The 72089-nt window shown below is 38.4% G+C and overlaps 5 protein-coding genes and 2 pseudogenes across 5 annotated transcripts; all 7 read left to right on the top strand.

Moving 5' to 3' along the window:
• The first annotated feature begins 4507 nt into the window (after positions 1 to 4507).
• On the top strand, positions 4508 to 5731 carry LOC148113731 (olfactory receptor 6X1-like). The gene has a single exon (XM_087893333.1). It carries the CDS (start codon positions 4790 to 4792, stop codon positions 5729 to 5731), a length of 942 nt encoding a protein of 313 aa, XP_087749459.1. The 5' UTR covers positions 4508 to 4789.
• An 8399-nt stretch (positions 5732 to 14130) lies between these two features.
• LOC148113730 (olfactory receptor 6X1-like) lies at positions 14131 to 15081 on the top strand. Its single transcript, XM_087893332.1, has one exon. The coding sequence runs from the start codon at positions 14131 to 14133 to the stop codon at positions 15079 to 15081; it is 951 nt and encodes a 316-aa protein (XP_087749458.1).
• A 6060-nt stretch (positions 15082 to 21141) lies between these two features.
• On the top strand, positions 21142 to 22082 carry LOC148113729 (olfactory receptor 6X1-like; annotated as a pseudogene).
• A 9607-nt stretch (positions 22083 to 31689) lies between these two features.
• LOC117657759 (olfactory receptor 6X1-like) lies at positions 31690 to 32631 on the top strand. The gene has a single exon (XM_087893331.1). The coding sequence runs from the start codon at positions 31690 to 31692 to the stop codon at positions 32629 to 32631; it is 942 nt and encodes a 313-aa protein (XP_087749457.1).
• An 8332-nt stretch (positions 32632 to 40963) lies between these two features.
• LOC148113728 (olfactory receptor 6X1-like) lies at positions 40964 to 41914 on the top strand. Its single transcript, XM_087893330.1, has one exon. It carries the CDS (start codon positions 40964 to 40966, stop codon positions 41912 to 41914), a length of 951 nt encoding a protein of 316 aa, XP_087749456.1.
• Positions 41915 to 53538: 11624 nt separating this feature from the next.
• Positions 53539 to 54479, top strand: LOC148113727 (olfactory receptor 6X1-like; annotated as a pseudogene).
• Positions 54480 to 63862: 9383 nt separating this feature from the next.
• Positions 63863 to 65087, top strand: LOC148113726 (olfactory receptor 6X1-like). Its single transcript, XM_087893328.1, has one exon. It carries the CDS (start codon positions 64146 to 64148, stop codon positions 65085 to 65087), a length of 942 nt encoding a protein of 313 aa, XP_087749454.1. The 5' UTR covers positions 63863 to 64145.
• Positions 65088 to 72089: the final 7002 nt, after the last annotated feature.

Below are 72089 nucleotides of genomic sequence, written 5' to 3'. Positions count from 1 at the left end.
GTTGCACAATTATGCTCTTTTTCTAAATTATTTGTCTAAAGTTATGTATTCTTAGCAGAAATGGAATCCAGAAACTTGTGGGATAGTAATAGCTAATAATGAAGAGGATTCCCCGATCCCCCCCCCCAGTTTCTCTTATTTTCTCCTTTGGTGCATATTTGATATCTTGTTTTCTGGATTGGAGAACAGTGTTTCAAATAATGAACACCACAAAGAATGATATCATAAAATCCCGAAGTTTGAAGGGAATATTTGGGTCATTGTATTCCACCCCCTCTCCATTGACTTTGATACAAGAATCCAAACTTCAATATCCCAAAGAGATATTTAAATTCTGTAGTTCCTTAATTCGTCTACACTGAAGGTTGAGTCTCTTCATGAAGAGACTCAACCTTCAATGCAGATGAATTAAGGAAAGGTGTGAGTGGAAAGTTAACACTAAACACTTCACAATCACCTACATTATAGGAGAAAATTATTTACTAAACATCACTGGATGATAATATCCCTATACAAAGGGCATGATTTTAGCAGCCTTATAATTACAACCATTTAGGAGTGGTGTGGCGGCCTAGAGGTGGAGCTCTTGCCTCACAATCAGGAGGCTGTGAGTTCGATCCTAGGTAGAGGCAGATATTTCTCTCTCTGGGCACTATGAGAATATATCTGCTGAACAAAACTCTGCATTGACAAAAGGAAGGCATCCGGCCAGTAAACACTCTGTTAGCTCCATTCAGCTGCCCAGACTCCACCCCGCAAGGGATTATGGGGTCATTAAACAATGATAATGATAGTTACAACCAGATATGCTGTCAGGTGAATTCTGGGACTTAAAGCCCACACATATTATAATGGCCAAGTGTGAAAAACACATCACAAAGGTATAAAATGTCTATTTCCCTAAATGATCTTGCCACCACACCTGAAGAGGATTTGAAATCTGCAAAACATCAGGATACTACGATTAAAATCTTAACCTTGAATTCCATGGAGAAGTGAATGGGGAAAAAGGAGAAAGTGGAAGGAAGTCATTATTGGACATCATCTCCAGTTTGTTCCTTCCCTCTTTTATTATATTATTATTATTTTTTTGTAAATATTTTTTATTATTTTTCAAACATAAACATAAAATATAACTTTCAAGAGCAAAGACTCGATCCAGTCATAGATGGTTACCATGCTTACATTCCTTTAACAAATTCCATTCACAATTTCCCATTACATCTTTAAAAAGTGAATATTCAAAATATAAGAAGAATAAATTTTAACATAAATTCTAACATCCTTATCTATATATATATCTATTGTATCAATACAATTTCAATTTCATATTTACTTTAGCTCATTTATATCTAAGTATTAATCCTGCTTATATCTGGTTCTTCTCCACATTGTCTTTATCATCTCTTTTACCATCAATTGCAAAATACTTTTTAACAATATTCTAGTCTCTTATTCTAATTATTAACCACGATTTTATCACCTCAAATCTTAATTTCAAACTCAATACATCTCCATTTTTCTTACCATTTATACAACAAAATTTTAACTATATTTCTTGGACTCTTGACCCATTCCATCAAATCTTGATATCTTAGATTTTATCATTGCTTTTACACATTTCAAATTACACAGATTCATCCCAAAAATTTTATTTAAACTAATTACTAGCATGTTCTCCTCCATACATCCTTCTATTGTTTGGCTAATTTCCAGCCTTGGCTGATTTCCAGCATATTCTCCTCTGATCCTCCCACCATTATTGGCTGATTTCCAGCATTTTATGTTGGCTGATTTCCAGCATATCTCCTCCAACTCTCCTCCTATTGCTTGGCTGATTTCCCTCTTTTATTGAATCTTCAAAGAATCTAAGAAGACTTAGTAATATAATAAACTCTATTCTTGGAAGTTAGTCCCAAGAGAACTGGATATCAGTCATGCTGATCTAAATAATCTAGTCTGGCCATAATCTATGGATACTCATGGAAATTGAGAGACTGTTTCATTCTTCTGTACAAGATAAAGCATTGCCTCAATGAAGGTTTTATGCTTTTTCTCTTTGCAGTTGAACAAGAGGATTAGACCATTCATTTAAAAAATGCTTAAAAGTTTATCCTTGATGGTATGCCTCCAGAGAACCTCCTATTTTGGGGGTGCCACTTGCCATTTAAACAGATGACAGATTAACAGAGTTGGAAGGGACTGTCAGGCGTGCCTCCTTTCAGATTTCAGGAAAGAATGACCCCGACACCATTTTCATGGAGTAAAGGTACTTTTACTAAAATCGAACTGAATGCAGCCAAAGGAAAGCAAGATCTGAAGGAATAGGCATGAAAATCACATATAGAAACCCTCCCCTCCCACTGTCCAGCATAAATCATCCAATCCAAAGGTCCTCCAGAGGTCAGGTGGAATCAAACGTCTGGCAATGTCATCAATCTGGAATGTCAGGACTGTTGTTTAGGTAGCCGCTTCAAAGGCACAGGACTGCAGCTAAGTTTCACTTTCGTTTCCCCTTCCTCTCATCCTCCAGCATGCTTCCCCATCTAGCAACTCACAAGCTCCCCCTCCCCCCGTTACCATGGCAGCCGACAAGCAAACATTGAAAGAGTGGAGGCTGACAAGGACCTTGTAGGTCATCTAGTTCAACCCCCCACCTAATCAGGAGACCCTACATCAGGGGTGGGCTGCTAGGGGTTCACAGGGGTTTGGGAGAAGATTCTGTGCAGTTTGGAGAACCCAAAAATTCCACCTATCCCACCCCTCCCAGGAGTCCCCACCTTGCCTGTTTTGGAAGCAGGTAAGTGCAGGGTGTGCATGGATGTCAGGGAGGGTGAAAAATGGGCCTACCAGAAGTCCAGGAAGTACAGAAATGGGCCCATTTCTGGCCTCCAGAGGGCATCCGGAGCCTGGTGAGGCCATTTTCGCCCTCTCAGTTGCTTGAGGAAAGCCTCCGGAGCCCAGGGAGGGTAAAAATCCCGCCCCCATGGTGCAGGAGGCTGACTAGGCCATGGCCGCCACACCCACACCCACCCAGAAACTGGGGAGAGAACCCCTTGCTAAAAATTTTGAAGCCCACCCTGCCCTACACCATTTCTGACAGATGGAAGTCCAGTCTCTTCTTGAAAGCTTCCAGTGCTGAAAGTCCGACAACTTCCGAAGGCAACTTCTGTTCCATTGGTTGATTTGACAGTTCTCATTGTCAAAAAATTTCACCTTATTTCCAGGTTGAATCTCTTCTTGTTCAGTTTCCACCCATTATTCCTTGTCTGGCCTTCAGGTCCTTTGGAAAATAGCTTGCCCCCCCCCCCCATGGCAGCCCACAGATTAGATTTGATCTAAAGCATATCAGCCCTGAATATATTCTAGATACACTGCATGGATACTCATGGGAAATTAAAGGCAAATATCCATAGAGACTGTTTTCCAAGCTTCTGCAGAGGAGAAGCCAATAAACCTTCTATGATGCAATCTGCTAGATGCTCTTTAAATGTTAATGAAAATATTTCTTAAGAAGTCTACCATTTCCCCCTGAATACCTGATGCATCATTTTCTAAGGTTCTTGAAAACATTGTCTTCATAAGTGGATGGAATGATGGGGTGAAGGGTCTTGAGCTTGGAGAAGACAAGGCAGGTAATGAAGTAAGAACAAGTCAAGGTAAGCATGGAGAGATTTTAAGGTCCATGATCTATAAAACCAGGACATGGGACAGAATGTACTGTAAAAATAATGAGGACTTCCTAGCATCTACACATCTACTCCCATGCACAAAGAGAAACATCTTAGCTTTTATATTTCTATAGCCCTTTATTTACTTTCATATTTCGATCACATCCCATGTTTTGTTTTGCAGTATTTTACTCAGTGGTGGGATTCAGCCACTTCGCACCACTTCGGGAGAACCGGTTGTTAACTTTCTGAGCAGTTTGGTGAACAGGTCGTTGAAAGAAATCATTAGGGCAGAGAACTGGTTGTTAAATTGCTTGAATCCCACCACTGATTTTACTCTTTTTTTCTTTAGATAATTAACAATGTAAAGAAGATTCCTGCATGGGTGTATGGAACTCTGTTAATCCAGAATTGTCAAGTTCTAATTTATATCAAAATATTTCAACTGTAGGCTATTTCTTGCAAAGATGTCATTATATTTTTAATATTCCCCAAATGAAATTTCCAGCAGTGACAAATTTCACACAGGGCACGAATTTCAAATAGTGTTTCTTTGATTGTGGCTTCGTGTGTTTTGGGATTTTAGTCATGGGCCTTCAGTCATCATATCTGATAATGAAATATGTCTATTTAATTTCAGCTACTATAGCTACACATAACCTTTGTTACTTTGATGTGTAAATTCACTGTTGTCTTCTCCATGTTGAACTTCTCAAGTTCTAATTTACTGTACATCAAAATATTTCAACTGTAGGCCATATCTACCAAAGATGTCATTATATTTTTAAGATTCCCCAAATGACAAATTTCCAACGGTGACAAATTTCACACATGACACTAATTTCACTAATTGTTTTTTTTTTTTTTTTGGTTGTGGCCTCAAGTGTTTTGGGGTTCCAGTTCCTTCAGCCATCATATCTGATAATGAAATATGTGTATTTAATTTCAGCTACTATAGCTACACAGAACCTTTGTTGCTGTGATGTGTATATTCACTGTTGTCTTCTCCATGTCAAACTCGTAATACTAGTTTCTGAAAGAGGATTTTACAAATTTGGCTAAATCTTGAGTCAGTGAAGATTCCATATTTTCTCTTTTTGTAGAAGAATAAGAATAAGATGAATTTGACCAATTGCAGAAGAACAACTGAATTTATTCTTGTTGGGTTGCCACGTGTTGTAGGAATGGAGAGGGTAATGTACGCCAGCGTCTTTCTGCTCTATCTCCTGTGTGTGATGGGCAATGGGCTCATCATTACGATGGTAATCAGGGACCGTCATCTCCAGAAACCCATGTATTTCTTCCTTAGCAACCTTTCTTTCAAGGATATCGGACACACCACAACCTTTATGCCCAAGCTGTTGCTCAATTATGTCTCTTTTAACAATTCCATCTGTTTCTATTGCTGTTTAATACAATTTTTCTTCTACTTCCTTTTCGGAGTCACTGAATTTTTCATCATCACTTTGATATCGTTGGATAGATATTTGGCCATTTGCCATCCTTTGAGACACCCCACTATCATGACTTCAAGGATCTGCCTGAAGCTGTCAATATCAGCCTGGTTTGGAGGATTTTTCTCCATAGTTTGCCAGGTGGTCATGATTGCAAACCTGCCCTACTGCACTTCCAACATTATCAATCATTACTTTTGTGATGTTGGGCCTGTGTTGAAGATTGCAGGAGGAGATTCACATCTTATTGAAGTCCTTGTCTTCCTCCTGGTTATGGTCTTGATTATGTCCACTCTGCTTTTCACCCTCATTTCTTACCTCTTCATCCTCTGCACCATTCTTCGAATGCCTTCAACCTCCAGACAGCAGAAGGCCTTTTTGACATGTGCTTCCCATCTGGTTGTGGTCAGCATTCTGTATGGCTCAGTCTTTTTTGTTTACTTAAGACCTACAGTCAAAAACTCTTCCTTCAGTACGATGAAGTCTGTCTCCATATTGTACACTATGATCACCCCCGTGCTCAATCCTTTCATCTATACTATCAGGAACAATGAAGTGAAGGATTCTGTACGCAGAATGCTAGGAAGGAAAATTCCAGTTCCCTGAAGCCTTTAAGTATCTCCAACCCAATCCTATGTTGAAAGAAATGGGAAGTTATTACATTTTCTATATAAACAATTTATTTTTTATTTTTCAATTACAAACATACATTCTGTCTTTCCTTATGTAGTGTGTCGTCTGGGTACAAAATCTCGGTGCAACGTCGTTCACCATTTGCAACATCATTCACATTCACAATAACATTATTTGTCTAAATTTAATGTTATAATATATTAAACAATTAAACATTGTAAAGCTCTCCATTTTCTTCTTAATATCTTCTAGTGATAATACCATATTAATCTTAAACATCACTATTCTCATCATACATGTACTAACAATTTTCATCTTATTTATATCTCTATCTGAATGTATTTTCTATTTGTTCTTTAGCCTTCTTCATTTCCAAACGCCTTTTTTATTCTCCAACCATTGATAAAATACCTAGAATAGAATAGAATAGAATAGAATAGAATAGAATAGAATAGAATAGAATAGAATAGAATAGAATAGAATAGAATAGAATAGAATTCTTTATTGGCCAAGTGTGATTGGTCACACAAGGAATTTGTCTTGGTGCATATGCTCTCGGTATACATAAAAGAAAAGATACATTCTTCAAGAATCATAAGGTACAACACTTAATAATAGTCATAGGGAACAAATAAGCAATCAAATCATATTAGGAAACAGTCAATATAAATCTTAAGAATACCAGCAACAAGGCTACATTCATACAGTCATAAGTGGAAGGAGATGGGTGGTGGGAACGATGAGAAGATTAATAGTAGTGTAGACTTAGTAACTAGGCTGACAGTGTTGAGGGAATTATTTGTTTAGCAGAGTGATGGTGTTCAGGAAAAAACTGTTACTGTGTCTAGTTGTTCTGGTGTGCAGTGCTCTATAGAATCGTTTTGAGGGTAGGAGTTGAAACAGTTTATGTCCAGGATGCGAGGGGTCTGTAAATATTTTTAGTTCTCTTTTTGACTCATGCAGTATACATAAATATAATATTCAATGGAATATAATATTCCATATCATATAATATTCATTTTGTTCTTTCTCCTTAATCACTAATGTTAATCTGTTCATTTCTGCACATTCTAATATTTTCCTAATCACCTTCTCATCAATGGGAATCTCTTCACTTTTCCAATATTGTGCAAATACAATTCTAGCTGCAGTTAATACATGAATAATTAAATATACATTCACTTTATTTTAAATTTCAGGTAAAATGCCTAGTAGAAATATTACTGGTTTCAACTCAATACATTGTTGTATCATCTCTTCCAACCATATCTTAATTTTTGTTCAAAACTTCTTTCCTTCTCCACATGTCCACCACATATGAGAGTAAGATCCAGGTAGTTGGTGGCATTTCCAATATTTATCTTTAAACATCTCGCCGGTGTGAGATGCCATCTGTAAAACATCTTATACAAATTCTCTTTATATGCAGTTGATATTGTTAATTTATCATTCCTGTCTCACAATTTCTTCCATTTATCTAGTTCTATCATATAACCAAAGTTTTTCACCCATGCTATTGTTGTCTTTTTTACTTGTTCCTCTTCCAACTTTATACCCAGTAAGTAAGTATACAGTTTCTTTATTAACCTTTCTTCTGTTCCTGTTAAGAATTTATCTAACTCTAAAAGGCTTTATAATGTTTTGCTAGAAAGGGATTCAGAAACGGAATTAGTTAAAGATTGTATGATTAAGTGGGCACAAAATTTTGAAGAACCAGTGATGTTGGAAACATGGGAAAAAATTTGGGTTCAGAATGTTAAATTTACACAGTCGCAGAATTTGAGGGAAAATTTTTATAAAATGTTTTATAGATGGCATTTAGATCCTAAAAAGTTGTCATGTATGTACCCTAATGTTCAGCCAAAATGTTGGAGATGCGAATGTTTGGATGCTACGTATTATCATGTTTGGTGGACCTGTAGGAAAGTTAAGGCTTTTTGGATAAAAATATGGTGGGTCATGCAGAATGTTTTGAAGAAAAAAATTCAATTTTCTCCACAATTGTTTTTATTGGGTATAGTTAAGGGTTTTACACGGGGTGAAATAAAATTAATATTGTATATGATAACAGCAGCAAGATTGTTGATAGGTAAATATTGGAAGAATGAAGCTTTGCCTACTATCGAGGAATGGACTTTGAAGATGGCCAGTTTTGCAGAGATGGCGAAGATTTCAGCATATTTAAAAGATTGTTCACAAGAGACTTATGAATGGGAATGGAAAAGGTGGATAGAATATGTTCAGAAAAAATACCAAACTAGAAAGTACCAAATAGCTTTTATTTGAAAACAATGTATTAGAAATATTTTAATGTAAAGAGATAAAGAGGGAAAATTATATAGGGGGAGGGATGGGTTCAGGTATATATATCAGTATTATTAGTTATGAGTACATAATAGGGAAGTCTGGGGGGGAGGGTTAGGGAGGGTTAGGGAGGACGGGAAGTTTGGGGAGGGAGGTGGGGGGGTGAAAAAAGGGGTGAAAATGTAATTGTAAAACTTTTGCAATAAAAAAAAAAGAATTTATCTAACTCTGCTAATTCTTTATGGAAGTCATTCCATTTTCAAACAGGTTTCTTGAAAATAAAATGTAAGGCTAATTTGTTTTTCTCCCTTCGTGGAGCTGTGGTGGGTGTGGCACATCCGGCCCATGGGCCTCAAGTTTGGCACCCCTGCATTAAACCCATTGCCTGCGATATTTCACCATATATTGTGTTAGTCCTAAATGGGATTGTATTTCCATGTTTGGGCCTGGTGAACAATTAAACTATTTTGTTTAAAGAGTTTTCAATGTTATATACCACCTAGAGTTATTACTGAGTTGGGCAATTTTAGAAACCAAATAAATAAATAAATAAATAAATAAATAAATAAATAAATAAATAAATAAATAAATAAATAAATAAATAAATAAATAAATAAATAAATAAATAAATAAATAAATAAATAAATAAATAAATAAATAAATAAATAAATAAATAAATAAATAAATAAATAAATAGACTCAATTTTGCTCAATGCATAACTTTACTCATTTTCTAAATCATTTCCCCAAATTGACGTATTGTTGAATAGTAGCTTTGAGAATTATATATTTCTCCAGAATTAGTAAAACAGATAAACAGGCAAAAATAGAAAAAATGCAAAGAAGAGCAACCAAAAGGTTTAAAGGCCTAGAGACTAAAATGAAGAATGGTTGCAGGATTTGGGTTTGGCTAATCTAGAGAAGAGGGACACGGTGGCTCAGTGGCTAAGATGCTGAGCTTGTCGATCAAAAGGTCGGCAGTTCAGCGGTTCAAATCCCTAGTGCTGCATAATGGGGTGAGCTCCTGTTACTTGTCCCAGCTTCTGCAGTTCGAAAGCATGGTGCCACCATCCTGGTTCTCCTTCATCTCCTAGCATCTTTTAATACTATCAATCATGCTCTCCATCTGGACTGCATGAAGACATTAGAGTGTATGGATTCAGCACAATGTTCTGGGTATATTCTCTTCAAGTCCTCGAGAACAGTCAAAATAAAATTCTATCAAACCAAGAAAGAAGTCGCTCGTTCTTCAGTATCATTCTTCAATACTTCTAGTAGTACCATCCATAGAGTAATAATATATGTGTCAGCCTTGGATCCATCCTTGCACGGATTTCACAAGGCTGTCACAACGGGGGATGGGCGAGCTCAGTGGTGGGATTCAAATAATTTAACAACCGGTCCTCTGGCCTAATGATTGGCTGGGTGGGCGTGACCATGTTGGGCATGGCCAGGAGGTGTGACAGGCAGCACTCAGCCTCCTGCACCCCCTTGGGAGCAAAAATGGGCCATGGGGGCGCACTCTCTCCCTGTGCACCGTTTTGGGCCTACTAGGCTCCCTGCAGCCTCCTGGGAGCAAAAACAGGCTGCGGGAGGCTGCACCGCATTTTGGGCCTAGTAGGCCTCCCTGCACTTACCTGGGAGCCAAAACAGGGTGCATGGGGACTTCTGGAATGGGAGGGCAGGGAGGGGCGAGGCCAGCAAGCAATTTAACAACCAGTTCAACGAAATTGGTATGAACCGGTTGAATCCCACCACTGGGTGAGCTGTGGAAACAGGAGGGTAGAGAAGGGAGTTTAGTTATAACAACATTCTTCCACATGAGCTGAAGACCGAGCTGCTGGCACCTAGAGGGGAGTGACTGAAGGTTGGCGGAAGAGAAGAAAGAGGGTGATTGTGGCATGTGATGTGAATGTTGCTAAATGGGGCAGGGTGTGAGTTTTACTGTGGGAAGGGAAAACTGCAAAGTTTCAGATTCGGGGTTTTCCCCGGATGTGCCAACATGACTTCTCTAATAAATTCTTACTTGGATCAACTTTGTTTTTCCTAACTTGGGATGCACTTGAGGTTTTATCCAAAGGTTATCAGCCTTAAGTATACTCTAGCTACAATGTTTGAATGCTCATGGGAAATTAAAGGCAAATATCCTTAGAGACTGTATTGTAAGATTCTATAAAGAAGAAGAAAATCAACTTTTTATGATGCAATCTTCTGGACATTCTTTAAATGTCGTTAAGGAAATTAATTTTTCATGAAGTCTGCCATTTCCCCTATCCCCACAATATGAGGAATCTTTTATTTTTATGTTTCTGCAGAACATTGTTTTGGTGAATGGATGCTGAGATGTAGCAAAAGGCACTTGATAAAGGGAAGGTGGTAATGAAGAAAAAACGAGGCAAGGTAAGTGTAGAGAGCTCTTTAGAATATAATAGAATAACTTTATTGTCACTTTGATTGCACACTGATCGGCATACATTAAAATGCAATTTGGTTGCATACAGCCCTCAAAGGGTCACCTCCTCCAATATACACTACATAAACATGACAAAATAAATACATACATACATACATACATACATACATACATACATACATAATTATGCATATACCCACATATATTATATGACACAGAGAAAAACACAGACTACTTCGGATGAATAGAATAGAATAGAATAGAATAGAATAGAATAGAATAGAATAGAATAGAATAGAATAGAATAGAATAGAATAGAATTTTTTATTGGCCAAGTGTGATTGGACACACAAGGAATTTGTCTTTGGTGCATATGCTCTCAGTGTACATAAAAGAAAAGATACGTTTGTCAAGAATCATAAGGTACAACACTTTTTTTAAAAAAAAATTGATTTATATGCCACCCTTCTCCAGAGACTCAGAGCAGTTTACAATGCGCTAAGCAATAGCCTTCATCCTTTTTGTATATTTATACAAAGTCAGCTTATTGCCCCCACAATCTGGGTCCTCATTTCACCTACCTTTGAAAGGATGGAAGGCTGAGTCAACCTTGAACCTGGCGAGATTCGAACCTGCAGTAATTGCAGGCAGCTGGTCTTAATAACAGGGTGCTTTAGACCACTGTACTACCAAGGCTCCATAATGACTTAATGATAGTCATAGGGTACAAATAAGCAATCAAATCGTATTAGGAAGCAATCAATATAAATTGTAAGGATACAAGCAACAAAGTTACAGTCATACAGTCATAAGTGGAAGGAGATGGGTGGTGGGAACGATGAGAAGATTAATAGTAGTGCAGATTTAGTAAATAGTTTGACAGTGTTGAGGGAATTATTTGTTTAGCAGAGTGATGCGTTCGGGGAAAAAATGTTCTTGTGTGCAGTGCTCTATAGCATCATTTTGAGGGTAGGAGTTGAAACAGTTTATGTCCAGTTTATGTGAGGGGTCTGTAAATATTTTCACAGCTCTCTTTTTGACTTGTGCAGTACACAGGTTCTCCATGGAAGGCAGGTTGGTAGCAATTGTTTTTTTCTGCAGTTCTAATTATCCTCTGAAGTCTGTGTCTGTCTTGTTGGTTGCAGAATCAAGCCAGACGGTTATAGAGGTGCAGATGAGAGACTCAATAATTCCTCTATACATGTACATGGTGAGAAAAACAAATCTTGCGAGTTTACCAGACGGATGGCATAAGGAGCAAAGCTGTTACAGAATCTGGTAGTCCTGCTAAAAATACTTTGAAACCTCCCAGAGGTGAGCAACAGAAACAGATCCTAAAGTGGGTGTGTTGGGTCTCTAAAAATGCTTTGAGCTCTAAGCACATAGTGCTTATAAGCAGTATCCTGATTAACAGGAAGCGAGCTTCCTAATATCTTCTCAGCTGCCCTTACCACTCTCTGTATGGACTTTCTATCTGAAACCCACAACTGAAATATACCAAAAAATGTTCATTTTACTTCTGTCTAGTACTTAGATTTTAGGAAAAGCTGGAGACTTTTTTTCTTAATGCTTTCCAAACTGCTTCCTTCACTTCATTGTTCCTAATGGTGTAAGTATTAAGTAATACTAATTAAGTAATAATTAAGTAAATAAGTAATAATTAAGTAAGTAAAGATTAAGTATCGGGACAACTATACTATTCACCACAGAAACAATCTTGATTCTATTGAAGGAAGACTCTGTTAAGTCCATCTTTTTTAGAACGAGCATATGGAATAGAATTTCACTGCAAAAATGACCACGATTTGCTAGCCTATATTCAAATCCACTTCCACAGAGAGAGAAACATGATTGCTATTGTATTTCTAGAGTCCTTTATCTATTTCATATTTCTATCACATCCTATATTTGGTTTTTCAGTGTTTTTCAGTCTTTCCTAGATAATAAATAACATAGAGAAAGTTGTTGCAGAGAAGTATGGGATTTTGGGATCCCATAATTCTAGTTTCCAAGTTCTAATTTGTGGGCTTCTTGATGCTCTCAGAGCTTGGAGGTGTTTTTGCAGATGTTTAATTACCAAACTGGGTAACATCATTGATGCACTGATCAATCAATCAGAGTAGAGCTGGAAAAGACCTTCAAGGTCTTCTAATCCAACCCCCTGCTCTCATGGTGAATCCACAACTTCTGAAGGCAAACTGTTCCACTGGTTAATTCTTCTCACTGTTGGGAAGTTTCTCCTTAATTCGAGGCTACTTCTCTCCTTGATTAGTTTCCCTCCATTGCTTCTTGTCCTGCCCTCTGTTTCTTGTCCTGCTCTCTGAATTGAAAAATAAGTTGACCTCCTCTTCTTTGTGGCAACCTTTCAAATACTTGAATACTGCTGTCATGTCCACCCAGTTCTTCTTTTCTCTAGACCATCCAAACCCAAATCCTGCAACTGTTCTTCATATGTTTTTGAAGAAAGCTGATGATCTTACCTAATTCAGTAATGAGGCATCTATAAGAAAATCTCCAGGCTGTGAAGCAGGGACTTCACAGTTCAACCATGAGGTACAAATAGGTGATACCTTGCTCAATAGTAGTAACTGTGAGAGGGATCTTGGAGTCCTAGTGGACAATCATTTAAATATGAGCCAGCAATGTGCTGCAGCTGCCAAAAAAGCCAACACAGTTTTAGGCTGCATAAACAGAGGGATAGAATCAAGATCACGGGAAGTGTTAATTCCACTTTATAATGCTCTGGTAAGGCCACACTTGGAAACCAGTTTTGGTCGCCACAATGTAGTGTTGAGACTCTAGAAAGAGTGCAGAGAAGAGCAACAAAGATAATTAGGGGACTGGAGGCTAAAACATATGAAGAATGGTTGCAGGAATTGGGTATGTCTAGTTTAATGAAAATAAGGACTAGGGGAGACATGATAGCAGTGTTCCAATATCTTAGGGGTTGCCGCAAAGAAGAGGGAGTCAAGCTATTCTCCAAAGGACCTGAGGGTAGGACAAGAAACAATGGGTGGAAACTAATCAAGAAGAGAAACAACTTAGAACTAAGGAGAAAATTCTTGACAGTTAGAACAATTACATCAGTGGATCAACTTGCCTCCAGAAGTTGTGGATGCTCCAACACTGGAAGTTTTTAAGAAGATGTTGGATAACTATTTGTCTGAAGTGGTGTAGGGTTTCCTGCCTAAGCAGGGAGTTGGTCCCTTCCAACTCCTATTCTATTCTATTCTATTCTATTCTATTCTATTCTATTCTATTCTATTCTATTCTATTCTATTCTATTCTATTCTATTCTATTCTTCTAAATATTATTTTCTATCACATTCTAATGTATATCAAAATATTTCGCCTGTCATCTATATCTTCCAAAAATGTGATTATATTTTCAAGAAACTCCAAGTGACCTCTGGTTCTCCAAATTTCACACATGGCATCAATGGCCAATTAGTGGTTATTTTATTGTGGATTCATGAGTAATGAAATTCCATAACTGATACCATAGCTGATATTCAAATACGTATCTGGGAATGTCTTATTCAGCTACTATAATTGCACACACCTCTTGCATCACAATAGCAGTCCTAAAGAAACGCAGTTGAAACTCGATTTAGTGAAGATTCCATGTTTTCTCTTTTTGTAACAGAAGAAGAACATGAATCTGACCAACTGCACAAGAATAACTGAATTTATTCTGGTTGGATTGCCACGTGTTTGGGGAATGGAAAGTGTGATGTACGCCAGCATCTTTCTCCTCTACATCCTGAGTCTGATGGGAAACGGACTCATCATTATGATAGTAATCAAGGACCACCATCTCCAGAAGCCAATGTATTTCTTCCTTACCAATCTTTCTTTCAAAGACATCGGACACACCACAACCTTCATACCCAAGATGTTGGTCAATTATCTCTCGGAAAATAATTCCATCTGTTTCTTTTGCTGTATAATACAACTGTGCTTCTATTTTCTGTTTGGGGTGACGGAATTTTTTATCATCTTTTTGATATCCTTGGATAGATATGTAGCCATCTGCTATCCTTTCAGATATGCCACTATCATGACCTCAGGGGTCTGCCTTAAACTGGCAATAGGAGCCTGGTTTGGAGGCCTTTCCTCCGTCCTTTATCAGCAAGTACTGACTGCAAACCTACCCTTTTGCACTTCCAACGTTATCAATCATTTCTATTGCGATGCTGGGCCCGTGTTGAAGATTGCAGGAGGAGATACACGTCTCATTGAGGCCCTCGGCTTCCTTGTTGCGGTGGTTGTGGTTGTGTCCTCCCTGGTTTTCACCCTCATTTCTTACTTCTTCATCGTCTGCACCATTCTTCGAATGCCTTCAACCTCCAGACAGCAGAAGGCCTTTTCCACCTGTGCTTCACATCTGGTTGTGGTCAGTCTTTTGTACGGGTCGGTCTTTTTTGTCTACTTAAGACCGACTATCAAGAACTCTTCCTTTAGTATGACAAAGTATGTCTCCATACTCTATACTTTTATCACCCCCGTGCTCAATCCTTTCATCTACACCATTAGGAACAATGAAGTAAAAGATTCTGTACGCAGAATGATTGGAAGAAAAGTTACCGGTCTCAGGAACATCTAATATCTCCAACTCTTTTAACCCTGGTTGTTGTTGTTGTTGTTGTTGTTCTTCTTCTTCTTCTTATTATTATTATTATTAATTAATTAAATTTCTATACCGCCCTTCTCCAAAAAGGACTCAGGGCGGTGCACAGCCAAAGTAAAAACAGAGCATACAAAATTTAAAAACAGTATTAAAATAATTAAATATTTTGACCGTAAATTAAAACAACCCAATTTAAAACTAATTTAAAATTAAACTCAAGCCAGCCCAGCTAGTTGAAATAAATAGATTTTCAGGGCCCGACGAAAAATCCGGAGGTCTGTTATTGTATGTAACTCTGGGGGAAGGTTGTTCCAGAGGGTGGGCGCCGTCACAGAGAAGGCCCTCCCCCGGGGGTCGCCAGCCAACATTGTCTGGCGGACGGCACCCTGAGGAGGCCCACTCTGTGCGAGCGTACTGGCCGGTGGGAGGCTATTGGTGGCAGAAGGCGGTCTCGTAAGTACCCCGGCCCTAAGCCATGGAGCGCTGGCCATGGTTAAAAGAAATGGGAAGTGATTCTGTTTTCCGGCAGATTTCTTGTATATTAAACGTAAACCTAATCTGTCTTTTGAAGGACTCCTATATCAGGGATGAAATGCTCCTGGTTCGGACCAGTTTAGCCAAACCGGTAGCGATGGCAGAGGGTGGTTCGGAGAACCGGTAGCGATGGCAGTGTGAGACTCCGCCCACCTGCCCTGTCATCATTACTTCCTGGTTAAAACCTGTTTTTTACCCTCTGCACATGCGCAGAAGAGTTTGCGCATGCGCAGATGGTCTGTGTGCACATGTGATGCGTGTGCACAAGCGGAGAGTGTGTGCACGTGACACATGCACTTCCGAACCAGTAGGGAAGGTAAGTAGATTTCCCCCCTTGTCCTATATGTATCTATTCCTTCAAGTTGGGGTGTGCTCAAAAATATCAACAAAAATTCATATTTCACACTGCATCCCGCAACAATGAGGTAATTGTGAGTAACATTCAAGTGGAATGCAACATGTTTTTTTTTCTCTTTGTTGAGAAGCATCTGTATGTACCGTATGAAATAAAATTTGGTATCTCCTGATCATTTGGGTTTCAGAGCAGGACATTAAACTGAAATTGCATCAGTCATGCTTTCCAATGTTAAAGTTGGGAAGGAATGGTGCAGATATCCTGGTTCTCCTTCATCTTCTGGTATAGTGATGGTTAACCTTTTTGGTGCTGAGTGCCCAAAATGCATGCAACTAAACCCCCAAAATGCAATGCGAGTGCTCCCCATGCATGCGCCCTGCCCCGGCACATATGCATGCATCCCCCCATGCATGCACATGCATCCCCTGTGCATGTAACCTGCCCCCCACACACACATGTGCCCCCCATGCCCCATTTTGGCTTCCAGGTTGATTCAGGAGGCTTTCCAGGCCCAAAATGGGGCACAGGGGGGGCAGCGCAAGGCCTCCTTGTGTCCCATTTTGGGCCTGGAAAGCTTCCTGCACCAACCTGGAAGCCAAAGAGGGTGTGGGGGGGGCTGCAAGAGGTCCCCCAGGGCCTCATTTTGGGCCTGGAAAGCCTCCTGCACCAACCTGCACCCCCTGTGCATACGCCCCACCCCCTGTGCATGCATGCATCCCCCACATCTGCACTGTTAAGTTCGTGAAGGAGACACTGAGGCCAGGCTGCTGAACAGGTAACTTTATTAAACAGACTCAACAAGCAAACGGAACCAACTCGCCCCGCCTGACAGCTGCTTAAATACCCAAGCTGTCAGACGGTCTGACCAATCCTGAATCAGGCAGCATCCCGCCTAAACAGTTGCTGTGCGCCTCCACCAATCCGAGCCCGCTGATGACGGAGCCGGCGTGGGGCGTATCTACCCGCGAGGACTCAACATGCACTACTCTCTGCGCATGTGCAACAGAGACCCGAAGACCAGCTGGCCAGTGGGAGCCGCGCACACATGCACAGTGGAGCTGGGCAGGGGCGATGGTGGCTGTGCATGCCACCTGTGGCATGCGTGTCATAGGTTTACCATCACGGTTCTAGCATCTTTCAATACCATTGATTGTGGTATCCATCTGGACTGCCCACAGGCATTAGAGTGTGTAAATTGGACATAATATTCTGTATATACCTCTCTTTTTTCTATGATTAGTTTCAGTTGGTATTTAACAACTACTTGAGGGAATTGACTGTGGTCATCTGTCAGTTTGGAGTGAGGTAATATCCAGCTGGATATTTCCACCTTGGACCAACCTAGTGATACTGTCAAAATCATGCTCCAGTAGAGGCCTGAATAGGGAGGAACAGACTGAAGTTCAATACTAGAAAGACGATTGTCTGGAGATATTTGGACTCTATTGTCCATTGTACTTTGTTAGTCTCAAATAGGGTTACATTTTCACATTTGAGATTGGTAAACAGGTTCTATTTGCTCTTTTCTATTTTGAAATGTTCTGAGTATTGTGTGCCACCAAGAGTTATTATGGAGTTGGGCAACTTTAGAAATTGAGTAAGTAATTATAGCAATAGCAATAGCACTTAGACTTATATTCCGCTTCACGGTGCTTTACAGTCCTCTCTAAGTGGTTTACAGAGTCAGCCTATTGCCCCCAACAATCTGGGTCCTCATTTTACTGACCTCGGAAGGATGGAAGGCTGAGTCAACCTTGAGCCTGGTGAGGTTCGATCTGCCAAACTGCGGGCAGCCAATGAGCAGCAGAAGTAGCCTGCACTCTAACCACTGTGCACTGCGGCTATAAGTAAATAAATATTTACTCACTTTTTCTCCATAATAAGTTTTGCTCATTTCCAGAATTTCACTTTAAGAGTTGTGGTGGTGCACTGGTTAAAATGCAGTACTACAAGCTAACTCTGCCCACATCCAGGACTTCAATGCTGACTAGCTGAAAGTTGACAATGTAAATCATTTAGAGAAAGCTGTAAAGTACTATGAAGCGGTATATAAATCTAAATGCTATTGCTAATTTACTACATCATTTGCCTAAAGTAATGTGTTTTGAAACAGTAGTTTTGAGAATTTGAACCTAGAAATTTCTGGGAATTGAATTCGAAAAAAGAGATGGCCATCGTTGATTCTTGCAAGCACAGTACTCAGATTTGGGGAGTGCCCTGTTCCAGTTCTCTTCTAATATTTCAATTACTATATCAATTCAATTCCTCAATCTAATGTCCTAAGATTCATATATTACAGAGTTTTTCCTATCAGATGACTAAATCCTTAACTGAAAACCTGACCTACCTATAGTGGAGCATTTTTTCCAATTTGGTTTCCCCTTGGTTATAATATCTGATATATTAATTCCTGAATTGGGGTAATAACATTTTTTCCCAATAATGTAGCCTTGTGTATTTGTTTAATAGATCATTTGTTCAATGAATTTCTCTAAAATAATATATATATATATATATATATATATATATATATATATATATATATATATATGTATTTTTATATTCATAAAACAGATATTCACGTTTATAAAACACTTGTTGAAAATTCCTTGCTTTTAATGTGGGCAATGAGGGATGAATAGGTAACTTGTTAAAACTTTTGGTTGAACAATACAACATTATGTATCGTAAACATTCAAACAGGGACCAAAATTGTTTCTTCTCCATCTCTAGGTAATCATGGGAAAAGATTTGGGATGGATGGGTGATTCCATACCAGTTGGATCAAGAAGACTGCTATAATGAATTGACTTTGTATCATGATCATGTTTCCAATAAAGTTTGTTTTCTAAGCTTTTTCCTTGACATCTAATACATGGAAGTTCTGTACCCTAAAACAGGGTAGTACATTAGTTGCCATGTTGGACTAGGAATCAAAATCAGAATAACTGGAAGAGACCTTGGAGGTCTTCTAATCCAGCAGTCACCAACAGGTGGTGTGTTGACCACTGGTGGTCCATGAGAAAATTTTGGTGGTCCGCAGAAAAATTATTTGCATTTTTATATTGTACTAAATCAGGGGTCCTCAAACTATGGTCCCTGGGACATAGCAGGCAAATTGCAGGCAGCCAGCAGGCAGTAGAAGTAGCCTGCAGTACCGCACTCTAACCACTGCACCACTGAGTCTCTTAAAAGAGTTTAATGAGAGTTTATCTTTGTTGGTGTGTCTCCAGAGAACCTCCTGTCTTGGGGTGGCATTTGAAGGTTCATCCAAAGCATATCAACCTTGGGTATCTATTAGTTATAGAGCATGGATGCTCATGGGAAATTAAAGTAGATATCCTTAGAGATTGTATTCCAAGCTTCCTTGGAGAACCAGTCATTAAACTTTATATGATGCAATCTGCTAAGATGCTGTTGAAATGTTAAGGAAAATATTTCTCAAGAGGTCTACCATTTTCCCCTCAAAACATGATGTACCATTTTCTATAGTTCTTCAAATCTCTACATCGATGAATGGATAGAGAGATGGTGTAAAGAGCATTAGGAGAAGACAAGGTGGGTAATGAAGGAAGAAGTCAAGGTAATGGTAGAGAGATCTTTAGGCCCATGTTTTTTTTTTTTAGAACAAGCTCATGGAACACAATTTCACAGCTAAAATAACTTTGACTTCCTAGGATTTATGCACATCCATGCAGAAAAACATCTTAATTTTTTTATTTCTAACAAACACACCCTTTTTTTACTTACATCAATAGAATAGAATAGAATAGAATAGAATAGAATAGAATAGAATAGAATAGAATAGAATAGAATAAGAGCCAAACCAGAGAGTTACAGAGGTGCAGATGACAGACTCAATAATTCCTCTGTAGAACTGGATCAGCAGCTCCTTGGGCAGTTTGAGCTTTCTGATTTGGCACAGAAAGAACATTCTTTGTTGAGCTTTTTTGATGATGTTTTTGATGTTAGGTGTCACTGAAATTTTAAAAATTTATGTATTACTTTTTTGGATGGCTATAAATTGTATCCCATTCTCTCTATCTGGTGGGTTTTTTTATTCTTCTTCTGTTTTTGAGACTCTCAGATAATATTCTATTTGCTGCACAACACAGTCTTCCATTCTTTATGCTCTCCCTGTAGTTTGGTTTCATTCACAAATTCTCTCTCTTTTTGCTCTCAACCCCCTCCATTCCGTATTCCATGTTATCTATAAAAATTCTTCTACGTTTCCTCGTTTTTCTTTCACACTCCATATTTTGTTTTTCAATAGTTGACTGGTCTCTTCTGTAGATCAAGAACAATAGGTAGAATGTTTCTGCACAGTTCTCTACTGAGAACTGCCAGCTTCTAATTTGTATCAAAATATTTCACCTCTAGTCCTATTTTCAAAAATGTCATGTTTTTATGAATTCCCAAGCACCTCTTATTTTCTGACTGTAGGAAATTTCTTATTTATTTATTTATTTATTTATTTATTTATTTATTTATTTATTTATTTATTTATTTTTAAATTCGTATACCGCCCTTCTCCCTGAGGACTCAGGGAGGTGAACAGCCAAGTAAAAACATAAACTACAAACATTAAAATACAATTAAAAAGATATATATAAATTTGGCCCCATGATTAAAAACAATAACAAACAATTAAAAACATTTTAAAAAGTGTTAGGCCATATTTGACACCAAGCTCTAATAGATCTAATAGTATGTTTTCTTCTAATAGTATGTTTTGGTCTCATGAGTTGTGACATTCGATTGATGGTCAATTTGAAATCAATTGAGAGTGCAATCTTAGATAGTGGCAGATATTTCTCTCTCTAGACACAATGAGTTCTTGTCTGCTGCGAACTCCGCATAGGCATCAGGAAGGGCATCTGGCCAGTAAATGCTCAAGGTCTGTTCAGTTGCCCTAACTCCACCATGATGCAAGAGATTAGAGGGTCATTAAAAAGGGGGAAAAAATCAAATGTGTATATTGAATGTCTTATTCAGCTACTATACCTACAGATAACATTCATTATTTTGATTTTAAAACCAAGCCTTGTGTCTTCTCTCTTGCAATAGTTTCTTTCTGAAAAAGGTCTTCAGGAATCTTGATCGAATGAAGATTCTACATTTTCTCTTTTTGTAATAAAAGGGGGAAGATGAACTTGACCAATTGCACAAAAGCAGCTCAATTTATTCTTGTTGGATTGCCAAGTGTTTTGGGACTGGAAAGTGTGATGTATGCCAGCATCTTTCTACTCTACATCCTGTGTCTGATGGGCAATGGGCTCATCATTATGATAGTAATCACGGACCGCCATCTCCAGAAACCCATGTATTTCTTCCTTAGCAACCTTTCTATCAAAGACATTGGATACACCACAGTCTTTATACCCAAGTTGTTGCTTAATTATCTCTCTGCTAAAATTCCATCTGTTTTTATTGCTGTTTAATACAATTATTCTTCTACTTCCTTTTTGGAGTCACTGAATTTTTTATTATAACTTTGATCTCCTTGGATAGATACATAGCCATTTGCCATCCTTTGAGACACTCCACTATTATGACTTCGGGGGTCTGCCTTAAATTGGTAATAGCAGCCTGGTTTGGTGGATTTTTCTCCATAATCTTCCAGGTAGTCATGATTGCAAGTTTGCCCTACTGCACTTCCAACGTTATCAATCATTTCTATTGTGATGTTGGACCTGTGCTAAAGATTGCAGGAGGAGATACACGTCTGATTGAAGCCCTCACCTTCATTTTTGCTGTGGTTGTGGTTGTGTCCTCCCTGGTTTTCACCCTCATTTCTTACTTCTTCATCGTCTGCACCATTCTTCGAATGCCTTCAACCTCCAGACAGCAGAAGGCCTTTTCCACCTGTGCTTCACATCTGGTTGTGGTCAGCATTCTGTTCGGCTCGGTCTTTTTTGTCTACTTAAGACCGACTATCAAGAACTCTTCCTTTAGTATGACAAAGTACGTCTCCATACTCTATACTTTCATCATCCCCGTGCTCAATCCTTTCATCTACACCATTAGGAACAACGAAGTGAAAGATTCTGTACATAAAATGATAGGAAGGAAGTTTCCAGGCCTCTGAAATCTTTAATTATCTCCAACCCGAACCCTTTGTTAAAAGAAATGGGAAGCAATTCCATTTTCCAACAAATTTCTTGTTTATGAAATGTAAACCTTATTTATCTTTTGAAGGACTCCTGCAAGTGGTATGTTCTTTCACGTTGGGACATGCCAGAAATATCAATCAAGATTCTTATATTTTTAGAATAGAATAGAATTCTTTGGTGCATAAGCTCTCAGAGTACATAGAAAGACAAGATACATTCATCAAGAATCATAAAGGACAATGCTTAATGATAGTCATAAGGTACAAATAAGCAATTGAATCATATTAGGAAACAATCAATGTACATCGTAAGGATGCAGCAACAAGTTATAGCCATGCTATATTTTGAAGTTAGGGAACTTTAGAAACTGAACAAGTAAACATGTAAGTAAATAAATATTGAGTCCCTTTTTCTCCATAATATGCTTTGTGTCAACTCTGAAGCGAACCTGACTGGGCCCATTTTGAAGGCTGCAGGGTTGCCATAGTACGAAGAAGGGATAGGGAGCGGGGACATAGTTAGATGGGGTTTTTGTAGCCAAAACAAAATAGTTTCATGTAGGAACCAAGGACATTCCAACAGGTGGCTGGGGAGAAGAGAAGTCCAGTTACCAAGCAACCAGCCAGCACCTTGATTGAACAACATGACTGATTGTTTGGGGAAAGGGGGAACTCTCACTTTTAAATCAGGTGAAAACCGCAGGAACTTTCAGAGTCGCCTTTCACCAGTTTGTGCCAATATGATATCTTCAATAAAATTGTTCTTTGAGGAACTTGTTTGTCTCAGAGTTCTGCTTTCTGTGGAGTAATTACTTGAAACCCTGAACGGTTTGCTCATTTTGCACAATTATGCTCTTTTTCTAAATTATTTGTCTAAAGTTATGTATTCTTAAACAGAAATGGAATCCAGAAATTTGTGGGATAGTAATAGCTAATAGTGAAGAGGATTCCCCGACCCCCCCCCCCCCAGTTTCTCTTATTTTCTCCTTTGGTGCATATTTGATATCTTGTTTTCTGGATTGGAGAACAGTGTTTCAAATAATGAACGCCACAAAGAATGATATCATAAAATCCCGAAGTTGGAAGGGAAGATTTGGGTCATTGTATTCCACCCCCTCTCCATTGACTTTGATACAAGAATCCAAACTTCAATATCCCAAAGAGATATTTAAATTCTGTAGTTCCTTAATTCATCTGCATTGAAGGTTACAACCACTCATGAAGAGACTCAACCTTCAATGCAGATGAATTAAGGAAAGGTGTGAGTGGAAAGTTAACACTAAACACTTCACAATCACCTACATTATAGGAGAAAATTATTTACTAAACATCACTTGATGTGTTAGGGTGTGTGTAAAAAGTATTTGTTGCTTGTGCAACGAGCAGAGCAGAAACACACAGGGAAGGAGATAAACGTTCAGCTCGTGTGAGAAAAATACTTTATATACAAGATAATAAGCAGTCTCGGTGTAAGTAAAACAGTCCAAGGTCATAAACAGTAAGATCAGTCCAGTAAGTATCTTCCCTTACCAAAGCAAACAGACTTTAGTAACTCTTGGTATACAGTACCATATAACAATTCAGTCTAATACCAATCAGCAGAAAGACGCAGGAAGCAACAGGAACAATCAGGAACAACGAACGCTTCTCTGCGCTGCTTATTTATGCACTGTAGCCTAATTACAGGGTTCAGCAAACCCTGATTACGTGGCTCAGTTGTTTCTTAAAGAAACAGATATATTGCCTGACCAACAAGTTAGGAGTAAGCTACAAGCTGAACCTAACATTCTCCCCATTGGGGAGGACAATATACACAATAGATACAGAAACAAAACTACACATCCAAATCATACATTGTACAGTGGTATCAGTTACATGTCAGATTCTTAATCCAAATCTTTCACAACAATTGGTGTGTTTAATGGCACCTTGCGCTTTGGTAAAATTATCGGCAATATTGTCCTCTGATGCGCAATATTCCAATGTAATCATGTTATCCTTAACACATTGCCGAACATTCAGATAACATATATCAGTGTATTTAGTCCTTGTCTTTACAGCAAGATTCGTTGCCATTGTAATGGCTGCCTGGTTATCTTCATAAACCGTAATACGATAGTCCATTTTGAATCCAATATCTTCCATCAACTGTTTATAATAAATCAGTTCAGTACATGTAAGTGATAGACAAGAAAACTCCGCTTCCATGGTAGACAAACTGATGTGTTTCTGGCGAATTGATCTCCATCCAATCAGGCAGTTATCCAACATGATTGCTATTCCAGACGTAGATTTTCTGGCAAAACTGGCATCAGAACACCTTTAACACCATATTGGCATTTGGTTCTAAATACATAGCAAAATGTAACGTTCTTTTAAGATATCTAAGAATACGTTTTGCAGCTTGCCAATGCCTATCAATAGGCTCTGAACTATATTGCGCTAGTTGATTAACACTAAAAGCTATATCAGGCCGTGTCCAGTTGCTCAAATACGACAAACTGCCTATTAATGATTGATACAGTTCTTTACTGAACTGTGGATTCTGCAAACTATCCTGCTGGAATTCTTGTGTCATAGGAGTCTTGGCAGGTTTACATAATTCCATCCCATATTTTGTCAACAATTTGCAGATTTTATTAGATTGTGAAATTCTAAATCCTCTAGATGTTTTCAGGATATCCAGCCCTAGATAATGCCGTATATGTCCTAGATTTCTAAGTTTAAATTTTGTTTGCAACTGACCGATAATCTCTCTGGCCTCAGCGTCAGTTCTGGTAATTATGGCAATGTCATCTGTAAAGAGTAACAAGAATGAAACACATCCATCCTGTTCTTTTTTAAACAGACATTTATCTGCTACGCCCTCATAGAACCCAATGTTGTGTAATTCCTGCACTATACATTGGTTCCACTCGTAACCTGATTGCCTTAAACCATATAAGCTTTTTTGTAGCCTCCAACACTCAGTGCTATCCTGTGTATCATAACCAGGAGGTTTCTTCATATATATTGTATGCCTCAACGGAGCGTTCAAGTAAGCTGTCTCGACATCTATATGAGTAATAGAGCATTTATTTCTAGCTGCCCAAACCAGCATCATTCTCAAAGTGCTCGCTCGTAAACTTGGAGCAAAAACCTCATCATAGTCTCTATCTGTCTGTGAGAACCCTTGTGCAACAAGCCGAGCTTTATGGGTTACTACCCCATCTACACTTTTCTTTACCTTGTAGACCCACCTACAGCCTATAAGTTTCTCATTTGGTGGTATTCTTACAACTTCATAGACACCAAGCCTCTTCAATGAATCAATTTCTCTATCCATTGCCTCTTGCCAGGCTTTTTCCTCTTTTCTGGATATAATTTTATATCATGATAACTGGATGGTTCGATATCTACTTGGCAAACTACTGTGGCTTTATAGCGATCTGGTGGATGCCGGTCCGTGGAAGATCGTCTAGGCATAACAGGACTAACATCAGGTATATTGGGTTCATCCTCCCCTAACCCTGATTCCTGTTCCTGTTCTTCAACCTTAATAGATGGTTTGTCATCCATCTCAGATGAACTATCATCAGGAATATGGTCTACCTTAACATCCACACCTGTAAAACCATAGTCTGCTTTTTCTAACCTGTCCCAGCCTTCATGTTCTAGGAATTTAGCACTAGCGCTACACAAAACTTTTGTTGTTCCTTTTTCCCAGAACCTATAGGACCCATGGTTAGCCTCATAGCCAACAAAAATCATTTTCTTTGCTCTCTGTTGGTCCTTCCTTCTCTGACTAACCGGTATATGCACCCAGGCTGGTGCACCAAAAGTATGTATTTAACTTAAATCAGGCTTCCTCCCGTGCCATAAAGTAAAAGGTATTTTTCCTGTAGAGGAGTGCACCACATTATTTAAAATATGATTGGCACATAGTATTGCTTCTCCCCACAATTTATTAGGTAAACAAGCATCAGCCAGCATAGTCCTAGTCATAGCTTGTAGGGTCTGGCCTCTTCATTCTATATATGCATTATGTTCCGGCCGAAAAGGGGCAGAACGTTTATGCTGTATCCCAGCATCCTTCAAAAACTTAGCCAACTGATGGTTAGCAAACTCAGTTCCATTGTCAGTAACAATGCATTTCACCTTAAACCTCTGCTTCCTTTCTACAAAACGAAGCCAGTTTGTGATACATTGGAACGTATCACTTTTGGACTTCATAAGGTAGCAAAAACCATATCTGGTAAAGTGATCAACTATACTCAGAATATAGCATGCTCCCCCTAAACTGGGTTTCTTTGGCCCTATTAAGTCTAAAAAGACTACCTCCAAAGGTTTAGTTGTTTTAAACCCATTGCAGTGGATTGCAGGTGTAACTTTACTTTTATGCTGGTTACAAGTATTACAGTTCAGGTATTTGCTGCAAGCCCTTAACTTAATGCCTTTAGACTGCTTAACAGTCGAATGCAACAACCTGAAATTCAGATGACCAAGCCTTCTATGTAGTAAATGTATGCATTCATCATGCGGCTTTACATTTCCAAATTTAGCTTTTGACTGAACTAACAGTAATGACTTATCCCTAATGACAAATAAGTCGTTTTCTAATTCTGCAGTAACTACAGTGCCTTCACATTCCAGCAAACATTTGTTGTTTTTAAAAGTTACTGTAAACCCAGAATGTAGTAATGACTTTACAGATAAAAGGTTATATTTCAAACTAGGGATATAAAGCATGGGTAAAGGGTGCTTACTAATAGAACATTGAAAAAGTCCCTCCCCAGCTACAGTCACATTCCAGCCATTAGCTAATTTGACCTTTTTAGTACTTTTCTTCATGTTTAGAAACAGTTTTCTGTTTTTTGTTATTGATTGAGAGGCACCGCTATCAATCACCCACCAATCATCTCTTATATTAATAGATGAACTGGTTGCTAAATTACACCCTTTCCTGGGTTTAGCAGAGTTTCTAGCAGACACTTTCTTATTATTACAATATTTTGCAATGTGCCCCTTAGACCCACATGCATAACAGCGTTTAACAATATCGACATTCTCATATACAGCTTCCACTTTTGGTTGCTGTTGCATCCTTAACTGGTCTCGTTCTTGCCTACGTTTGGCCTCATCCAGTAACCTACCAGTTATACTGGCCAATCTTAGTTCATCTCTAGACAATACTTCTAATGATGAAACAAAAGAGTCATAACTGTCATCCAACGATGAAAGAATAATATAAACTTGCTGCAGTTCAGTAAACACAAGGTCTTTCTCATGGAGCTCCTGGAAAAGCCCTGTCATGGAGTCCAGGTGAGCCATCATGTCTCCTCCTTTCTGAAGATGTAAGTGAAATAATTTCCGTGTCAGGTAGATATGGACACCCACAGAGTCACGAACGTAGAGCTTCTTTAGCTTTGTCCAGCACCTCGCAGCAGACTCTTCGCCCTGGAAATGGACAAGTTGCTGGTCTCCCAGTGTCAGGCCAATGATGCATAAAGCACGCTCGTTGTCCCTGTGAAACTTCGCTATCTTTTTGGCATCTTCTTCGTCAGCAGCATTCAATGCAGCTATGTCCGGTGGATTATTAACCACGTCCCACAGTCCTTCTTTTCGCAAAAGTAGACAGCATTTTGTGGACCAGGTAACATAGTTTGTACCATCCAACCGGGTTATGGTGGAATAACTTGTACCTTGCTCAAAAGCCATCATCTTGACTACTACACCCACTGCCTGCACTTCTCACTTCCGCAAAAACAAATTAAAGAGCCCTGGAACGTTCTGGGCCCATAACCAATGTTAGGGTGTGTGTAAAAAGTATTTGTTGCTTGTGCAACGAGCAGAGCAGAAACACACAGGGAAGGAGATAAACGTTCAGCTCGTGTGAGAAAAATACTTTATACACAAGATAATAAGCAGTCTCGGTGTAAGTAAAACAGTCCAAGGTCATAAACAGTAAGATCAATCCAGTAAGTATCTTCCCTTACCAAAGCAAACAGACTTTAGTAACTCTTGGTATACAGTACCATATAACAATTCAGTCTAACACCAATCAGCAGAAAGACACAGGAAGCAACAGGAACAATCAGGAACAACGAACGCTTCTCTGCGCTGCTTATTTATGCACTGTAGCCTAATTACAGGGTTCAGCAAACCCTGATTACGTGGCTCAGTTGTTTCTTAAAGAAACAGATATATTGCCTGACCAACAAGTTAGGAGTAAGCTACAAGCTGAACCTAACATGATGATAATATCCCTATACAAAGGGCATGATTTTAGCAGCCTCATAATTACAACCATTTAGGAGTGGTGCGGTGGCCTAGAGGTGGAGCTCTCACCTCACAATCAGGATGCTGTGAGTTCGAACCTAGGTAGAGTCAGATATTTCTCTCTCTAGGCACTATGAGAATATATCTGCTGAACAAAACTCCGCATTGACAAAAGGAAGGCATCCGGCCAGTAAACACTCTGTTAGCTCCATTCAGTTGCCCAGACTCCACCCCGCAAGGGATTATGGGGTTATTAAACGATGATAATGATGGTTACAACCAGATATGCTGTCAGGTGAATTCTGGGACTTAAAGCCCACATATATTATAATGGCCAAGTCTGAAAAACACATCACAAAAGTATAAAAGGTCTAATTCCCTAAATGATCTTGCCACCACACCTGAAGAGGATTTGAAATCTGCAAAACGTCAGGATACTACAATTAAAATCTTAACCTTGAATTCCATGGAGAAGTGAATGGGGAAAAAGGAGAAAGTGGAAGGAAGTCATTATTGGACATCATCTCCAGTTTGTTCTTTCCCTCTTTTATTGAATCTTCAAAGAATCTAAAAAGACTTAGTAATACAATAAACTCTATTCTTGGAAGTTAGTCCCAAGAGAACTGGATATCAGTCATGCTGATCTAAATAATCTAATCTAGCCATAATCTATGGATACTAATGGAAATTGAGAGACTGTTTCATTCTTCTGTACAAGATAAAGCATTGCCTCAATGAAGGTTTTATGCTTTTACTTTTTGCAGTTGAACAAGAGGATTAGACCATTTATTAAAAAATGCTTAAAAGTTTATCCTTGTTGGTATGCCTCCAGAGAACCTCCTATTTTGGGGGTGCCATTTGTCATTTAAACAGATGACAGATTAACCGAGTTGGAAGGGACTGTCAGGCGTGCCTCCTTTCAGATTTCAGGAAAGAATGACCCCAACACCATTTTCATGGAGTAAAGGTACTTCTATTAAAATTGAACTGAATGCAGCCAAAGAAAAGCAAGATCTGAAGGAATAGGCATGAAAATCACATATAGAAACCCTCCCCTCCCAACTGTCCAGCGTAAATCATTCAATCCAAAGGTCCTCCAGAGCTCAGGTGGAGTCAAACGTCTGGCAGTGTCATCAATCTGGAATGTCAGGACTGTTGTTTAGGTAGCCGCTTCAAAGGCACAGGACTGCAGCTAAATTTCACTTTCGTTTCCCCTTCCTCTCATCCTCCAGCACGCTTCCCCATCTAGCAACTCACAAACTCCTCTTCCCCCCATTACCATGGCAGCTGACAAGCAAGCATTGAAAGAGTGGAGGCTGACAGGGACCTTGTAGGTCATCTAGTCCAACACCCCACCCAATCAGGAGACCCTACACCAGGGGTGGGCTGCTGGGGGTTCACAGGGGTTTGGGAGAAGATTCTGTGCAGTTTGCAGAACCCAAAAATTCCACCTATCCCACCCATTGGAAGCAGTTAAGTGCAGGGTGCGCATGGAAGCTCAGGGAGGGCAAAAAATGGGCCTACCAGAAGTCCAGGAAGTACAGAAATGGGCCCATTTCTGGCCTCCAGAGGGCCTCCGGAGCCTGGTGAGGCCATTTTCGCCATCTCAGTTGCTTGAGGAAAGCCTCCGGAGCCCAGGGAGGGTAAAAATCCCGCCCCCATGGTGCAAGAGGCCGATTAGGCCATGCCCACCACCCCCACCCCCACCCAGAAACTGGGGAGAGAACCCCTTGCTAAAAATTTTGAAGCCCACCCTGTCCTACACCATTTCTGACAGATGGAAGTCCAGTCTCTTCTTGAAAGCTTCCAGTGCTGAAAGTCCCGCAACCTCTGAAGGCAACTTCTGTTCCATTGGTTGATTTGACAGTTCTCATTGTCAAAAAAATTCACCTTATTTCCAGGTTGAATCTCTTCTTGTTCAGTTTCCACTCATTATTCCTTGTCTGGCCTTCAGGTCCTTTGGGAAATAGCTTGCCCTCCCCCCACCCCCCCAATGGCAGCCCACAGATTAGATTTGATCTAAAGCATATCAGCCCTGAATATATTCTAGATACACTGCATGGATACTCACGGGAAATTAAAGGCAAATATCCATAGAGACTGTTTTCCAAGCTTCCGTAGAGGAGAAGCCAATAAACCTTCTATGATGCAATCTGCTAGATGCTCTTTAAATGTTAATGAAAATATTTCTTAAGAAGTCTACCATTTCCCCCTGAATACCTGATGCATCATTTTCTAAGGTTCTTGAAAACATTGTCTTCATAAGTGGATGGAATGATGGGGTGAAGGGTCTTACGCTTGGAGAAGACAAGGCAGGTAATGAAGTAAGAACAAGTCAAGGTAAGCATGGAGAGATTTTAAGGTCCATGATCTATAAAACCAGGACATGGGACAGAATGTACTATAAAAATAACTAGGACTTCCTAGCATATATACACATCTACTCCCATGCACAGAGAGAAACATCTTAGCTTTTATATTTCTATAGCCCTTTATTTACTTTCATATTTCTATTACATCCCATGTTTTGTTTTTCAGTATTTTACTCCTCTTTCCTTTAGATAATTAACAATGTAAAGAAGATTCCTGCATGGGTGTATGGAACTCTGTTAATCCAGAATTCTCAAGTTCTGAAGTTCTAATTTATATCAAAATATTTCAACTGTAGGCTATATCTTGCAAAGATGTCATTATATTTTTAAGATTCCCCAAATGAAATTTCCAAGAGTGACAAATTTCACACAGGGCACGAATTTCAAATAGTGTTTCTTTGATTGTGGCTTCACGTGTTTTGGGATTTTAGTTATGGGCCTTCAGTCATCATATCTGATAATGAAATATGTCTATTTAATTTCAGCTACTATAGCTACACATAACCTTTGATACTTCGATGTGTAAATTCACTGTTGTCTTCTCCATGTTGAACTTCTCAAGTTCTAAATTACTGTACATCAAAATATTTCAACTGTAGGCCATATCTACCAAAGATGTCATTATATTTTTAAGATTCCCCAAATGACAAATTTCCAACAGTGACAAATTTCACACATGACACTAATTTCAAATATTGTTTTTTTGGTTGTGGCCTCAGGTGTTTTGCGGTTCCAGTTATGGGCCTTCAGTCATCATATCTGATAATGAAATATGTGTATTTAATTTCAGCTACTATAGCTACACATAACCTTTGTTGCTGTGATGTGTATATTCACTGTTGTCTTCTCCATGTCAAACTCGTAATACTAGTTTCTGAAAGAGGATTTTACAAATTTGGCTAAATCTTGAGACAGTGAAGATTCCATATTTTCTCTTTTTGTAGAAGAAGAAGATGAATTTGACCAATTGCAGAAGAACAACTGAATTTATTCTTGTTGGGTTGCCACGTGTTGTAGGAACGGAGAGGGTGATGTACGCCAGCGTCTTTCTGCTCTACCTCCTGTGTGTGATGGGCAATGGGCTCATCATTACGATGGTAATCAGGGACCGTCATCTCCAGAAACCCATGTATTTCTTCCTTAGCAACCTTTCTTTCAAGGATATCGGACACACCACAACCTTTATGCCCAAGCTGTTGCTCAATTATGTCTCTTTTAGCAATTCCATCTGTTTCTATTGCTGTTTAATACAATTATTCTTCTACTTCCTTTTTGGAGTCACTGAATTTTTCATCATCACTTTGATATCGTTGGATAGATATTTGGCCATTTGCCATCCTTTGAGACACCCCACTATCATGACTTCAAGGATCTGCCTGAAGCTGTCAATATCAGCCTGGTTTGGAGGATTTTTCTCCATAGTTTGCCAGGTGGTCATGATTGCAAACTTGCCCTATTGCTCTTCCAACGTTATCAATCATTACTTTTGTGATGTTGGACCCGTGTTGCAGATTGCAGGAGGAGATTCACGTCTTATTGAAGTCCTTGGCTTCCTTCTGGTTGTGGTCTTGATTATGTCCTCTCTGCTTTTCACCCTCATTTCTTACCTCTTCATCCTCTGCACCATTCTTCGAATGCCTTCAACCACCAGACAGCAGAAGGCCTTTTCGACATGTGCTTCCCATCTGGTTGTGGTCAGCATTCTGTATGGCTCAGTCTTTTTTGTCTACTTAAGACCTACAGTCAAAAACTCTTCCTTCAGTACGATGAAGTCTGTCTCCATATTGTACACTATGATCACCCCCGTGCTCAATCCTTTCATCTATACTATCAGGAACAACGAAGTGAAGGATTCTGTACGCAGAATGCTAGGAAGGAAAAATTCACTTCCCTGAAGCCTTTAAGTATCTCCAACCCAAGTTATTCCATTTTCTATATAAACAATATTTTTTATTTTTCAATTACAAACATACGTTCCATCTTTCCTTATGCAGTGCGTCGTCTGGGTACAAAATCTCTGTGCAACGTCATTAACCATTTGCAACATCATTCACATTCACAATAACATTATTTGTCTAAACTTAATGTTATAATATATTAAACAATTAAACATTGTAAAGCTCTCCATTTTCTTCTTAATATCTTCTAGTGATAATACCATATTAATCTTAAACATCACTATTCTCATCATACATGTACTAACAATTTTCATCTTATTTATATCTCTATCTGAATGTATTTTCTATTTGTTCTTTAGCCTTCTTCATTTCCAAACGCCTTTTTTATTCTCCAACCATTGATAAAATACCTAGAATAGAATAGAATAGAATAGAATAGAATAGAATAGAATAGAATAGAATAGAATAGAATAGAATAGAATTCTTTATTGGCCAAGTGTGATTGGTCACACAAGGAATTTGTCTTGGTGCATATGCTCTCGGTATACATAAAAGAAAAGATACATTCTTCAAGAATCATAAGGTACAACACTTAATAATAGTCATACGGAACAAATAAGCAATCAAATCATATTAGGAAACAGTCAATATAAATCTTAAGAATACCAGCAACAAGGCTACATTCATACAGTCATAAGTGGAAGGAGATGGGTGGTGGGAACGATGAGAAGATTAATAGTAGTGTAGACTTAGTAACTAGGCTGACAGTGTTGAGGGAATTATTTGTTTAGCAGAGTGATGGTGTTCAGAAAAAAACTGTTATTGTGTCTAGTTGTTCTGGTGTGCAGTGCTCTATAGAATCGTTTTGAGGGTAGGAGTTGAAACAGTTTATGTCCAGGATGCGAGGGGTCTGTAAATATTTTTAGTTCTCTTTTTGACTCATGCAGTATACATGAATATAATATTCAATGGAATATAATATTCCATATCATATAATATTCATTTTGTTCTTTCTCCTTAATCACTAATGTTAATCTGTTCATTTCTGCACATTCTAATATTTTCCTAATCACCTTCTCATCAATGGGAATCTCTTCACTTTTCCAATATTGTGCAAATACAATTCTAGCTGCAGTTAATACATGAATAATTAAATATACATTCACTTTATTTTAAATTTCAGGTAAAATGCCTAGCAGAAATATTACTGGTTTCAACTCAATACATTGTTGTATCATCTCTTCCAACCATATCTTATTTTTTGTTCAAAACTTCTTTCCTTCTCCACATGTCCACCACATATGAGAGTAAGATCCAGGTAGTTGGTGGCATTTCCAATATTTATCTTTAAACATCTCGCCGGTGTGAGATGCCATCTGTAAAACATCTTATACAAATTCTCTTTATATGCAGTTGATATTGTTAATTTATCATTCCTGTCTCACAATTTCTTCCATTTATCTAGTTCTATCATATAACCAAAGTTTTTCACCCATGCTATTGTTGTCTTTTTTACTTGTTCCTCTTCCAACTTTATACCCAGTAAGTAAGTATACAGTTTCTTTATTAACCTTTCTTCTGTTCCTGTTAAGAATTTATCTAACTCTAAAAGGCTTTATAATGTTTTGCTAGAAAGGGATTCAGAAACGGAATTAGTTAAAGATTGTATGATTAAGTGGGCACAAAATTTTGAAGAACCAGTGATGTTGGAAACATGGGAAAAAATTTGGGTTCAGAATGTTAAATTTACACAGTCGCAGAATTTGAGGGAAAATTTTTATAAAATGTTTTATAGATGGCATTTAGATCCTAAAAAGTTGTCATGTATGTACCCTAATGTTCAGCCAAAATGTTGGAGATGCGAATGTTTGGATGCTACGTATTATCATGTTTGGTGGACCTGTAGGAAAGTTAAGGCTTTTTGGATAAAAATATGGTGGGTCATGCAGAATGTTTTGAAGAAAAAAATTCAATTTTCTCCACAATTGTTTTTATTGGGTATAGTTAAGGGTTTTACACGGGGTGAAATAAAATTAATATTGTATATGATAACAGCAGCAAGATTGTTGATAGGTAAATATTGGAAGAATGAAGCTTTGCCTACTATCGAGGAATGGACTTTGAAGATGGCCAGTTTTGCAGAGATGGCGAAGATTTCAGCATATTTAAAAGATTGTTCACAAGAGACTTATGAATGGGAATGGAAAAGGTGGATAGAATATGTTCAGAAAAAATACCAAACTAGAAAGTACCAAATAGCTTTTATTTGAAAACAATGTATTAGAAATATTTTAATGTAAAGAGATAAAGAGGGAAAATTATATAGGGGGAGGGATGGGTTCAGGTATATATATCAGTATTATTAGTTATGAGTACATAATAGGGAAGTCTGGGGGGGAGGGTTAGGGAGGGTTAGGGAGGACGGGAAGTTTGGGGAGGGAGGTGGGGGGGTGAAAAAAGGGGTGAAAATGTAATTGTAAAACTTTTGCAATAAAAAAAAAAGAATTTATCTAACTCTGCTAATTCTTTATGGAAGTCATTCCATTTTCAAACAGGTTTCTTGAAAATAAAATGTAAGGCTAATTTGTTTTTCTCCCTTCGTGGAGCTGTGGTGGGTGTGGCACATCCGGCCCATGGGCCTCAAGTTTGGCACCCCTGCATTAAACCCATTGCCTGCGATATTTCACCATATATTGTGTTAGTCCTAAATGGGATTGTATTTCCATGTTTGGGCCTGGTGAACAATTAAACTATTTTGTTTAAAGAGTTTTCAATGTTATATACCACCTAGAGTTATTACTGAGTTGGGCAATTTTAGAAACCAAATAAATAAATAAATAAATAAATAAATAAATAAATAAATAAATAAATAAATAAATAAATAAATAAATAAATAAATAAATAAATAAATAAATAAATAGACTCAATTTTGCTCAATGCATAACTTTACTCATTTTCTAAATCATTTCCCCAAATTGACGTATTGTTGAATAGTAGCTTTGAGAATTATATATTTCTCCAGAATTAGTAAAACAGATAAACAGGAAAAAATAGAAAAAATGCAAAGAAGAGCAACCAAGAGGTTTAAAGGCCTAGAGACTAAAATGAAGAATGGTTGCAGGATTTGGGTTTGGCTAATCTAGAGAAGAGGGACATGGTGGCTCAGTGGCTAAGATGCTGAGCGTGTCAATCGAAAGGTCAGCAGTTCAAATCCCTAGTGCTGCATAATGGGGTGAGCTCCCGTTACTTGTCCCAGCTTCTGCAGTTTGAAAGCATGGTGCCACCATCCTGGTTCTCCTTCATCTCCTAGCATCTTTTAATACTATCAATCATGCTCTCCATCTGGACTGCATGAAGACATTAGAGTGTATGGATTCAGCACAATGTTCTGGGTATATTCTCTTCAAGTCCTCGAGAACAGTCAAAATAAAATTCTATCAAACCAAGAAAGAAGTCGCTCGTTCTTCAGTATCATTCTTCAATACTTCTAGTAGTACCATCCATAGTGTAATAATATATGTGTCAGCCTTGGATCCATCCTTGCACGGATTTCACAAGGCTGTCACAACGGGGGATGGGCGAGCTCAGTGGTGGGATTCAAATAATTTAACAACCGGTCCTCTGCCCTAATGACTGGCTGGGTGGGCATGACCATGTTGGGCATGGCCAGGAGGTGTGACAGGCAGCACTCAGCCTCCTGCACCCCCCTGGGAGCAAAAATGGGCCATGGGGGCGCACTCTCTCCCTGTGCACCGTTTTGGGCCTACTAGGCTCCCTGCAGCCTCCTGGGAGCAAAAACAGGCTGCGGGAGGCTGCACCCCATTTTGGGCCTAGTAGGCCTCCCTGCACTTACCTAGGAGCCAAAACAGGGTGCATGGGGACTTCTGGAATGGGAGGGCAGGGAGGGGCGAGGCCAGCAAGCAATTTAACAACCAGTTCAACGAAACTGGTATGAACCGGTTGAATCCCACCACTGGGTGAGCTGTGGAAACAGGAGGGTAGAGAAGGGAGTTTAGTTATAACAACATTCTTCCACATGAGCTGAAGACCGAGCTGCTGGCACCTAGAGGGGAGTGACTGAAGGTTGGCGGAAGAGAAGAAAGAGGGTAATTGTGGCATGTGATGTGAATGTTGCTAAATGGGGCAGGGTGTGAGTTTTACTGTGGGAAGGGAAAACTGCAAAGTTTCAGATTCGGGGTTTTCCCCGGATGTGCCAACATGACTTCTCTAATAAATTTTTACTTGGATCAACTTTGTTTTTCCTAACTTGGGATGCACTTGAGGTTTTATCCAAAGGTTATCAGCCTTAAGTATATTCTAGCTACAGTGTTTGAATGCTCATGGGAAATTAAAGGCAAATATCCTTAGAGACTGTATTGTAAGATTCTATAAAGAAGAAGAAAATCAACTTTCTATGATGCAATCTTCTGGACATTCTTTAAATGTCGTTAAGGAAATTAATTTTTCATGAAGTCTGCCATTTCCCCTATCCCCACAATATGATGAATCTTTTATTTTTATGTTTCTGCAGAACATTGTTTTGGTGAATGGATGCTGAGATGTAGCAAAAGGCACTTGATAAAGGGAAGGTGGTAATGAAGGAAGAACGAGGCAAGGTAAGTGTAGAGAGCTCTTTAGAATATAATAGAATAACTTTATTGTCACTTTGATTGCACACTGATCGGCATACATTAAAATGAAATTTCGTTGCATACAGCCCTCAAAGGGTCACCTCCTCCAATATACACTACATAAACATGACAAAATAAATAAATAAATAAATAAATACATACATACATACATACATACATACATACATACATACATACATAATTATGCATATACCCACATATATTATATGACACAGAGAAAAACACAGACTACTTCGGATGAATAGAATAGAATAGAATAGAATAGAATAGAATAGAATAGAATAGAATAGAATAGAATAGAATAGAATAGAATAGAATAGAATTTTTTATTGGCCAAGTGTGATTGGACACACAAGGAATTTGTCTTTGGTGCATCTGCTCTCAGTGTACATAAAAGAAAAGATACGTTTGTCAAGAATCATAAGGTATAACACTTTTTTTAAAAAAATTTGATTTATATGCCGCCCTTCTCCAGAGACTCAGAGCAGTTTACAATGCGCTAAGCAATAGCCTTCATCCTTTTTGTATATTTATACAAAGTCAGCTTATTGCCCCCACAATCTGGGTCCTCATTTCACCTACCTTTGAAAGGATGGAAGGCTGAGTCAACCTTGAACCTGGCGAGATTCGAACCTGCAGTAATTGCAGGCAGCTGGTCTTAATAACAGGGTGCTTTAGACCACTGTACTACCAAGACTCCATAATGACTTAATGATAGTCATAGGGTACAAATAAGCAATCAAATCGTATTAGGAAGCAATCAATATAAATTGTAAGGATACAAGCAACAAAGTTACAGTCATACAGTCATAAGTGGAAGGAGATGGGTGGTGGGAACGATGAGAAGATTAATAGTAGTGCAGATTTAGTAAATAGTTTGACAGTGTTGAGGGAATTATTTGTTTAGCAGAGTGATGCGTTCGGGGAAAAAATGTTCTTGTGTGCAGTGCTCTATAGCATCATTTTGAGGGTAGGAGTTGAAACAGTTTATGTCCAGTTTATGTGAGGGGTCTGTAAATATTTTCACAGCTCTCTTTTTGACTTGTGCAGTACACAGGTTCTCCATGGAAGGCAGGTTGGTAGCAATTGTTTTTTTCTGCAGTTCTAATTATCCTCTGAAGTCTGTGTCTGTCTTGTTGGGTTGCAGAATCAAGCCAGACGGTTATAGAGGTGCAGATGAGAGACTCAATAATTCCTCTATACATGTACATGGAGAGAAAAACAAATCTTGCGAGTTTACCAGACGGATGGCATAAGAAGCAAAGCTGTTACAGAATTTGGTAGTCCTGCTAAAAATACTTTGAAACCTCCCAGAGGTGAGCAACAGAAACAGATCCTAAAGTGGGTGTATTGGGTCTCTAAAAATGCTTTGAGCTCTAAGCACATAGTGCTTATAAGCAGTATCCTGATTAACAGGAAGCGAGCTTCCTAATATCTTCTCAGCTGCCCTTACCACTCTTTGTATGGACTTTCTATCTGAAACCCACAACTGAAATATACCAAAAAATGTTCATTTTACTTCTGTCTAGTACTTAGATTTTAGGAAAAGCTGGAGACTTTTTTTCTTAATGCTTTCCAAACTGCTTCCTTCACTTCATTGTTCCTAATGGTGTAAGTATTAAGTAATACTAATTAAGTAATAATTAAGTAAATAAGTAATAATTAAGTAAGTAAAGATTAAGTATCGGGTCAACTATACTATTCACCACAGAAACAATCTTGATTCTATTGAAGGAAGACTCTGTTAAGTCCATCTTTTTTAGAACGAGCATATGGAATAGAATTTCACTGCAAAAATGACCACGATTTGCTAGCCTATATTCAAATCCACTTCCACAGAGAGAGAAACATGATGGCTATTGTATTTCTAGAGTCCTTTATCTATTTGATATTTCTATCACATCCTATATTTGGTTTTTCAGTGTTTTTCAGTCTTTCCTAGATAATAAATAACATAGAGAAAGTTGTTGCAGAGAAGTATGGGATTTTGGGATCCCATAATTCTAGTTTCCAAGTTCTAATTTGTGGGCTTCTTGATGCTCTCAGAGCTTGGAGGTGTTTTTGCAGATGTTTAATTACCAAACTGGGTAACATCATTGATGCACTGATCAATCAATCAGAGTAGAGCTGGAAAAGACCTTCAAGGTTTTCTAATCCAACCCCCTGCTCTCATGGTGAATCCACAACTTCTGAAGGCAAACTGTTCCACTGGTTAATTCTTCTCACTGTTGGGAAGTTTCTCCTTAATTCGAGGCTACTTCTCTCCTTGATTAGTTTCCCTCCATTGCTTCTTGTCCTGCCCTCTGTTTCTTGTCCTGCTCTCTGAATTGAAAAATAAGTTGACCTCCTCTTCTTTGTGGCAACCTTTCAAATACTTGAATACTGCTGTCATGTCCACCCAGTTCTTCTTTTCTCTAGACCATCCAAACCCAAATCCTGCAACTGTTCTTCATATGTTTTTGAAGAAAGCTGATGATCTTACCTAATTCAGTAATGAGGCATCTGTAAGAAAATCTCCAGGCTGTGAAGCAGGGACTTCACAGTTCAACCATGAGGTACAAATAGGTGATACCTTGCTCAATAGTAGTAACTGTGAGAGGGATCTTGGAGTCCTAGTGGACAATCATTTAAATATGAGCCAGCAATGTGCTGCAGCTGCCAAAAAAGCCAACACAGTTTTAGGCTGCATAAACAGAGGGATAGAATCAAGATCACGGGAAGTGTTAATTCCACTTTATAATGCTCTGGTAAGGCCACACTTGGAAACCAGTTTTGGTCGCCACAATGTAGTGTTGAGACTCTAGAAAGAGTGCAGAGAAGAGCAACAAAGATAATTAGGGGACTGGAGGCTAAAACATATGAAGAATGGTTGCAGGAATTGGGTATGTCTAGTTTAATGAAAATAAGGACTAGGGGAGACATGATAGCAGTGTTCCAATATCTTAGGGGTTGCCGCAAAGAAGAGGGAGTCAAGCTATTCTCCAAAGGACCTGAGGGTAGGACAAGAAACAATGGGTGGAAACTAATCAAGAAGAGAAACAACTTAGAACTAAGGAGAAAATTCTTGACAGTTAGAACAATTACATCAGTGGATCAACTTGCCTCCAGAAGTTGTGGATGCTCCAACACTGGAAGTTTTTAAGAAGATGTTGGATAACTATTTGTCTGAAGTGGTGTAGGGTTTCCTGCCTAAGCAGGGAGTTGGTCCCTTCCAACTCCTATTCTATTCTATTCTATTCTATTCTATTCTATTCTATTCTATTCTATTCTATTCTATTCTATTCTATTCTATTCTATTCTATTCTATTCTATTCTATTCTATTCTTCTAAATATTATTTTCTATCACATTCTAATGTATATCAAAATATTTCGCCTGTCATCTATATCTTCCAAAAATGTGATTATATTTTCAAGAAACTCCAAGTGACCTCTGGTTCTCCAAATTTCACACATGGCATCAATGGCCAATTAGTGGTTATTTTATTGTGGATTCATGAGTAATGAAATTCCATAACTGATACCATAGCTGATATTCAAATACGTATTTGGGAATGTCTTATTCAGCTACTATAATTCCACACACCTCTTGCATCACAATAGCAGTCCTTAAGAAACGCAGTTGAAACTCGATTTAGTGAAGATTCCATGTTTTCTCTTTTTGTAACAGAAGAAGAACATGAATTTGACCAACTGCACAAGAATAACTGAATTTATTCTGGTTGGATTGCCACGTGTTTGGGGAATGGAAAGTGTGATGTACGCCAGCATCTTTCTCCTCTACATCCTGAGTCTGATGGGAAACGGACTCATCATTATGATAGTAATCAAGGACCACCATCTCCAGAAGCCCATGTATTTCTTCCTTAGCAACCTTTCTTTCAAAGACATCGGACACACCACAACCTTCATACCCAAGATGTTGGTCAATTATCTCTCAGAAAACAATTCCATCTGTTTCTTTTGCTGTATAATACAACTGTGCTTCTATTTTCTGTTTGGGGTGACGGAATTTTTTATCATCTCTTTGATATCCTTGGATAGATACGTAGCCATCTGCTATCCTTTCAGATATGCCACTATCATGACCTCAGGGGTCTGCCTTAAACTGGCAATGGGAGCCTGGTTTGGAGGCCTTTCCTCCGTCCTTTATCAGCAAGTACTGACTGCAAACCTACCCTTTTGCACTTCCAACGTTATCAATCATTTCTATTGCGATGCTGGGCCCGTGTTGAAGATTGCAGGAGGAGATACACGTCTCATTGAGGCCCTCGGCTTCCTTGTTGCGGTGGTTGTGGTTGTGTCCTCCCTGGTTTTCACCCTCATTTCTTACTTCTTCATCGTCTGCACCATTCTTCGAATGCCTTCAACCTCCAGACAGCAGAAGGCCTTTTCCACCTGTGCTTCACATCTGGTTGTGGTCAGTCTTTTGTACGGGTCGGTCTTTTTTGTCTACTTAAGACCGACTATCAAGAACTCTTCCTTTAGTATGACAAAGTATGTCTCCATACTCTATACTTTTATCACCCCCGTGCTCAATCCTTTCATCTACACCATTAGGAACAATGAAGTAAAAGATTCTGTACGCAGAATGATTGGAAGAAAAGTTACCGGTCTCAGGAATATCTAATATCTCCAACTCTTTTAACCCTGGTTGTTGTTGTTGTTGTTGTTGTTGTTGTTGTTGTTGTTGTTGTTGTTATTATTATTATTATTATTATTATTATTATTATTATTATTATTAATTAAATTTCTATACCGCCCTTCTCCAAAAAGGACTCAGGGCGGTGCACAGCCAAAGTAAAAACAGAGCATACAAAATTTAAAAACAGTATTAAAATAATTAAATATTTTGACCGTAAATTAAAACAACCCAATTTAAAACTAATTTAAAATTAAACTCAAGCCAGCCCAGCTAGTTGAAATAAATAGGTTTTCAGGGCCCGACGAAAAATCCAGAGGTCTGTTATTGTATGTAACTCTGGGGGAAGGTTGTTCCAGAGGGTGGGCGCCGTCACAGAGAAGGCCCTCCCCCGGGGGTCGCCAGCCGACATTGTCTGGCGGACGGCACCCTGAGGAGGCCCACTCTGTGCGAGCGTACTGGCCGGTGGGAGGCTATTGGTGGCAGAAGGCGGTCTCGTAAGTACCCCGGCCCTAAGCCATGGAGCGCTGGCCATGGTTAAAAGAAATGGGAAGTGATTCTGTTTTCCGGCAGATTTCTTGTATATTAAACGTAAACCTAATCTGTCTTTTGAAGGACTCCTATATCAGGGATGAAATGCTCCTGGTTCGGACCAGTTTAGCCAAACCGGTAGCGATGGCAGAGGGTGGTTTGGAGAACCGGTAGCGATGGCAGTGTGAGGCTCCGCCCACCTGCCCTGTTGTCATTACTTCCTGGTTAAAACCTGTTTTTTACCCTCTGCGCATGCGCAGAGGGTCTGTGTGCACATGTGATGCGTGTGGACAAGAGGAGAGTGTGTGCATGTAACACATGCACTTCCGAACCAGTAGGGAAGGTAAGTAGATTTCCCCCCTTGTCCTATATGTATCTATTCCTTCAAGTTGGGGTGTGCTCAAAAATATCAACAAAAATTCATATGATATTTCACACTGCGTCCCGCAACAGCGAGGTAATTGTGAGTCACATTCAAGTGGAATGCAACATGTTTTCTTTTTTCTCTTTGTTGAGAAGCATCTGTATGTACTGTATAAAATAAAATTTGGTATCTCCTGATCATTTGGATTTCAGAGCAGGACATTAAACTGAAATTGCATCAGTCATGCTTCCCAGTGTTAAAGTTGGGAAGGCATGGTGCAAGCATCCTGGTTCTCCTTCATCTTCTGGTACAGTGATGGTTAACCTTTTTGGTGCTGAGTGCCCAAAATGCATGCAACTAAACCCCCAAAATGCAATGTGAGTGCTCCCCATGCATGCGCCCTGCCCCGGCGCATATGCATGCATCCCCCCATGCATGCACATGAATCCCCTGTGCATGTAACCTGCCCCCCCTACACATGTGCCCCCCGTGCCCCATTTTGGCTTCCAGGTTGATTCAGGAGGCTTTCCAGGCCCAAAATGGGGCACAGGGGGGGCAGCACAAGGCCTCCCAGTGCCCCGTTTTGGGCTTGGAAAGCTTCCTGCACCAACCTGGAAGCCAAACAGGGTGTGGGGAGGCTGCAAGAGGTCCCCCAGGGCCTCATTTTGGGCCTGGAAAGCCTCCTGCACCAACCTGCACCCCCTGTGCATACGCCCCACCCCCTGTGCATGCATGCATCCCCCACATCTGCACTACTCTCTGCACATGCACGGCCGAGACCCGAAGACCAGCTGGCCAGTGGGAGCTGTGCACACATGCACATTGGAGCTGGGCAGGGGCAATGGTGGCTGTGCATGCCACCTGTGGCATGCGTGTCATAGGTTTGCCATCACGGTTCTAGCATCTTTCAATACCATTGATTGTGGTATCCATCTGGACTGCCCACAGACATTAGAGTGTGTAAATTGGACATAATATTCTGTATATACCTCTCTTTTTTCTATGATTAGTTTCAGTTGGTATTTAACAACTACTTGAGGGAATTGACTGTGGTCATCTGTCAGTTTGGAGTGAGGTAATATCCAGCTGGATATTTCCACCTTGGACCAACCTAGTGATACTGTCAAAATCATGCTCCAGTAGAGGCCTGAATAGGGAGGAACAGACTGAAGTTCAATACTAGAAAGACGATTGTCTGGAGATATTTGGACTCTATTGTCGATTGTACTTTGTTGGTCTCAAATAGGGTTACATTTTCACATTTGAGATTGGTAAACAGGTTCTATTTGCTCTTTTCTATTTTGAAATGTTCTGAGTATTGTGTGCCACCAAGAGTTATTATGGAGTTGGGCAACTTTAGAAATTGAGTAAGTAATTATAGCAATAGCAATAGCACTTAGACTTATTGTCAGATGTAAATGCCTTATTCTCTAATGTGTAAATAATATATGAACGGGGTATCAGGGGTTAACTTATTCTTCACTTCTTAATGTATTCATAATTCACCACTCCCACTTATAGCTCCACCCATTGTATATATAAGGAGCCACCCACACCCTTTTCCTTGCTTCTATCTGTGAATATTCAGTGAATATAGAATGCCTATTGTAAATAAAAGGAAATATATTTAAACCTTTAACTCTTACTAATATTATTGAGTCTGATCCTGAAAATATTGCAACAAGCTGGTAGCAGAGGATGGTTAATTGACTCAATAAAAAACTTAAAAATGTCTAAGAAAGATAGGCCCAACACCAGGGCCTACAGCAAAGAAATGGAAACAGAACAAGAAATAATCAACGAATCCACAAACGCAATTTCGAGAGAATCCGAAGAATACACCACTGAAGACGAAGAAATAATAGATGAAATTGATGACCAGAAGGAAATCGAAATAGAGAATAACGAACTCAGGTCAGAGATATTAAAACTATTAAAGAGCCAGAAGAATGATGAAAGCCTCATCGCGAAACTCCAAGATATGCTGAAGAACAGCGGAGCAGCGAGAGAGAAAAACATCACTAATGAAAAGTCTAAAGACCCAAAAATAGTGAGTGATATGACTGCAGAGAAAGTCATTACGAAGAAGAAAAACGGTGATCCTGCGCGAAATTTTGAATGGCAGCCATCTTGGTTTCAACAGGCCTCCAGGGTGAGCGAAGCAGAGCCAATCAAAATGCTCAATTCAAAATTTCTGGCGCGAAAAACGTTATCAAACAACGAAAATGAAAAAGAAGATTCAAACTCCTCAGAAGAATCAGAATCAGAAAGTGAAGATGATTCAACAAACTCCCAAATAAAATCAGCAATGAAAACGCTTTTTGCTGCATTTGGGCCAAAACTAAAAATTAACAAACAGCTACCGAAGAAGCGAGCGAGCAAGCCGATGCCTCAAGACCTGCCCGCTCCCATCCTGACTACGAGGACGCCGACGCCCGAACCCAGAAAGCCCTGCCGGTACCGCCCTACGCCACAGACCGAAGCAAGCATCAAAGCCCTCAGGGGAAGAGGAAGAGCAGCCGCCGTCGTCAAGACTCCCAAAATCGAACCAGAGACCGATTCATCTGAAGAGGAGCAGAACGAGCGAGCCACAATGGAGAGAACCTTCCACGACGACTCCAAAGAAGAAATGGACAACGCGCATGCGCAAAACTACGCAGACGGTCCGGGAAGACATGAACTGGCGAGGAGACCATGCAGACTTGTTGCGAGCATCCCCATGCCGTTTTGCAATTTTCTACACTTGCGAGACCACGGACTACCTCAGGTTGTAAGTAATGGACACAATAATGTCGGAAATTTACCCAGTGACTTCCCAAAGCTAAGGGTTGATGGCGTTAATTTGCAAGAATGGTATCAACAGCTCCAGGTTGTCTTTATGAAGGAAAACTTATTATTTTTTATCACTAGTCCCCCAAAAAGACCTTGGACTCTAAAAATAGATTGTTTACACCATAGAGCATTTTTCTTAATAATATCTAGTGTATTTCCTGCAATGTATCATAGCATTAAGCCAAATCTGACTGTTTCAGAAATCATTCAATGCATGTTTAATTTGTTTCACAGTGACAGTGTAGCTACCACCACAAGGATGTCTAAAGATTTCTTTTCATCTAGGGTAAAACCAGGGGTTTCCATAAGTGAGCATTTAATATATTTAAACAAAATAAGAGCTGAGCTGCATTTGAGGGGGGAGGTGATTTCAGACCAAACAATGAAAAGTGTTATTATCAACTCACTTGATTCATCATGGGACAATTTTATGTCACATTTAGACACTATCAATCTAGGATATTTATCCATAGAAAGTCTATCCAATAAATTGATAGCAGAAGACAATTCAAGAAGGAATCGTTCTAGAAATCACACAGAACACAAACCATATAGGAAAGTAGCTTTCCAAGAAAAATATAATGAAACATTTAAATGCCACAATTGTGGATCCAGGGAACACAATAGAAGAGACTGTCCCAAAATTTCAAGAGAAAGGCACAGGTCAGAATATAGAAACAAATACAATTATAGACAGTCTTCCATAGATAGACATAGATATAGGAGCCCACCAAATTACAAAGAGAATAGAGGGGGCAGAGATAATTCAAAGGATAGAAAATCTGGCTCACTGAACGGGCTAAATAAACAAGACAACACTAACATACAGCAAAATGAGAACAATAATTGGCTTATTGATTCTGGAGCAACTAATCACACCACTAATAACAGAAATATATTGTCTTCATTTGCAGAAGATAAATTTGTAATAAAGGTAGCTAACCAAGAAAAGGTGCAAGTATTAGGTAGAGGGAATGTAACCTTGCCTGGTCTAGGAAAAATAGAGGGGGTATTGCTAATACCTGAGATACCTCATAACATACTAAGTGCTATAAAACTAAGTAGAGATTCTGACATTAACATTGTTTTTTCAAAAGGAAAAGCAATTTTGGAGAAGAATAAAATAAATATAGGCACAGTGATGATTAAAGGAGGCCTACCTTATCTGATAACTAAGGAAAAATGGTTGCATAACATTGACTCAAATATGGAAGATTGTATTGAAGTAGATGATGAAAATATTAGCAATAGTGACAATGATGAGTGTAAAACATCTCATGATCACAAAGATGCACACAATGAAAAAAAACCAAAAATAGGTAAGCCAATTCATGATGAGTGTGCTCACATCTTACATAGGAAGTTAGGACATGCCAGTTTTCCTGTAGTACAAAAAATGACTGAACACGCAGAAGGTGTTAAAATAAAAAATTGTGAAAACTATTTGGAATGCTCAGTATGTAAATCTACAAAACTAAAAACTAGCCCCAGGCCAAGAAAATCTACTAGATCAACTAACAAAATTTTTGATTTAGTACACATGGACTTAGTTGGTCCATTAACTCCATCAATCACTTATAGAAAACGTTACTTCCTGACAATAGTGGACGATTATAGCCGCTATGGGTTTCTTTATACATTAAAACACAAAGATGAAACATTTCAAAAATTTAAAGAATTTTACAAATGCATAGAAACACAACACAACATCAAAATAAAACAAATTATGACAGATAGGGGATGCGAATTCATGTCTAAAGAATTCTCCCAATGGTTAAAAGACAAAGGAATGTTACATTACACATCTAGTCCATTTTCTGCGTTCCAGAACGGGATTGTAGAGAGGAAAAATTCCACATTACAAACCATGATTAGATGCACATTGGAAGATGCTGGCTTAAGCAAACAATTCTGGTCAGAAGCCTTACACTATTCAAATTACACACAAAATAGAACATGGTCCAGCATTGTAAATAAGACACCATATGAAGTGATGTATAATAGAAAACCAAAATTAGCACACATGCATATATTTGGAGTCACTGCAGACGTACACATACCTAAACAATTAAGAAGAAAAGGAGAAAACGTATCCAGAAGACTCAGATTTATGGGATACGAGACCGGTACTAAAGGGTACAGATTCATTGATAACAATAACAAATTTATAGTCTCCAGAACAGCTGTGTTCCATGAACAGGCTAACTGGTCTAAATTACATCTTAATGAAATATTTCCAAATAAATATAAAGGTACAAAATCTCATGAAGAAGGGATCATAGAAAAGCAAAATATCAAGAAAAATAAGAACAAAACCAAAATTTGGACAAATAGCCAACACAAAATTAAGACAGACACATTAACAAAAAAGGAAGCAAGATATTTGCATGATAACGATAGTAAACCTGAAAAAACCATTAGAAACACCAGAAATCAAATGCCAAATAAATACAAGGATTACATAATGCATATGGATGGTGAGCCAACAACACCCAATACATATGAGGAAGTGTTAAAACTCCCTTGTGAAGAAAAGGAAAAATGGGAATTAGCGATGAAAAAAGAGATGGAAAGTTTACAAGGATTAAATGTATTCACACCTGCAATTGCACCTAAGGATAAAACAATTATTGGTACCAGGTGGATATATAAGATTAAGAATTTAGAGGGAGGCAATACTCTATACAAAGCTAGACTAGTTGCACAAGGTTATGCACAGAAATATCCGGAGGACTATACTGACACGTATTCCCCCACAGTAAGAACAGAGAGTGTCAAAACAGCTCTAGTGGTAGCATCAGCACTCAACCTTGATGTATTTCAATACGACATACAGACTGCGTATCTACACGCTAAACTAGATAAAGAAATATACGTAAGAGCACCTCACAGTCAATACACAAACAAAAATGAAATTTGGTTGTTAAACAAGAGTTTATACGGGTTAAAACAATCTGGTAAACGATGGTATGATTGTTTAGTGAAAGTACTTAGAACCATGGACTTCAACGCTACAACTGCTGATAACTGTTTTTTTGTCAAAAAGGATGATGATTACATTGAATTTGTATTGATTTATGTGGATGACATTCTATACATAGGAAAACATAAAGAGAGAAGAGAAACCTTTGTAACCAAACTAAATGAACATTTCTCGTTAAAATCTCTAGGTAAAGTAAACAAATATCTTGGTGTCCAAATTAATAAGACTAGAAGGGGATTCAAACTTACTCAGAGAGATAAGATTGTAGAACTTTTAAACAAATGCAATTTAAACAATGCCAAACCTTGTGATACTCCTATGCAAACTGATTTTCTAAGAAATGCTGATGAATCTTCCCCCGAATTCAAGGATAACACATTTTATAGATCAATCATAGGTTCACTTCTTTATATATCTAATTGGACTAGACCAGATATCGCCTTACCACTCAATCTATTATCCAGACATGTCAGCAAACCAACAATGTACCACTGGGAAGCTGTTAAAAGAATTTTAAGATATCTGAAAAGTACACTAGACTTTTGCTTAATATTAGAACCTAAAGACAATAAAGAACCAAAGCTTACATGTTATGCAGATGCAGACTGGGCTGGAGACACCTCATGTAGAAAAAGTACATCTGGTTATATATTTCTCTTAAATGACTGTCCAGTTTACCGGTACACTGGTAAACAAGAACTAGTGGCCACTTCAACGACAGAAGCGGAATATGTCTGTTTATCCAAAGCTACAAATAACCTTGTATGGTTTAATGATTTAATTTCAGATGTTTGGAAAAAACCTGTTTTGCCTTTTGTTATGCATGAAGATAATAAAGCAGCCATTGAAATATCTAGATCTGATGCCATTGGACAAAGGTCTAGAGATATAGATATAAAATTTAAACATGTGAGACAATTATCTCAGGATGGATTTATTAAAGCAGTGCATTGTGATACTTCAGAACAGTTAGCTGACATATTGACAAAGCCTTTACCTTCTAAGCAACACAAATATTTAACTTCTAAGTTGTATGTATTGTATTGTCCTGAATCTGAGTGTAATTGGTGTTGTATAACGAATCGGCATTTAGAGGGGGATTTGTCAGATGTAAATGCCTTATTCTCTAATGTGTAAATAATATATGAACGGGGTAACAGGGGTTAACTTATTCTTCACTTCTTAATGTATTCATAATTCACCACTCCCACTTATAGCTCCACCCATTGTATATATAAGGAGCCACCCACACCCTTTTCCTTGCTTCTATCTGTGAATATTCAGTGAATATAGAATGCCTATTGTAAATAAAAGGAAATATATTTAAACCTTTAACTCTTACTAATATTATTGAGTCTGATCCTGAAAATATTGCAACACTTATATTCCGCTTCACAGTGCTTTACAGTCCTCTCTAAGTGGTTTACAGAGTCAGCCTATTGCCCCCAACAATCTGGGTCCTCATTTTACTGACCTCGGAAGGATGGAAGGCTGAGTCAACCTTGAGCCTGGTGAGGTTCGATCTGCCAAACTGCGGGCAGCCAGTGAGCAGCAGAAGTAGCCTGCACTCTAACCACTGTGCACTGCGGCTATAAGTAAATAAATATTTACTCACTTTTTCTCCATAATAAGTTTTGCTCATTTCCAGAATTTCACTTTAAGAGTTGTGGTGGTGCACTGGTTAAAATGCAGTACTACAAGCTAACTCTGCCCACATCCAGGACTTCAATGCTGACTAGCTGAAAGTTGACAATGTAAATCATTTAGAGAAAGCTGTAAAGTACTATGAAGCGGTATATAAATCTAAATGCTATTGCTAATTTACTACATCATTTGCCTAAAGTAATGTGTTTTGAAACAGTAGTTTTGAGAATTTGAACCTAGAAATTTCTGGGAATTGAATTCGAAAAAAGAGATGGCCATCGTTGATTCTTGCAAGCACAGTACTCAAATTTGGGGAGTGCCCTGTTCCAGTTCTCTTCTAATATTTCAATTACTATATCAATTCAATTCCTCAATCTAATGTCCTAAGATTCATATATTACAGAATTTTTCCTATCAGATGACTAAATCCTTAACTGAAAACCTGACCTACCTATAGTGGAGCATTTTTTCCAATTTGGTTTCCCCTTGGTTATAATATCTGATATATTAATTCCTGAATTGGGGTAATAACATTTTTTCCCAATAATGTAGCCTTGTGTATTTGTTTAATAGATCATTTGTTCAATGAATTTCTCTAAAATAATATATATATATATATATATATATATATATATATATATATATATATGTATTTTTATATTCATAAAACAGATATTCACGTTTATAAAACACTTGTTGAAAATTCCTCGCTTTTAATGTGGGCAATGAGGGATGAATAGGTAACTTGTTAAAACTTTTGGTTGAACAATACAACATTATGTATCGTAAACATTCAAACAGGGACCAAAATTGTTTCTTCTCCATCTCTAGGTAATCATGGGAAAAGATTTGGGATGGATGGGTGATTCCATACCAGTTGGATCAAGAAGACTGCTATAATAAATTGACTTTGTATCATGATCATGTTTCCAATAAAGTTTGTTTTCTAAGCTTTTTCCTTGACATCTAATACATGGAAGTTCTGTACCCTAAAACAGGGTAGTACATTAGTTGCCATGTTGGACTAGGAATCAAAATCAGAATAACTGGAAGAGACCTTGGAGGTCTTCTAATCCAGCGGTCACCAACAGGTGGTGTGTTGACCACTGGTGGTCCATGAGAAAATTTTGGTGGTCCGCAGAAAAATTATTTGCATTTTTATATTGTACTAAATCAGGGGTCCTCAAACTATGGTCCCTGGGACATAGCAGGCAAATTGCAGGCAGCCAGCAGGCAGTAGAAGTAGCCTGCAGTACCGCACTCTAACCACTGCACCACTGAGTCTCTTAAAAGAGTTTAATGAGAGTTTATCTTTGTTGGTGTGTCTCCAGAGAACCTCCTGTCTTGGGGTGGCATTTGAAGGTTCATCCAAAGCATATCAACCTTGGGTATCTATTAGTTATAGAGCATGGGTGCTCATGGGAAATTAAAGTAGATATCCTTAGAGATTGTATTCCAAGCTTCCTTGGAGAACCAGTCATTAAACTTTATATGATGCAATCTGCTAAGATGCTGTTGAAATGTTAAGGAAAATATTTCTCAAGAGGTCTACCATTTTCCCCTCAAAACATGATGTACCATTTTCTATGGTTCTTCAAATCTCTACATTGATGAATGGATAGAGAGATGGTGTAAAGAGCATTAGGAGAAGACAAGGTGGGTAATGAAGGAAGAAGTCAAGGTAATGGTAGAGAGATCTTTAGGCCCATGGTTTTTTTTTTTAGAACAAGCTCATGGAACACAATTTCACAGCTAAAATAACTTTGACTTCCTAGGATTTATGCACATCCATGCAGAAAAACATCTTAATTTTTTTATTTCTAACAAACACACCCTTTTTTTACTTACATCAATAGAATAGAATAGAATAGAATAGAATAGAATAGAATAGAATAGAATAGAATAGAATAGAATAGAATAGAATAGAATAGAATAAGAGCCAAACCAGAGAGTTACAGAGGTGCAGATGACAGACTCAATAATTCCTCTGTAGAACTGGATCAGCAGCTCCTTGGGCAGTTTGAGCTTTCTGATTTGGCACAGAAAGAACATTCTTTGTTGAGCTTTTTTGATGATGTTTTTGATGTTAGGTGTCACTGAAATTTTAAAAATTTATGTATTACTTTTTTGGATGGCTATAAATTGTATCCCATTCTCTCTATCTGGTGGGTTTTTTTATTCTTCTTCTGTTTTTGAGACTCTCAGATAATATTCTATTTGCTGCACAACACAGTCTTCCATTCTTTATGCTCTCCCTGTAGTTTGGTTTCATTCACAAATTCTCTCTCTTTTTGCTCTCAACCCCCTCCATTCCGTATTCCATGTTATCTATAAAAATTCTTCTACGTTTCCTCGTTTTTCTTTCACACTCCATATTTTGTTTTTCAATAGTTGACTGGTCTCTTCTGTAGATCAAGAACAATAGGTAGAATGTTTCTGCACAGTTCTCTACTGAGAACTGCCAGCTTCTAATTTGTATCAAAATATTTCACCTCTAGTCCTATTTTCAAAAATGTCATGTTTTTATGAATTCCCAAGCACCTCTTATTTTCTGACTGTAGGAAATTTCATATTTATTTATTTATTTATTTATTTATTTATTTATTTATTTATTTAGTTTTAAATTCGTATACCGCCCTTCTCCCTGAGGACTCAGGGAGGTGAACAGCCAAGTAAAAACATAAACTACAAACATTAAAATACAATTAAAAAGATATATATAAATTTGGCCCCATTATTAAAAACAATAACAAACAATTAAAAACATTTTAAAAAGTGTTAGGCCATATTTGACACCAAGCTCTAATAGATCTAATAGTATGTTTTCTTCTAATAGTATGTTTTGGTCTCATGAGTTGTGACATTCGATTGATGGTCAATTTGAAATCAATTGTGAGTTCAATCCTAGATAGTGGCAGATATTTCTCTCTCTGGACACAATGAGTTCTTGTCTGCTGCGAACTCCGCATAGGCATCAGGAAGGGCATCTGGCCAGTAAATGCTCAAGGTCTGTTCAGTTGCCCTGACTCCACCATGATGCAAGGGATTAGAGGGTCATTAAAAAGGGGGAAAAAATCAAATGTGTATATTGAAATGTCTTATTCAGCTACTATACCTACAGATAACATTCATTATTTTGATTTTAAAACCAAGCCTTGTGTCTTCTCTCTTGCAATAGTTTCTTTCTGAAAAAGGTCTTCAGGAATCTTGATCGAATGAAGATTCTACATTTTCTCTTTTTGTAATAAAAGGGGGAAGATGAACTTGACCAATTGCACAAAAGCAGCTCAATTTATTCTTGTTGGATTGCCAAGTGTTTTGGGACTGGAAAGTGTGATGTATGCCAGCATCTTTCTACTCTACATCCTGTGTCTGATGGGCAATGGGCTCATCATTATGATAGTAATCACGGACCGCCATCTCCAGAAACCCATGTATTTCTTCCTTAGCAACCTTTCTATCAAAGACATTGGATACACCACAGTCTTTATACCCAAGTTGTTGCTTAATTATCTCTCTGCTAAAATTCCATCTGTTTTTATTGCTGTTTAATACAATTATTCTTCTACTTCCTTTTTGGAGTCACTGAATTTTTTATTATAACTTTGATCTCCTTGGATAGATACATAGCCATTTGCCATCCTTTGAGACACTCCACTATTATGACTTCGGGGGTCTGCCTTAAATTGGTAATAGCAGCCTGGTTTGGTGGATTTTTCTCCATAATCTTCCAGGTAGTCATGATTGCAAGTTTGCCCTACTGCACTTCCAACGTTATCAATCATTTCTATTGTGATGTTGGACCTGTGCTAAAGATTGCAGGAGGAGATACACGTCTGATTGAAGCCCTCACCTTCATTTTTGCTGTGGTTGTGGTTGTGTCCTCCCTGGTTTTCACCCTCATTTCTTACTTCTTCATCGTCTGCACCATTCTTCGAATGCCTTCAACCTCCAGACAGCAGAAGGCCTTTTCCACCTGTGCTTCACATCTGGTTGTGGTCAGCATTCTGTTCGGCTCGGTCTTTTTTGTCTACTTAAGACCGACTATCAAGAACTCTTCCTTTAGTATGACAAAGTACGTCTCCATACTCTATACTTTCATCATCCCCGTGCTCAATCCTTTCATCTACACCATTAGGAACAACGAAGTGAAAGATTCTGTACATAAAATGATAGGAAGGAAGTTTCCAGGCCTCTAAAATCTTTAATTATCTCCAACCCGAACCCTTTGTTAAAAGAAATGGGAAGCAATTCCATTTTCCAACAAATTTCTTGTTTATGAAATGTAAACCTTATTTATCTTTTGAAGGACTCCTGCAAGTGGTATGTTCTTTCACGTTGGGACATGCCAGAAATATCAATCAAGATTCTTATATTTTTAGAATAGAATAGAATTCTTTATTGGCCAAGTGTGATTGGACACACAAGGAACTTGTCTTTGGTGCATAAGCTCTCAGAGTACATAGAAAGACAAGATACATTCATCAAGAATCATAAAGGACAATGCTTAATGATAGTCATAAGGTACAAATAAGCAATTGAATCATATTAGGAAACAATCAATGTACATCGTAAGGATGCAGCAACAAGTTATAGCCATGCTATATTTTGAAGTTAGGGAACTTTAGAAACTGAACAAGTAAACATGTAAGTAAATAAATATTGAGTCCCTTTTTCTCCATAATATGCTTTGTGTCAACTCTGAAGCGAACCTGACTGGGCCCATTTTGAAGGCTGCAGGGTTGCCATAGTACGAAGAAGGGATAGGCAGCAGGGACATAGTTAGATGGGGGTTTTGTAGCCAAAACAAAATAGTTTCATGTAGGAACCAAGGACATTCCAACAGGTGGCTGGGGAGAAGAGAAGTCCAGTTACCAAGCAACCAGCCAGCACCTTGATTGAACAACATGACTGATTGTTTGGGGAAAGGGGGAACTCTCACTTTTAAATCAGGTGAAAACCGCAGGAACTTTCAGAGTCGCCTTTCACCAGTTTGTGCCAATATGATATCTTCAATAAAATTGTTCTTTGAGGAACTTGTTTGTCTCAGAGTTCTGCTTTCTGTGGAGTAATTACTTGAAACCCTGAACGGTTTGCTCATTTTGCACAATTATGCTCTTTTTCTAAATTATTTGTCTAAAGTTATGTATTCTTAAACAGAAATGGAATCCAGAAATTTGTGGGATAGTAATAGCTAATAGTGAAGAGGATTCCCCGACCCCCCCCCCCCCAGTTTCTCTTATTTTCTCCTTTGGTGCATATTTGATATCTTGTTTTCTGGATTGGAGAACAGTGTTTCAAATAATGAACGCCACAAAGAATGATATCATAAAATCCCGAAGTTTGAAGGGAAGATTTGGGTCATTGTATTCCACCCCCTCTCCATTGACTTTGATACAAGAATCCAAACTTCAATATCCCAAAGAGATATTTAAATTCTGTAGTTCCTTAATTCATCTGCATTGAAGGTTACAACCACTCATGAAGAGACTCAACCTTCAATGCAGATGAATTAAGGAAAGGTGTGAGTGGAAAGTTAACACTAAACACTTCACAATCACCTACATTATATGAGAAAATTATTTACTAAACATCACTTGATGTGTTAGGGTGTGTGTAAAAAGTATTTGTTGCTTGTGCAACGAGCAGAGCAGAAACACACAGGGAAGGAGATAAACGTTCAGCTCGTGTGAGAAAAATACTTTATATACAAGATAATAAGCAGTCTCGGTGTAAGTAAAACAGTCCAAGGTCATAAACAGTAAGATCAGTCCAGTAAGTATCTTCCCTTACCAAAGCAAACAGACTTTAGTAACTCTTGGTATACAGTACCATATAACAATTCAGTCTAATACCAATCAGCAGAAAGACGCAGGAAGCAACAGGAACAATCAGGAACAACGAACGCTTCTCTGCGCTGCTTATTTATGCACTGTAGCCTAATTACAGGGTTCAGCAAACCCTGATTACGTGGCTCAGTTGTTTCTTAAAGAAACAGATATATTGCCTGACCAACAAGTTAGGAGTAAGCTACAAGCTGAACCTAACATTCTCCCCATTGGGGAGGACAATATACACAATAGATACAGAAACAAAACTACACATCCAAATCATACATTGTACAGTGGTATCAGTTACATGTCAGATTCTTAATCCAAATCTTTCACAACAATTGGTGTGTTTAATGGCACCTTGCGCTTTGGTAAAATTATCGGCAATATTGTCCTCTGATGCGCAATATTCCAATGTAATCATGTTATCCTTAACACATTGCCGAACATTCAGATAACATATATCAGTGTATTTAGTCCTTGTCTTTACAGCAAGATTCGTTGCCATTGTAATGGCTGCCTGGTTATCTTCATAAACCGTAATAGGATAGTCCATTTTGAATCCAATATCTTCCATCAACTGTTTATAATAAATCAGTTCAGTACATGTAAGTGATAGACAAGAAAACTCCACTTCCATGGTAGACAAACTGATGTGTTTCTGGCAAATTGATCTCCATCCAATCAGGCAGTTATCCAACATGATTGCTATTCCAGACGTAGATTTTCTGGCAAAACTGGCATCAGAACACCTTTAACACCATATTGGCATTTGGTTCTAAATACATAGCAAAATGTAACGTTCTTTTAAGATATCTAAGAATACGTTTTGCAGCTTGCCAATGCCTATCAATAGGCTCTGAACTATATTGCGCTAGTTGATTAACACTAAAAGCTATATCAGGCCGTGTCCAGTTGCTCAAATATGACAAACTGCCTATTAATGATTGATACAGTTCTTTACTGAACTGTGGACTCTGCAAACTATCCTGCTGGAATTCTTGTGTCATAGGAGTCTTGGCAGGTTTACATAATTCCATCCCATATTTTGTCAACAATTTGCAGATTTTATTAGATTGTGAAATTCTAAATCCTCTAGATGTTTTCAGGATATCCAGCCCTAGATAATGCCGTATATGTCCTAGATTTCTAAGTTTAAATTTTGTTTGCAACTGACCGATAATCTCTCTGGCCTCAGCGTCAGTTCTGGTAATTATGGCAATGTCATCTGTAAAGAGTAACAAGAATGAAACACATCCATCCTGTTCTTTTTTAAACAGACATTTATCTGCTACGCCCTCATAGAACCCAATGTTGTGTAATTCCTGCACTATACATTGGTTCCACTCGTAACCTGATTGCCTTAAACCATATAAGCTTTTTTGTAGCCTCCAACACTCAGTGCTATCCTGTGTATCATAACCAGGAGGTTTCTTCATATATATTGTATGCCTCAACGGAGCGTTCAAGTAAGCTGTCTCGACATCTATATGAGTAATAGAGCATTTATTTCTAGCTGCCCAAACCAGCATCATTCTCAAAGTGCTCGCTCGTAAACTTGGAGCAAAAACCTCATCATAGTCTCTATCTGTCTGTGAGAACCCTTGTGCAACAAGCCGAGCTTTATGGGTTACTACCCCATCTACACTTTTCTTTACCTTGTAGACCCACCTACAGCCTATAAGTTTCTCATTTGGTGGTATTCTTACAACTTCATAGACACCAAGCCTCTTCAATGAATCAATTTCTCTATCCATTGCCTCTTGCCAGGCTTTTTCCTCTTTTCTGGATATAATTTTATATCATGATAACTGGATGGTTCGATATCTACTTGGCAAACTACTGTGGCTTTATAGCGATCTGGTGGATGCCGGTCCGTGGAAGATCGTCTAGGCATAACAAGACTAACATCAGGTATATTGGGTTCATCCTCCCCTAACCCTGATTCCTGTTCCTGTTCTTCAACCTTAATAGATGGTTTGTCATCCATCTCAGATGAACTATCATCAGGAATATGGTCTACCTTAACATCCACACCTGTAAAACCATAGTCTGCTTTTTCTAACCTGTCCCAGCCTTCATGTTCTAGGAATTTAGCACTAGCGCTACACAAAACTTTTGTTGTTCCTTTTTCCCAGAACCTATAGGACCCATGGTTAGCCTCATAGCCAACAAAAATCATTTTCTTTGCTCTCTGTTGGTCCTTCCTTCTCTGACTAACCGGTATATGCACCCAGGCTGGTGCACCAAAAGTATGTATTTAACTTAAATCAGGCTTCCTCCCGTGCCATAAAGTAAAAGGTATTTTTCCTGTAGAGGAGTGCACCACATTATTTAAAATATGATTGGCACATAGTATTGCTTCTCCCCACAATTTATTAGGTAAACAAGCATCAGCCAGCATAGTCCTAGTCATAGCTTGTAGGGTCTGGCCTCTTCATTCTATATATGCATTATGTTCCGGCCGAAAAGGGGCAGAACGTTTATGCTGTATCCCAGCATCCTTCAAAAACTTAGCCAACTGATGGTTAGCAAACTCAGTTCCATTGTCAGTAACAATGCATTTCACCTTAAACCTCTGCTTCCTTTCTACAAAACGAAGCCAGTTTGTGATACATTGGAACGTATCACTTTTGGACTTCATAAGGTAGCAAAAACCATATCTGGTAAAGTGATCAACTATACTCAGAATATAGCATGCTCCCCCTAAACTGGGTTTCTTTGGCCCTATTAAGTCTAAAAAGACTACCTCCAAAGGTTTAGTTGTTTTAAACCCATTGCAGTGGATTGCAGGTGTAACTTTACTTTTATGCTGGTTACAAGTATTACAGTTCAGGTATTTGCTGCAAGCCCTTAACTTAATGCCTTTAGACTGCTTAACAGTCGAATGCAACAACCTGAAATTCAGATGACCAAGCCTTCTATGTAGTAAATGTATGCATTCATCATGCGGCTTTACATTTCCAAATTTAGCTTTTGACTGAACTAACAGTAATGACTTATCCCTAATGACAAATAAGTCGTTTTCTAATTCTGCAGTAACTACAGTGCCTTCACATTCCAGCAAACATTTGTTGTTTTTAAAAGTTACTGTAAACCCAGAATGTAGTAATGACTTTACAGATAAAAGGTTATATTTCAAACTAGGGATATAAAGCATGGGTAAAGGGTGCTTACTAATAGAACATTGAACAAGTCCCTCCCCAGCTACAGTCACATTCCAGCCATTAGCTAATTTGACCTTTTTAGTACTTTTCTTCATGTTTAGAAACAGTTTTCTGTTTTTTGTTATTGATTGAGAGGCACCGCTATCAATCACCCACCAATCATCTCTTATATTAATAGATGAACTGGTTGCTAAATTACACCCTTTCCTGGGTTTAGCAGAGTTTCTAGCAGACACTTTCTTATTATTACAATATTTTGCAATGTGCCCCTTAGACCCACATGCATAACAGCGTTTAACAATATCGACATTCTCATATACAGCTTCCACTTTTGGTTGCTGTTGCATCCTTAACTGGTCTCGTTCTTGCCTACGTTTGGCCTCATCCAGTAACCTACCAGTTATACTGGCCAATCTTAGTTCATCTCTAGACAATACTTCTAATGATGAAACAAAAGAGTCATAACTGTCATCCAACGATGAAAGAATAATATAAACTTGCTGCAGTTTAGTAAACAAAAGGTCTTTCTCATGTAGCTCCTGGAAAAGCCCTGTCATGGAGTCCAGGTGAGCCATCATGTCTCCTCCTTTCTGAAGATGTAAGTGAAATAATTTCCGTGTCAGGTAGATATGGACACCCACAGAGTCACGAACGTAGAGCTTCTTTAGCTTTGTCCAGCACCTCGCAGCAGACTCTTCGCCCTGGAAATGGACAAGTTACTGGTCTCCCAGTGTCAGGCCAATGATGCATAAAGCACGCTCGTTGTCCCTGTGAAACTTCGCTATCTTTTTGGCATCTTCTTCGTCAGCAGCATTCAATGCAGCTATGTCCGGTGGATTATTAACCACGTCCCACAGTCCTTCTTTTCGCAAAAGTAGACAGCATTTTGTGGACCAGGTAACATAGTTTGTACCATCCAACCGGGTTATGGTGGAATAACTTGTACCTTGCTCAAAAGCCATCATCTTGACTACTACACCCACTGCCTGCACTTCTCACTTCCGCAAAAACAAATTAAAGAGCCCTGGAACGTTCTGGGCCCATAACCAATGTTAGGGTGTGTGTAAAAAGTATTTGTTGCTTGTGCAATGAGCAGAGCAGAAACACACAGGGAAGGAGATAAACGTTCAGCTCGTGTGAGAAAAATACTTTATACACAAGATAATAAGCAGTCTCGGTGTAAGTAAAACAGTCCAAGGTCATAAACAGTAAGATCAGTCCAGTAAGTATCTTCCCTTACCAAAGCAAACAGACTTTAGTAACTCTTGGTATACAGTACCATATAACAATTCAGTCTAACACCAATCAGCAGAAAGACGCAGGAAGCAACAGGAACAATCAGGAACAACAAACGCTTCTCTGCGCTGCTTATTTATGCACTGTAGCCTAATTACAGGGTTCAGCAAACCCTGATTACATGGCTCAGTTGTTTCTTAAAGAAACAGATATATTGCCTGACCAACAAGTTAGGAGTAAGCTACAAGCTGAACCTAACATGATGATAATATCCCTATACAAAGGGCATGATTTTAGCAGCCTCATAATTACAACCATTTAGGAGTGGTGCGGTGGCCTAGAGGTGGAGCTCTCGCCTCACAATCAGGATGCTGTGAGTTCAAACCTAGGTAGAGTCAGATATTTCTCTCTCTAGGCACTATGAGAATATATCTGCTGAACAAAACTCCGCATTGACAAAAGGAAGGCATCCGGCCAGTAAACACTCTGTTAGCTCCATTCAGTTGCCCAGACTCCACCCCGCAAGGGATTATGGGGTTATTAAACGATGATAATGATGGTTACAACCAGATATGCTGTCAGGTGAATTCTGGGACTTAAAGCCCACATATATTATAATGGCCAAGTCTGAAAAACACATCACAAAAGTATAAAAGGTCTAATTCCCTAAATGATCTTGCCACCACACCTGAAGAGGATTTGAAATCTGCAAAACGTCAGGATACTACAATTAAAATCTTAACCTTGAATTCCATGGAGAAGTGAATGGGGAAAAAGGAGAAAGTGGAAGGAAGTCATTATTGGACATCATCTCCAGTTTGTTCTTTCCCTCTTTTATTGAATCTTCAAAGAATCTAAAAAGACTTAGTAATACAATAAACTCTATTCTTGGAAGTTAGTCCCAAGAGAACTGGATATCAGTCATGCTGATCTAAATAATCTAATCTAGCCATAATCTATGGATACTTATGGAAATTGAGAGACTGTTTCATTCTTCTGTACAAGATAAAGCATTGCCTCAATGAAGGTTTTATGCTTTTACTTTTTGCAGTTGAACAAGAGGATTAGACCATTTATTAAAAAATGCTTAAAAGTTTATCCTTGTTGGTATGCCTCCAGAGAACCTCCTATTTTGGGGGTGCCACTTGTCATTTAAACAGATGACAGATTAACCGAGTTGGAAGGGACTGTCAGGCGTGCCTCCTTTCAGATTTCAGGAAAGAATGACCCCAACACCATTTTCATGGAGTAAAGGTACTTCTATTAAAATTGAACTGAATGCAGCCAAAGAAAAGCAAGATCTGAAGGAATAGGCATGAAAATCACATATAGAAACCCTCCCCTCCCAACTGTCCAGCGTAAATCATTCAATCCAAAGGTCCTCCAGAGCTCAGGTGGAGTCAAACGTCTGGCAGTGTCATCAATCTGGAATGTCAGGACTGTTGTTTAGGTAGCCGCTTCAAAGGCACAGGACTGCAGCTAAGTTTCACTTTCGTTTCCCCTTCCTCTCATCCTCCAGCACGCTTCCCCATCTAGCAACTCACAAACTCCTCTTCCCCCCATTACCATGGCAGCTGACAAGCAAGCATTGAAAGAGTGGAGGCTGACAGGGACCTTGTAGGTCATCTAGTCCAACACCCCACCCAATCAGGAGACCCTACACCAGGGGTGGGCTGCTGGGGGTTCACAGGGGTTTGGGAGAAGATTCTGTGCAGTTTGCAGAACCCAAAAATTCCACCTATCCCACCCATTGGAAGCAGTTAAGTGCAGGGTGCGCATGGAAGCTCAGGGAGGGCAAAAAATGGGCCTACCAGAAGTCCAGGAAGTACAGAAATGGGCCCATTTCTGGCCTCCAGAGGGCCTCCGGAGCCTGGTGAGGCCATTTTCGCCATCTCAGTTGCTTGAGGAAAGCCTCCGGAGCCCAGGGAGGGTAAAAATCCCGCCCCCATGGTGCAAGAGGCCGATTAGGCCATGCCCACCACCCCCACCCCCACCCAGAAACTGGGGAGAGAACCCCTTGCTAAAAATTTTGAAGCCCACCCTGTCCTACACCATTTCTGACAGATGGAAGTCCAGTCTCTTCTTGAAAGCTTCCAGTGCTGAAAGTCCCGCAACCTCTGAAGGCAACTTCTGTTCCATTGGTTGATTTGACAGTTCTCATTGTCAAAAAAATTCACCTTATTTCCAGGTTGAATCTCTTCTTGTTCAGTTTCCACTCATTATTCCTTGTCTGGCCTTCAGGTCCTTTGGGAAATAGCTTGCCCTCCCCCCACCCCCCCATGGCAGCCCACAGATTAGATTTGATCTAAAGCATATCAGCCCTGAATATATTCTAGATACACTGCATGGATACTCACGGGAAATTAAAGGCAAATATCCATAGAGACTGTTTTCCAAGCTTCCGTAGAGGAGAAGCCAATAAACCTTCTATGATGCAATTTGCTAGATGCTCTTTAAATGTTAATGAAAACATTTCTTAAGAAGTCTACCATTTTCCCCTGAATACCTGATGCATCATTTTCTATGGTTCTTGAAAACATTGTCTTCATAAGTGGATGGAATGATGGGGTGAAGGGTCTTACGCTTGGAGAAGACAAGGCAGGTAATGAAGTAAGAACAAGTCAAGGTAAGCATGGAGAGATTTTAAGGTCCATGATCTATAAAACCAGGACATGGGACAGAATGTACTATAAAAATAACTAGGACTTCCTAGCATATATACACATCTACTCCCATGCACAGAGAGAAACATCTTAGCTTTTATATTTCTATAGCCCTTTATTTACTTTCATATTTCTATCACATCCCATGTTTTGTTTTTCAGTATTTTACTCCTCTTTCCTTTAGATAATTAACAATGTAAAGAAGATTCCTGCATGGGTGTATGGAACTCTGTTAATCCAGAATTCTCAAGTTCTGAAGTTCTAATTTATATCAAAATATTTCAACTGTAGGCTATATCTTGCAAAGATGTCATTATATTTTTAAGATTCCCCAAATGAAATTTCCAAGAGTGAAAAATTTCACACAGGGCACGAATTTCAAATAGTGTTTCTTTGATTGTGGCTTCGTGTGTTTTGGGATTTTAGTTATGGGCCTTCAGTCATCATATCTGATAATGAAATATGTCTATTTAATTTCAGCTACTATAGCTACACATAGCCTTTGATACTTTGATGTGTAAATTCACTGTTGTCTTCTCCATGTTGAACTTCTCAAGTTCTAATTTACATCAAAACATCAAAACATCAAAATATTTCAACTGTAGGCCATATCTAACAAAGATGTCATTATATTTTTAAGATTCCCCAAATGACAAATTTCCAACAGTGACAAATTTCACACATGACACTAATTTCACTAATTGTTTTTTTTTTTTTTTGGTTGTGGCCTCAAGTTTTTTGGGGTTCCAGTTCCTTCAGCCATCATATCTGATAATGAAATATGTGTATTTAATTTCAGCTACTATAGCTACACAGAACCTTTGTTGCTGTGATGTGTATATTCACTGTTGTCTTCTCCATGTCAAACTCGTAATACTAGTTTCTGAAAGAGGATTTTACAAATTTGGCTAAATCTTGAGTCAGTGAAGATTCCATATTTTCTCTTTTTGTAGAAGAAGAAGAATAAGATGAATTTGACCAATTGCAGAAGAACAACTGAATTTATTCTTGTTGGGTTGCCACGTGTTGTAGGAATGGAGAGGGTAATGTACGCCAGCGTCTTTCTGCTCTATCTCCTGTGTGTGATGGGCAATGGGCTCATCATTACGATGGTAATCAGGGACCGTCATCTCCAGAAACCCATGTATTTCTTCCTTAGCAACCTTTCTTTCAAGGATATCGGACACACCACAACCTTTATGCCCAAGCTGTTGCTCAATTATGTCTCTTTTAACAATTCCATCTGTTTCTATTGCTGTTTAATACAATTTTTCTTCTACTTCCTTTTCGGAGTCACTGAATTTTTCATCATCACTTTGATATCGTTGGATAGATATTTGGCCATTTGCCATCCTTTGAGACACCCCACTATCATGACTTCAAGGATCTGCCTGAAGCTGTCAATATCAGCCTGGTTTGGAGGATTTTTCTCCATAGTTTGCCAGGTGGTCATGATTGCAAACCTGCCCTACTGCAGTTCCAACATTATCAATCATTACTTTTGTGATGTTGGGCCTGTGTTGAAGATTGCAGGAGGAGATTCACATCTTATTGAAGTCCTTGTCTTCCTCCTGGTTATGGTCTTGATTATGTCCACTCTGCTTTTCACCCTCATTTCTTACCTCTTCATCCTCTGCACCATTCTTCGAATGCCTTCAACCTCCAGACAGCAGAAGGCCTTTTTGACATGTGCTTCCCATCTGGTTGTGGTCAGCATTCTGTATGGCTCAGTCTTTTTTGTCTACTTAAGACCTACAGTCAAAAACTCTTCCTTCAGTACGATGAAGTCTGTCTCCATATTGTACACTATGATCACCCCCGTGCTCAATCCTTTCATCTATACTATCAGGAACAATGAAGTGAAGGATTCTGTACGCAGAATGCTAGGAAGGAAAATTCCAGTTCCCTGAAGCCTTTAAGTATCTCCAACCCAATCCTATGTTGAAAGAAATGGGAAGTTATTACATTTTCTATATAAACAATTTATTTTTTATTTTTCAATTACAAACATACATTCTGTCTTTCCTTATGTAGTGTGTCGTCTGGGTACAAAATCTCGGTGCAACGTCGTTCACCATTTGCAACATCATTCACATTCACAATAACATTATTTGTCTAAATTTAATGTTATAATATATTAAACAATTAAACATTGTAAAGCTCTCCATTTTCTTCTTAATATCTTCTAGTGATAATACCATATTAATCTTAAACATCACTATTCTCATCATACATGTACTAACAATTTTCATCTTATTTATATCTCTATCTGAATGTATTTTCTATTTGTTCTTTAGCCTTCTTCATTTCCAAACGCCTTTTTTATTCTCCAACCATTGATAAAATACCTAGAATAGAATAGAATAGAATAGAATAGAATAGAATAGAATAGAATAGAATAGAATAGAATTCTTTATTGGCCAAGTGTGATTGGTCACACAAGGAATTTGTCTTGGTGCATATGCTCTCGGTATACATAAAAGAAAAGATACATTCTTCAAGAATCATAAGGTACAACACTTAATAATAGTCATAGGGAACAAATAAGCAATCAAATCATATTAGGAAACAGTCAATATAAATCTTAAGAATACCAGCAACAAGGCTACATTCATACAGTCATAAGTGGAAGGAGATGGGTGGTGGGAACGATGAGAAGATTAATAGTAGTGTAGACTTAGTAACTAGGCTGACAGTGTTGAGGGAATTATTTGTTTAGCAGAGTGATGGTGTTCAGGAAAAAACTGTTATTGTGTCTAGTTGTTCTGGTGTGCAGTGCTCTATAGAATCGTTTTGAGGGTAGGAGTTGAAACAGTTTATGTCCAGGATGCGAGGGGTCTGTAAATATTTTTAGTTCTCTTTTTGACTCATGCAGTATACATGAATATAATATTCAATGGAATATAATATTCCATATCATATAATATTCATTTTGTTCTTTCTCCTTAATCACTAATGTTAATCTGTTCATTTCTGCACATTCTAATATTTTCCTAATCACCTTCTCATCAATGGGAATCTCTTCACTTTTCCAATATTGTGCAAATACAATTCTAGCTGCAGTTAATACATGAATAATTAAATATACATTCACTTTATTTTAAATTTCAGGTAAAATGCCTAGCAGAAATATTACTGGTTTCAACTCAATACATTGTTGTATCATCTCTTCCAACCATATCTTAATTTTTGTTCAAAACTTCTTTCCTTCTCCACATGTCCACCACATATGAGAGTAAGATCCAGGTAGTTGGTGGCATTTCCAATATTTATCTTTAAACATCTCGCCGGTGTGAGATGCCATCTGTAAAACATCTTATACAAATTCTCTTTATATGCAGTTGATATTGTTAATTTATCATTCCTGTCTCACAATTTCTTCCATTTATCTAGTTCTATCATATAACCAAAGTTTTTCACCCATGCTATTGTTGTCTTTTTTACTTGTTCCTCTTCCAACTTTATACCCAGTAAGTAAGTATACAGTTTCTTTATTAACCTTTCTTCTGTTCCTGTTAAGAATTTATCTAACTCTGCTAATTCTTTATGGAAGTCATTCCATTTTCAAACAGGTTTCTTGAAAATAAAATGTAAGGCTAATTTGTTTTTCTCCCTTCGTGGAGCTGTGGTGGGTGTGGCACATCCGGCCCATGGGCCTCAAGTTTGGCACCCCTGCATTAAACCCATTGCCTGCGATATTTCACCATATATTGTGTTAGTCCTAAATGGGATTGTATTTCCATGTTTGGGCCTGGTGAACAATTAAACTATTTTGTTTAAAGAGTTTTCAATGTTATATACCACCTAGAGTTATTACTGAGTTGGGCAATTTTAGAAACCAACCAACCAACCAACCAACCAACCAACCAACCAACCAACCAACCAAATAAATAAATAAATAAATAAATAAATAAATAAATAAATAAATAAATAAATAAATAGATAGATAGATAGATAGATAGATAGATAGATAGATAGATAGATAGATAGATAGATAGACTCAATTTTGCTCAATGCATAACTTTACTCATTTTCTAAATCATTTCCCCAAATTGACGTATTGTTGAATAGTAGCTTTGATAATTATATATTTCTCCAGAATTAGTAAAACAGATAAACAGGAAAAAATAGAAAAAATGCAAAGAAGAGCAACCAAGAGGTTTAAAGGCCTAGAGACTAAAATGAAGAGTGATTGCAGGATTTGGGTTTGGCTAATCTAGAGAAGAGGGACACAGTGGCTCAGTGGCTAAGATTCTGAGCGTGTCAATCGAAAGGTCAGCAGTTCAAATCCCTAGTGCTGCATAATGGGGTGAGCTCCCGTTACTTGTCCCAGCTTCTGCAGTTCGAAAGCATGGTGCCACCATCCTGGTTCTCCTTCATCTCCTAGCATCTTTTAATACTATCAATCATGCTCTCCATCTGGACTGCATGAAGGCATTAGAGTGTGTGGATTCAGCACAATGTTCTGGGCATATTCTCTTCAAGTCCTCGAGAACAGTCAAAATAAAATTCTATCAAACCAAGAAAGAAGTCGCTCGTTCTTCAGTATCATTCTTCAATACTTCTAGTAGTACCATCCATAGTGTAATAATATATGTGTCAGCCTTGGATCCATCCTTGCACGGATTTCACAAGGCTGTCACAACGAGGGATGGGCGAGCTCAGTGGTGGGATTCAAATAATTTAACAACCGGTCCTCTGCCCTAATGATTGGCTGGGTGGGCGTGACCATGTTGGGCATGGCCAGGAGGTGTGACAGGCAGCACTCAGCCTCCTGCACCCCCCTGGGAGCAAAAATGGGCCATGGGGGCGCACTGTCTCCCTGTGCACCGTTTTGGGCCTACTAGGCTCCCTGCAGCCTCCTGGGAGCAAAAACAGGCTGCGGGAGGCTGCACCCCATTTTGGGCCTAGTAGGCCTCCCTGCACTTACCTGGGAGCCAAAACAGGGTGCATGGGGACTTCTGGAAGGGGAGGGGCAGGGAGGGCGAGGCCAGCAAGCAATTTAACAACCGGTTCAACCAAAGTGGTATGAACCGGTTGAATCCCACCACTGGGTGAGCTATGGGAACAGGAGGGTAGAGAAGGGAGTATAGTTATAACAACATTCTTCCACATGAGCTGAAGACTGAGCTGTTGGCACCTAGAGGGGAGTGACTGAAGGTTGGCGGAAGAGAAGAAAGAGGGTAATTGTGGCATGTGATGTGAATGTTGCTAAATGGGGCAGGGTGTGAGTTTTACTGTGGGAAGGGAAAACTGCGAAGCTTCAGATTCGGGGTTTTCCCCGGATGTGCCAACATGACTTCTCTAATAAATTCTTACTTGGATCAACTTTGTTTTTCCTAACTTGGGATGCACTTGAGGTTTTATCCAAAGGTTATGGAGCGGATGAGATGCCCCATATCCCCAGCCGCTGCTCCGGGCTTTGGGAGACCTCTGCTAATGCAGAGCCAGGCGTCAAAAGCAAGCCTGCGAATTTGACAGATTACTCAAAGAAAATGTGAGCTGGACCTGTAATACTGAAGCGCAAGTATTTTACTTATCTTTTAAAAATTACTTAAGAGAATAGAGGAAGAGAAAGAGGAAAAAAGTTTTTTTTAAAAATGGCGTCTGCCGCGGCTGGAGAAGAGTTTGAGAGGGAAAGTTCTTCCGTTTTTTATTATTACAATGTAGCGGAATAAATACCACTGGCTACATTTGTAGACAAAACTCCGCTCCTGTTTTTGTTTTTCTCTTTTTCCCCTGGAGGCCTGATTGTTGCTGGCTGGAAGTCTTTTGTCTTGTTTTTTTTTTTTTTTTTTTTTTCTTCTAACAAAGCCTGCTAAGGCGGAAACATGGCACTGAGGCTTGTGAAGTCAGACAAACAAATAGGTGGGGGGGATTCCCCCACTAAGAATTTAAAGGAACAAGTTTTAACTCTTCAGTCCCAGAAACCTGATTTTAATATAATAGAATTTCTCTTAGAGGAGATTGAAAGAAGGGATGAGATTGTGAATCAGCAACTTGAAAAATTTAAGCAGGAAACTAAGGAATTGGTGAAATCCAAGTTTGACTTTTTGCAGCAAAAATTTTTAAAACTGTCAGAATTCATGATTCGGTTGGATACAAATACTAATTTACTAGAGTCAAAAATGGATGAAATTCAAGATAAATTGGACAATAGAATTCAAAAAATTGAAAACGATTTGTTAAATATTCAGGATTATAGTTCAGAAGAAAAATTTAAAATGGATGCTGACCAAAAGTCTGGTAATGTAGAAAATCTGCAACAGAGGATTGAAAAAGAGGTTCTAAAGATACAATATAATTTCACAGAATATGCAATAAGACTTAGAGGTTTGCAGGAAAATAACAGAGATGACTTAAGGAAAATATCTTCTGAATTTCTAGCTGGGATTTTAAAGATTCAACCTGAGGAAGTGTTTTGTAGGATTGACAGAGCTTATCGAATAAACTCCTGGACTGCCAAGCAAAGGCAATTGCCTAGAGATGTGGTAATCTATTTTTCAGATAAAGAAATTAGGAATAAAATTGTGCAAAATTCCTTCAATTCTAATTTGCAATTGTATGGAAGAAAGATTTGGATTTACAAGGAACTCCCACCTAAGATATTAATGGAAAGGAAGAAATTTGGCTTTCTGGTGTCTGAGTTAAAAAGGAGAAATATTCAATTCCGGTGGGACGTCCCAGTTGGTATTATATTGAGATATCAAGGAGAAAGATACCAGTTAAATACTGTTGAAAGAGCGGAAGAATTTTATCAAAATAGGTTGAAAATGAATTTAACGTCTTCAGATATAATACAGGATAAGCACAAGGAGCTGGAACTAAAGACAGAGACTGTACCAGATAAATTGCCTTTGGATTTATCGGATACCCCAGCTGGATTATTTACAAATTTGAGAGAAGTGCCATCTGATTTTAATGTGATGACTTATCAAGGCAAGGACAAGCATGGAAACCAATTAGAGGATATACAAGGGATAAAAAAGAAACGCGAGACACAAAAAATTAGGATGGAAGTCAAACCCACAAAAAGAAAACAAAAAAAGAAATAGGTTGTACAAAAATAGAAATTTCTAACCCAAGCAACAGTGAAGCCAGTGATTTTAAAATATGAATGATTATGTGAAAACATAGAGGAGGCGACATATTGGTCAATATCATCCTGAGGATAGTGGCAGATCTCTGCATTGCCGTAATTTTGGGACATGGAAAGAGCCTCAAATTGATGGTTTTGAATTATCTACTTTGAAACTTCTTTTTGTGTTGATAAATATATTATAATTATCTTGAATTATAAGGCAAGAGAATCACATTGGGACATGCAGAAGATCGGGTTGTTACCCAATACGATGATGGAAATTAATAATCCTGATGAAACCCATAATTATTATTATATGGAATATAATTATAATGTCACTCGGGTGGTTGTTTTTACTTTTATATATATAAGAAGATGTTTACTACTGATGGGGGCAGATATGATTGGAGATCTTGAATAAACTGTTGCATCAGCAAGCTATGTTACCCTATTATGGATGTTGGTTTTAACAATCCAGTGGAAAGACTTCAAGAAGATATTATATGGACTATAAATTTAAAGTTATTGTCTTTTCTTTTTTTATTTAGATATAATGGAATATATATATATATATATTTTTAAGTAGTGTGGGCAGTGAATTAAAGATATCAAGAATTGTTGTGTATGGTAAATTTGTAAGACAGTGGGTGAATAAGCTAGCTACAGACTGATTAGTTTAAGAAAAGGGATTTTTAAGTGATACATTTAGGGGAGTGGAGGATGGATAGAGTGGAATAAATGTTAAATTAGATTTTATGGGGAGCTCGCTTTGAAATGTTATTAAAGTAGGACTTATCGTATAGTTTTAAAGTGGAAGGTGGTTTTGAATTGTTGCAATAATGTATAGATATAAAACACTATTATGCTAAATTAGAAGTTATTTTATAATAGTTATAGTATAATGTGTTTGTTTTTTTTTTGTTTTTTTCTCTTCTTCTTTTCTGAAATGTATGGATAAAGGGGGATTTATAATACTTTTAGTAAGTAAAGGTCAGTATTTTGAGGAGGGAGTAAGTAATCTGTTATGAATTAGGGTTTTTTTTTGTTACGAAGAAGTCACAGGGGGGGAAGGGTGGGGAGGGGGGGTTAGGGAGGGGGGAGGGGGGGGGGAAAGGGGGAAAAATTTGTATTTGAAAACCTTTTCAATAGAAAAAAAAAAGAATTTATCTAACTCTAAAAGGCTTTATAATGTTTTGCTAGAAAGGGATTCAGAAACGGAATTAGTTAAAGATTGTATGATTAAGTGGGCACAAAATTTTGAAGAACCAGTGATGTTGGAAACATGGGAAAAAATTTGGGTTCAGAATGTTAAATTTACACAGTCGCAGAATTTGAGGGAAAATTTTTATAAAATGTTTTATAGATGGCATTTAGATCCTAAAAAGTTGTCATGTATGTACCCTAATGTTCAGCCAAAATGTTGGAGATGCGAATGTTTGGATGCTACGTATTATCATGTTTGGTGGACCTGTAGGAAAGTTAAGGCTTTTTGGATAAAAATATGGTGGGTCATGCAGAATGTTTTGAAGAAAAAAATTCAATTTTCTCCACAATTGTTTTTATTGGGTATAGTTAAGGGTTTTACACGGGGTGAAATAAAATTAATATTGTATATGATAACAGCAGCAAGATTGTTGATAGGTAAATATTGGAAGAATGAAGCTTTGCCTACTATCGAGGAATGGACTTTGAAGATGGCCAGTTTTGCAGAGATGGCGAAGATTTCAGCATATTTAAAAGATTGTTCACAAGAGACTTATGAATGGGAATGGAAAAGGTGGATAGAATATGTTCAGAAAAAATACCAAACTAGAAAGTACCAAATAGCTTT

Source organism: Pantherophis guttatus, chromosome 4, assembly GCF_059756535.1.
Source record: "Pantherophis guttatus breed Tessera chromosome 4, ASM5975653v1, whole genome shotgun sequence".
NCBI lineage: Eukaryota > Metazoa > Chordata > Lepidosauria > Squamata > Colubridae > Pantherophis > Pantherophis guttatus.
The sequence above is the reverse complement of the archived record's forward strand: the minus strand, read 5'-3'. Positions and strand labels throughout refer to the sequence as shown.

What these genes read in the sequence shown, in the direction of transcription:
- LOC148113730 (XM_087893332.1), top strand. Translation starts at nt 14,131, where the DNA reads ATGAATCTGACCAACTGCACAAGAATAACTGAATTTATTCTGGTTGGA.
- LOC148113728 (XM_087893330.1), top strand. Translation starts at nt 40,964, where the DNA reads ATGAATTTGACCAACTGCACAAGAATAACTGAATTTATTCTGGTTGGA.
- LOC148113726 (XM_087893328.1), top strand. Translation starts at nt 64,146, where the DNA reads ATGAATTTGACCAATTGCAGAAGAACAACTGAATTTATTCTTGTTGGG.
- LOC148113731 (XM_087893333.1), top strand. Translation starts at nt 4,790, where the DNA reads ATGAATTTGACCAATTGCAGAAGAACAACTGAATTTATTCTTGTTGGG.
- LOC117657759 (XM_087893331.1), top strand. Translation starts at nt 31,690, where the DNA reads ATGAATTTGACCAATTGCAGAAGAACAACTGAATTTATTCTTGTTGGG.